The sequence below is a fragment of the Thamnophis elegans genome, chromosome 2, assembly GCF_009769535.1.
Source record: "Thamnophis elegans isolate rThaEle1 chromosome 2, rThaEle1.pri, whole genome shotgun sequence".
In the NCBI taxonomy this organism is placed as follows: Eukaryota; Metazoa; Chordata; class Lepidosauria; order Squamata; family Colubridae; genus Thamnophis; species Thamnophis elegans.
The window spans coordinates 166,756,311-166,817,745 of NC_045542.1; the positions used below are offsets into that span (position 1 = coordinate 166,756,311).

Genomic DNA, 61,435 nt, shown 5'->3' on the forward strand with positions numbered 1-61,435 from the left:
AGTGCAGAGAAGAGCAACAAAGATGATTAGGGGACTGGAGACTAATCTCCACTACAAAGACCTGAGGTTCTGGGAGATGAAGACAAGGCCATGGGAATGTCTAGGAGTGAAAAAAACAGCAAAGGAATAATTTGCTATCAAGCATCCTAAGGATATTCTTGAGCATGAAGTGCAGAAGGCTGATTTTAGCCTATTTCTAGGCTAACTAGGGAACCCCTTTAGGTGAGTCCCTTGCAGCCACAGCAAAAATACATAGAAGTTCACCCTAGGTGAGGAGGGGAAAATGGAAAGGTGAGGAAGGATTGGATTCAGAGGCAGCTCTCTCAGCCATGAATTGAACAATGAAAACGAATTCAGGGATGGAAGAAACGAGGGCAAAGAGATTAAAGGGCATCAGAAGGAGCCTTTTACCCGATGCTCTCTCCGGAGGAGGCTCGTCCAGAGCAACTCCCCGAAAAAACAGCACCTGGGAAGGATCGCGCCCTTTTCTCCCCGCCGATTTCCCAGCCGTTGAACACCAAGCCTCCTGGATCTGAAACAGTCCAAGAGAAAAGTGACGGGAAACGATCAGGAAGGGCCAGTCAAATAAATCATCATCACCATCATCTCCCCAAGGAGAAAATGGGGACTGCAGGAGCGATCGTAGCAGCGCCCCAATGAGCTGCATTGAAGGGTCTCCTGTCCGAGCATTTCTCAGGAAGGAAGAAAGGAAAGAAGGAAGGAAGGAGCTTTTTACCTGGCTCTCTTCCTCGCCCGAATTCCGCTTCCCAAGAGATGCACACAGGAAAGGATCCGCGATTGCCGCCAGCCACACTTCCTTCCTTCCCGGCCAGGCACGTGGATCTCTCTCCCTGGAACGACCTCAGGCAGGAATTGGCAGATCCCAAGCTGCAAGCTCTTATAGCTCATCCATTATTGTTGTTGTTGTTTATTAATCTCCCCAAGGAGAAAGTTGGTGACTGCAGGAGCCATTTGAGCAGCAGCCAAGAAGCTGCATTGAAGGTCTCCTGTCCAAGTATTTCCCCAGATGTGAAGAAGGAAGGAGGGAGGGAGCTTCTTAACTGGCGCCCTCAGGGAAGCGCGGCTCTGTTCCTCGTTCCAAGAGATGCGCGCAGGAAAAGATCCGCTTTCCTCGCAGCCCCGCGGGCTAAGCTTCCTTCCTTCCCGGCCACTCACGTGGATCCCCGGAACCATCCCAGCCAAAAGTTTCCAGAGCCTAACCTGGAAACGCTTATACCTCCTCCTCTCTCCGTCCAGCTCCTCTTATTCTCTAAAGGGCCGAGAGCTTCATCCAGTCCTTCATCCATCCAAGCAGGATCCCCCTGCTTGCTCCTCCCAGCCCCCGGCCTGGGATGGTGAGCTGGGGAGCGAATCCATTGCTTCTTTGCCTGAGGCAGCCAGAGAAACGGGGGGGGGGAGGGGGAGGGAGGGGACGAAGCCCAGGGAGGGGAAGTGGGGAGGGGATCGCCCTTTAAAACAGAGTTGGGAGGACCTTGGAGGTCTTCAAGTCCAACCCCGAGTCAGCCAGAGAAACGGAAGAAAGAGAGGGGATGAACCCCAGTTATTGGAGAAGGGAAGGTGGCTGCCTTATTCACTGATCCTAACAGGGCAGTATTCAACTTCCAGCATATCTCCTAAAATGACTAAGAATTGTTGGAAGAAATGTCCTTCTGGGTTCAGTTCCAAGTAGGGAAGAAACACTGGAAACATGGAGGCTGCTTGGAAAGATGGTTTAGTGGTGAACAGGGTCACATGGCTTGAGATGCCGAAGAAAAAGGTGATCACATGCTTCAAGATGTTGCCTGAAGAAGAAAGAGATGCTGAAAGACCCCCTTTGAGCTTTAAATCTGTGCTTGTATTCTGATTGGTTGTCAGGCTGATTGGTGCCATGGGGTCATACAGGGGCAGCTCTATAACGTGTGCTTTGAGTCCAAGTTTGGTTGAGCATTACCACTTCCCAGGTGCCCTATGGTGAGATGGGTAAAGGGCTAATACTATCATGCCTTAATCTCACCATTCTGGAGCGGAAGAGGGGAGAACTTTGTTATGTAGAATAGACAAGCTTGGGCATTTTAATGGCCCATTGACACAAGTGGGGGCTACAATCTCCACCTCAACATTTTCAATTTTCTCATCTCCCTTTAGAGCAGTGGTTCCCAAAGTGGGCAGAACCGCCCCCTGAGGGGCGGTGGGATGACTTAGGGGGGCGCTAAGATGCAAGGGGGGGCGGCAGGGGGGCGCTAAGAGGCAAAGGAGGTGGCAGAGGAGTACTGGAGATGGCCCCCTTGCAGGGCGCAATTCTGCCTGGAGCTCTGTTAGCCGCCAGTCATCTGAGCACTTCCAGCAGGGTGAAATTCAGTCTAACGTCCCAAAGACTGGAATGATTTTTCGCTTGCTTGCTTGGTCAGGAGGCATACGAGCATGTCAGGCTGGGGGGGGGGGGACAAAGGGGGGCAGAGAAAGAAGCAAAGAGCCTTTTGCCTGCATTTCTCCTCTGATGTGTGCTGTGCATGGAGAAGAGATGCGGGACTGAACGGGGCTGTCCTTGGGATTGGGAATTGGAATCCGATGTCACTGCACAAGAGCACTCGCCTGCCTCTCTCGCGCTTTTATAAATGGCTTTACTTCTGACTCCCTTTCTGACACAGGGAGAGGGGAAAAAACACAACATACTCCATCAATATTCCTAACAATGAACACTTCAATGAACTACTTGAAACTCCTCTTCTTGATGACCATATTCAACCTGCAGAGTTTCCAGGCAGGGCAAATTTGCATCATTTCTGGAGAACCTTTCCAAAAACATAAAGTGCAAAGAGCCTCTCTGGCTAGAGATACATCTCTAGGTAATGCATTATTGGTTTGGCCAATTCCACAGGAGCAGCAATCCCATATTCCTTTGCTTTCTGTTGATGAGCTAGAGCTTGAATGTGTTGCTCCAATCCAACTTTGAGTTAATTTTACCCAATGCAACGAGCCAAAGAATCGTGCCAAGTCAAGGAAAGTGGGGTTCAACATTTCATTCCTGTATAAAAGTAAACCTTGGGTTTTACTTTTGATTTTGGAGTTTCATGTGGAGTATTAGTAGTGCTTTATAAAGCCTTATTAAGGCCACATCTGAAGTACTGCATGCAGTTTTGGTCACCATGTTACAAAAAGATGTGGAGATTTTGGAAAAAGTGCAGAGATGAGAAACTAAGATAATTAAAAACCTGGAGAGTAAAACATGAAGAACGGTTGCAGGAATTGGGTATGGCCAGTCTAGAGAAAAGAAGGACTAGGGGTGACATGATAGCCGAGTTTCAGTATTTGAAGGTTGCAACAATAGAGGAGGTCAACCTGGAAGGCACCGGAAGAAGAAACAATGAATAGAAGCTGATCAAGGAGAGAAGCAAGCTGGAATTAAGGAGAGACTTCTTGACAGTGAGAACAAGTAACCTAATGCACGGGTATCAAACTCGTGGTGTTCCGTTGCTAACACATAACGTTTGATGATGCTTTTTCACTTCATGGAGCAGGAGTGGGCATGGACTCAATGTGACACATGCAGGCCTCCAGTTTGACACCCTTGAACTAATGGAATGGGTAGCCTTCAGAAGTTGTGGGTGCTCCTCCATCACTGGAGTTTTTTAAGAAAAGACTGGATAGCCAATTGCCTGAAATAGTACAGGATCTCCTGCTTGAACAGGGGGTTAGACTAGAGGACCTCCAAGGTCCCTTCTAGTTCTATTCTGATTGGTTTGATTGATTGATTGATTGATTGATTGGCTCAAAATCCACATTGAGCACACCTTCAGCAAGCTCTTTTATCCCATAAAGCCACAGTACGGTGCAAAAGTCTTAGGTCACCTCCCCCTTGTTGTTTTAGCAAAGCTTTCACAACCATTCCATAATTTTCAATCTTGAATACCATGTCTTGAATATCCAATGTTTGTTTGTTGTTTTCCCTTTGAGAGTGCCAGTGATACAAAAGTAAGATTTTATGTCTGTCAATTTCTGTGTCCTTTGGCATTTTGACTGGAATGATATGGAACGTTGGTCCAAGGTGTAAGAGCCAAGGTGGCGCAGTGGTTAAATGCAGCACTGCAGGCTACTGCTAGATCAGCAGGTCAGCGGTTCAAATCTCACCGGCTCAGGGTTGACTCAGCCTTCCATCCTTCCGAGGTGGGTAAAATGAGGACCCAGATTGTTGGGGGCTCTCTTAGAGAGGCCTGAAAGGCCTATGAAGCGGTATATAAGTCTACTGCTATTGCTATTGCTATTGGTCTTATTGGGAAGTTGCCAATGAATTACATTCATACAACATGTCTCTGTACAAGATGTCAAGCTCAAGCATAGGAGACAAGGAAGAAGCCCCCCGCCCAAAAGAGTGCAGGAATCCTACACTCAGGAGTCCCTGAGCCACAACACAGAGTTGATAATTATTTCACAATGGCAGCTAAACAATCTTTGTGATCCCCTGGCTTAAAACACATCACCATGAGACGACCTCAGGGAAGCAGTCCTCCGAAGGATTTTGCAGTAGTTTTGTAACTGTTTGAAGCCACAACGGCACTGAAAAAAGTTCCTTGTGGCTGTTTTTCACATTTATGACCATTGCAGCATCCACTACGAGACCAAAATTCAACCACTTGTCCACTGAATCATATTCATGACGGTTGCAGTGTCCCGGGTCTATGGGAATCCCTTTTTGATATCTTCTGACAAACAAAGTCAACGGGGGAAGCCATTTTTGCATAATAACCACATTACTAACTTTAACAACTATGGTGATTCATTTAATAACTGCGGCAAGAAAAGTCTTAAAATGAAGCAAAACCCATTTAACAAATCTCGCTTTTAGCAACAGGCATTTTGCACTCAGTTGTGGTTATTTGATGAGACTATCTAGGAGTCCCAGGCCAATCATTCAAATGATGCAAATCACACTGAAGGAATAAGCAGAGTGAAGTACCAATCACTGTTGAGTGCTCAAGTGTGTCTTGCACAAACCTGGTATAAAAGATAGACAACAGCCATTTTTGCATGAAATAGTAGGGCACATACAGGTGGTAGCAATGACAGCATGCAGGGTTCCAGTCTATTTAGTTTTAGAGGAGCAAAGTGGAGGGAGGTCACACTAAATATTTGCCATGTTACCCTCAGAAAGCTGTTTCTGAATTTTTGAATACTGCAGGCAACTGAATTTTCTGGTTGTATTCCAATGAGAGAGAGTCAGATATAACTGTACATGGTCATCCCACTCTTGCTACAACCACCACCTAATGTGGACCAGAAGGTTTTGCACACAATTGTACATTTTAGAATTTGCTCATCTTTTGCAACTTTTTCCCATTTTACTGAAGGTCTGCGCAGGTTAAACTAATATTCCGTAAGAAGTATGGAGAACTGTGCATTGAATTAACTGAGCTCTCTGGGTGTGCTTTTTAACCCGATAATGTAACAAAATAACAGATAATAATCAGTTCATTTAAGTACCAGTACTTTGCAGCCACAGCAACAATACATAGAAGCTGCTAACATTGGGTGAGAGGAAAACTGAAAAGGGTGGAAGGACCAGGGATTGGATTCAGAGGCAGATGATCTCAGCCATGAATTTACACATTAAAGTACCACAGAGCTGGTTGTTTTGACAGTATATGGCACAGTAAGGAAAGTACCAAGGTAGCCATGCCTACATCCTGTTGCAATGTATTTTTAGCAAGCTTGCTATGGTTTCCATATCACTCTTTCCCACACGTGTCCTTTATTTCAGTTATTTCAGAATACAGAATAACAGAGGTCTTCTAACCTCTATACCACCGGTATCAAACTCGCAGTGTCACATGACCTTTCACATTTTTCCCCTTCACGGAGCTGCGTTGGGTGTGGCCTACGTGTGACACATCTGTCCCATTGGCTGCCAGTTTTCTATACCATTTCAGACAAATGGTTGTCCAATCTCTTCTTAAAACCCTCCAGTGGTGGAGCAGACACAACTTCTGGAGGCAAGTCCTTCCTCTGTTTCATTGTTCTCAGTGTCAGGAAATTTCTCCTCAGTTCTAGGTTGCTTTTCTCCTCGATTAGTCGGTTGCTAGAAGTAAAAAACGACTTGATAGCATTTAATCAGTGGAAACTTGTTGCAAACGCCTTAGGTAGAAACTGGAGAATGATTTTTTTCTGCCTCCTATCTGGAGATGGTGCTCAAACAGGCAACACCTAAGCCTAGAAAGCGGATAATTGTTGAGCTTAAAGGAGTTAAAACCATCGAGTACTGTGTTGCTAGAAAGGTTGGAAAGCGACGGGAAGCGTAGAAGAAAGAAAGTCCAGTTGCCTTTTGAAAAAAGTACCTTTAAGACAGCTGAACTTCCTCTTCCGGATCACTCATGGGAGGAGAGTGGTGTGCAGAGCGGTTTTTTTTGCTCTTCTCATGATCGAAGCAGCAGCTGGAAGGTGAGTCCGGGAGTAAGTCGGGCTGTTTGGTTTCCTCCACGGCCTGGAAGCAAAGAAGCAACTGGGCTGAAGCATCTCAGCTGCTGCTGCAGGTTCCTTCCCTCCCTCCCCAAATTTAAGTCCACTGGTGCTGCACGCTGTGAAACTGGTGGCTGCAATTTCCCTTCTGATGGGAAGATTGTAAAAGTCTCCTTCCAGTGAAGGTTGATTCTTCGGGAATGGCTTCCCCCCAGAGGTTGTGGGTGCTCTCATCACTGGAGGGTTTGTAACAGAGCTGGGAGGGACCTTGCGGGTCTTCTATTCCGACGCCCTGATCAAGCAGGAGGCCCAATATCATTTCAGACAAACGTCTCGGTTTAAAAGCCACCAATGATGGAGCATCCACAACTTCTGAAGGGAAACCTTCCACTGGTTCACTGTTCTTAGTGTCAGGAAATTTCTCCTTAGTACTAGGCTGCTTCTCTCCTTGATGAGTGTCCATGCAGGTCCTTGTCCTGCCTCCAGGGGCTTTGGAGAATAGGATGACACCCCTCCCTCTTTTGTGGCAACTCCTCAAGTATTGGAAGATGGCTATCATGTCACCCCTAGTTTCCCACAGTCCTTGCATTGTTTTCTCTTTTTTATCCATGAAATTTTGCTTAGGCTCTGAATTTGTTAAAATCAGCTCTTCTAAAGTTTAAGACACTTGTTGGGTTATATTCTATTGCTTGTGTTTGCATTATATTGAATTCCAGTAAGATGTGGTCACTCGCCCAAGATTCCGACAACTTCAACTCCTTCTATCGCTTCCCTATTAGTAAGAATTAGATCGAGTATAGTTTTTCCACTAGTTCACCCCTCTATCTTTGGGATGACAAAGTTGTCAGCTAAGTTGGTTACGATCTATTCAATCTTCTGCTTGCTGTACACTTTGTCTCCCAGTTGATATCAGGGTAGCTAAAGTCTTCCATTATATCTTGATGTTGCCCTCTTAATATAATCCACATGTGTATTGAAAATGACAGATGAATAAAATTTACAAGTTTTTTAACTTCCAGGTCTTGCCAATAAGTATGATATTTCCTGTCTCATCCATGTATTAATCGGATTCAATTGTGCTTAATCCAGCACTTTCTAGAAAATAGCTATTGGCATCTTCATTGCACAGGTAATCCTCACCACTTCCTTCCTGAGCCTTCAAAGTTACTATGGCACACTAGAAGCAGATGTGCACCTGGTCCACAAAATTTGTGGTAATCCTAGCACTTGTTCCATGACCGCACTTCAGTAGTGACTCTGGTTTTGAAGGTGCAGGAAAAGGAATTGCACCAATTTGGGTTCTGCCGATAGTTGCACATTTATGATGGCGGCGGCATCCCACACTCATGATCCCCAGTTGTGACCTTCCCAGCTAGCTTCTGACAAGCAAAATCAGTGGATATACTGGCAGGAAGTTGCAAGTCACAGTCATATGAAATTGTCTTTAACAACCCACAGTAATTAGCTTAGCAACTACAGAGGAGCAGATATAAGTTGGCACTGTCATGTGACAAGATGCTTAATGATTGAGCTGCTTAGTGACGCAAATATCAGTTCCAATTGCAGGAGGTTAAGTGGGGACTACTTGAACAAGGATGTCACAAGAGGGGTTGTAGACAGTATTTTCTGCCCTTATGCAGCTGAGTATTTCCATGAACAAAAGTGGTGTATGCTTCTTCTTCTTTCACCTCATCTCTAACCATTTTATAAACAATTAAAGTTACACTTTTCTTTGCATCTACAGATGACCAGGATGGCAATAAGAGCACTTTGGACTAGTGTAAATAACAATCAGTGGTAAAAAGGGAAGAAAATCAAGCCAGAAATCAAAATATTTTCCATTTCCTGCAGAAAACCATACAAATCTGCTCTTCCTCCAGCAGCTGACAAAAGAGAGAAAATTGAGAAAGAATAAGCAGATTATGGAGAACTCAAGGATAAATTGAATGAGAGGTGAACGTAGATTTTATATCATTCAGCAAAAGAGGGATATATGTGGAAGTCCGTGGGGAGGAAGGCAGACAGTAATGCAGGCCTCTCTATGTGAGGAAGAAGACGACTTAAATGAAAGCACCACTAAACAAGACATTGTCCATAATTTTGACCTCCCCAAGTATATCAGCTGTGGAAAAGCTCCATAGATTTGCCTATTGTGTGAAAAGCACAGATTGCAAATCACAACTGATTATGTACTAGACGGGCCAGAAAGGAGAAAATCCATACAAATTACCCGATTGTGGCAAAAACTATGGTCACAACAGCTCCCTTGTGGTTCATGGAAGTATCACCACACAAGAGGGAAGTGCTCCCAATGTAAATGTTTTAGTGAGCATGGCAACATGGTGCTACATTAGATAACTCACAGGAGGGAGAAAACTTATGACTGCAGATTGTGAGAAAGTTACATTAGAAATTCTCAGGTCTTGAGACACTAAAGGATACACACACAGGAATAAAACCATTTGGACATCCTTTCTGTGGGAAAAGTTTCAGTGAGAATTCCACTCTGGTGAAACACCCAAGGACTCTCACAAAAGTGAAACCCTTTGAATGTCATGATTGTGATAAAAAATTTAGTCACAATTTTAGTCTGGTGACACATCAGTAGATTGACTCCAGGGAGAAACTGTATGAGTATCCAGATTGTTGGAAAAACAACATTAGAAATTTCCATCTGAAAAGACACCAGACAACTCTCACAGAAGAAAAACCCTTTGAATGTCCTGATTATGGGAAAGTCACAATTCCAGCCTGGTGATACATCAGAAGACTCACATAGGAGATAAATGCTTTGAATGTCCTGATTATTGGAAAACTTTCAGTTATGATTCCAATTTGTGAAACACTAGAGGAAACCATAAAGGAGAAAAACCCATTCAATGTCCTGCGTGTGGGAGAAGTTTCAATAGTAATTCCCACCTGGTAATACAGCAGAGGATTCACTCCATGGAGAAACCTTATAAGTGTGGAGATTGTGGGAAAAGTTTCATTAGAAATTCCCACCTCCTGAGACACAAGACCACACACACAGAAGAGAAACTCTTTGAATGTCCGGACTGTGGGAAAAGATTGAGTGATAATTCCAGCCTCGTCAAACACCAAAAGACTCACACAGGACAGAAACCTTTTGAATGTACTATCTGTGGGAAAAGCTTTAGCAAAAATTTCAGTCTGGTGACACACCAGAGGACTCACACAGGAGAGAAACCCTTTGAATGTCCTGACTGTGGGAAATGTTTCAGTTGGAATTCCAATCTGGTAAGACACCAGAGGACTCATACAGGAGAGAAACCCTTTGAATGTCCGCTTTGTGGGAAAAGTTTTAGTGATAATTACAGCCTGGTGACACACCAGAGGACTCACACAGGAGAGGAACCCATTGAATGTCCTATCTGTGGGAAAAGTTTTTACAAAAATTTCAATCTTGTGACACACCAGAGGACTCACACAGGAGAGAAACCCTTTGAATGTCCTATCTGTGGGAAAAGCTTTTGTCAGAATTCCGATCTGGTGAGACACCAGAGGACTCACACAAGAGAGAAACCCTTCAAATGTCCTGATTGTGGAAAAGGTTTTAGTCAGAGTATCAGCCTACGGAAACACCAGATGACTCACACAGGAGAGAAACCCTTTGAATGTCCTATCTGTGAGAAAACCTTTAATCAGAATTCCAATCTGGTGACACACCAAATGACTCACACAGGAGAGAAACCCTTTGAATGTCCTATTTGTGGGAAAACCTTTAATAAGAATTGCAATCTGGTGAGACACCAGAGGACTCACACATGAGAGAAACCCTTTGAATGTCTTTCCTGTAGGAAAGGTTTTTGTGATCATTCCAGCCTGGTGAAACACCAGAGGACTCACAGGTGAGAAACCATTTGAATGTCATATCTGTGGGAAAAGCTTTAGTGATAATTCTAATCAAGTGAGACACCAGGACTCACACAGGAGAGAAACCCTTCGAATGTCCTGATTGTGGGAAAGGTTTTAGTCTGAGTTCCAGCCTATGGACACACCAGAGGACTCACACAGGAGAGAAACCCTTTGAATGTCCTGATTGTGGGGGAGTTTTCAGTCAGAATTTCAATCTGGTGGCACACCAGAGGACTCACACCGTGGAAAAATCTTTGAATTGTTGAGTCTGCGATCATTACTTCAAGCATAAATCATCCCTTATTGCACACAAGGTAATTCATATGAGGAAAGATAGATGAGTGTAGAGAATGCTTGAATTTCATTTGTGATCTCCCAGTATACATGAGAAATTGATTGTTTTAATTTTGGCCTGATTAATTTTGCTCAAACATTTCTCATGATTAAATTTGTAAGTGGAGTTAAAAGGAAAAGGAAAAATGGCTAACTACTAGTTTCTGGTTATCAGCAAAACTTTTGGATATTTCCTTTTCCAAAAGTAGAGGAATTCCTCAAAAAGGAATTGTGGGTGGAGCTTTTGTCTGCTGATTATGGAATTCCCACATGTGGAGTTTCAGTCTTCTACCTTGATTTCACCTGATTTTCAGCCCCAGAATTCCACAGCCCGCATATAAGCAGTTCTCAAGATATAACTATTATGGGCTTTGAATTAAGGTTGCAGGTTGCAATGGCTCTTAAGTGAAATTGTGTCACGCCCCACTCCACTCCATAATTAGGAAAGAATGCTAAGAGACTCCATGGGTTGGAAATCCAAAGTACTTTTACTAATTATAAATGGTAAGTGAGCAGTAGTGAAGCAAAATCTGAATAATATGGTGCGAAAGCAATTGATATATAGGAAAGCCCGTTCCCCTCCCCTTAGGATCAAAGCTCCAGTCCAATCATAAGTCCTTCAAATGTCAGGTGTGAGATAACTTCAAAAAGACAGGCCGAAGATGGAATGTGTAGGCCGTTGATGCAGGCGGGAAACACGTACGCATGCGCAATCCCAACGACTGGTACATCCTAGAACATTCCTCCAGCATTCCTCCAGCACATCAATTAAATCCCTCCCACATACACGCCCCCCCCCCCTTCCCGTTTCATGGCAGCTGAAGCAACAGCAAAGCAGAAGCTGACATCCGGCCGTCCCCCGGAAAAAGGCTGTCAGGCCTGGAAGAAAAAAAACAAACAAAACAGACAAATAACAAAACAAATGAAAGAGGGAGGGGAGAAGAGTCAAGGCTTGTCGGGATAAGAAACATAAAATTTCTGGAGTAAGCGGGGGGCACGAACGTGGGACTTATCAACCCATTCCGTGTGGGAGGGGGGAAAATGTTTCCAAGCCACAAGGTATTGGATGCGATTACGGTGCCTACGGGAATCAAGAATGTCACGAACTTCAAAATGATGTTCTCCATCAATAAGTAACGGAGCAGGTGGAGGGTCATCGGTGGGCCGTAGGTTGGACACCCGAACTGGTTTGATGAGGTTGATGTGGAACACTGGGTGGATACGGTTGAGATGCTTGGGTAATTGCAAACGAACAGAAACAGGATTGATAATTTTCACAATGGGGAAAGGGCCAACATACTTGGGTCCCAATTTCTTAGATTTTTGTGTAGTATGCAAGAATTTCGTGGACAAAAACACTAAATCTCCAACGTGGTACTCATAGGGCTGAGAGCGTTTCTTATCAGCTTGCTTCTTATGAGCCTTATGGGCAGCGTCCAAGGTGGAAAGAGTCAGGGGCCAAAAGCGACTGAGACGTTCACTCCAGTCTGCAACGGAAGGAACCTGAGGCTGGGCCGTAGGCAGTTCGGGAATAGGAACAAAATCCTGGCCGTAAACGACCCGGAAAGGGGTGAAACCCGTGCTGGAGTGAACCGAATTGTTATAGGCTACTTCAGCATGTGGTAACAAGTCAACCCAATCGTCCTGTTGATAATTGATGAAACAACGTAAATATTGTTCAAGGACGGAATTAGTACGTTCACAGCCGCCATTAGTCTGAGGATGGTAGGCGGAGCTAAGGCCTTGGGCGGAACCAATGCGAGCGAGGAACTCCTTCCAAAATTTAGATGTGAATTGGACTCCACGATCGGAGATAATACGGTCGGGAACCCCATGTAATCGGTAGATGTGGGAAAGGAATAGTTTAGCCAACGCCTTAGCGGAAGGAATTTTGTGGCAAGGCACGAAATGAACTTGCTTGGAAAACAAATCAGTGACCACCCAGATGACGGTGTGCCCCTGGCTCTCGGGAAGCTCAACAATAAAGTCCATAGAAATCTCCTTCCAAGGGGCAACCGGGCGGGCGACGGACTGTAGAAGTCCCTGCGGTTTTCCCGGCGGCTTTTTGGCGGTAGCGCAAACCGGGCAACTGGCCACATAAAGTTCAATGTCCTTTTTTAAAGAGGGCCACCAGAATTGTCTCTTTACGAGGTGCAAAGTTTTTACGAACCCAAAATGACCCGCCATCCTGGAGTCATGAGCGCGACGAAGGACGACAAGTCGTAGGGAAGCGGGGATGTATAATTTAGCACCAATCCACGGTAGATCGTCCCTCATGGTGCACTCGTCCCGATGGGCCAGGAACCAGTCGTCTTGAGGAAGAGCCGCTTTGAGGTCAGAAAGTAGATCGTGAGGCACTTCCTTTTGAGCTTTGGTCTGTTGACGTGTGAGTACCGGAGCTGCCAAGAGCGGTTGGACGATACTCAGTTTGGAACAATTATACTGAGGTAACCGGGACAAAGCATCGGCCATGAAGTTCTTCCCGCCCGGGATATACTTTAGAGTGAAATTGAAACGGTTAAAATATTGTGCCCAACGCATCTGTTTGGGGGAGAGGCGACGAGGTGTGCGCAACGCTTCCAAGTTCTTGTGGTCAGTCCACACCTCAAATGGGTGTTTAGAGCCTTCGAGGAAATGGCGCCAAGTAGCGAGGGCCCAACGGACCGCAAAAGCCTCTTTCTCCCAAACCGCCCAGCGCCGCTCCGTGTCAGTGAGTTTACGTGAGGTGTACGCGCAAGGCTGTAAGTTACCTTGGTCATTGGCTTGTAGCAGAACGGCCCCAACGGCGACATCACTGGCATCAGCCTGGACGACGAACGGCTGGTTGAGATCAGGATGTTTAAGAACTGGTTCAGCGGCAAAAAGGCGTTTAAGCTTTTCGAATGCCGCCTGGCATTCCATGGTCCAGTCCAAAGGCTTATTGGGTTTAGGCTTCGGGTCGCCTTTAGTCTTGAGCAAATTAGTAATAGGGAGAGCAATGTTGGCAAAAGAGGGAATAAATTGACGGTAGAAATTAGCGAAACCCAAAAATTTTTGCAATTGTTTACGAGTTTTGGGTGCGTCCCATTCAGTGACCGCCTTCACTTTTTCAGGGTCCATTTCAACGCCATCAGAGGAGATACGGTAGCCCAGATAGTCAATAGTCGTTTGGTGAAACTCGCACTTAGACAATTTGGCATACAGGTTGGCAGCACGGAGTTTTTTCAAAACAGTGCGCACCAGATTGACGTGGTGGTCGTAAGAGCGGGTATAAATGAGGATATCGTCCAGATATACGATAACGCCCTTATAGAGATGATCGTGCAGGATCTCATTAATAAATTGCATGAACACAGCAGGAGCCCCCTGTAGGCCAAAAGGCATAACTCGGAACTGGAAACAACCAAGAGGGCAGTTGAATGCGGTCTTCCATTCGTCCCCTTCCTTAATGCGTACTCTATAGTAAGCTTCTCGCAGGTCCAATTTTGTGAAGATGCGGCCCTTCCCAAGTTGCGCCAACAAGTCCCTCATCAATGGGAGTGGGTAGAGGTTTTGAGTACAGATCGCGTTAAGGTTGCGAAAATCACAGCATAAACGAAGAGACCCATCTTTCTTTTCACGAAACAGTACAGGGGCAGCCACTTTGGGTCGGGCCGGTTCAATGAAACCACGTTTCAAATTTTTGTCAATGAAAGAACGCATCTCCTCCATTTCCCTGGGTGACATGGAGTAAATGCGGGGTTTTGGGAGTTTGACCCCGGGCAAAATGTCAATGGAGCAATCAGTAGGCCTGTGGGGGGGTAGAATGTCCGAAGATTGCTCGCTGAAGACGTCCTTAAGATCCAAATATTCTTTCGGGATTTTGTCCTCTCCTGCAATCCTCTCCTGCCCTCTAGCGGCGACTTCAGGAACGTTAGTGACTTCAGGTTGGTCCGGAGAGCCCTCCCCCACTGGAGGCACCTTCGAGCGAACACGCAAGCGGCCTGTCCGCCAATTTATGTGAGGGTTCCACTTCCGGAGCCATGGGATGCCCAAAATGAGTGGCCTGTCCATGCCAGGCGCGACCACAAAAGAGATTAATTCAGTATGGGTACCCATTCTCATTTCCAAAGGCTCAGTAAAAAAATGGGCGCCCCCCCCCCCGCAATCGATCCATCTATTTGGCAAAACACAATCGGGGTTTTCAAAGTGCGCAATTTGATGCCCAATTTTTCTACCATGGCTGGATTGATCATGGATCGGGAACAGCCGGAATCAAGTAAAGCTAGGAGGGTGGCAGGGGTCCCTTCAGGAGGGACTTTCAATTCAATAGGGATTAGAAGGGGCCCCTTGTTTGAACTCACCCAGCGAGGCGATGTGTCGTCATCAGAGTCCTCAGAAGAAGAGGAGTTAGCATCTGCGTCATCCTTTAATGGTTGGGCAAAAGGAGGGGGGTTGGTTTCCCCAGCGAACGCCGTTTCCTTCTTCTTCTTTTCAGAGCCTCTGGCAGGCTTTTCCTCACGTCTGGGAGGGGGTTGGGCAGAGAGGGGCAATTTAGCCCGGCATTCGGGGGCGGTGTGCCCAAGCTTGCCACAGCGAAAGCATGTTAAAGGTCTGGAGGAGCCAGAAGGGGGCCCCCTCGTGTCGCCTCGTCGTTTGGAAAACGATTGAGTAGTAGGAGGGGGGAGGGACCTGGCAGCCCTCTCTTTCCGCTTCCTTCTTTCTTCTGTGGCATAACGCAGACGGATCAAGTCAAGCTCGGCGTCTGCAGCATGCTCAAACCAAGTGATTAAACGTCTTGGCAGGTTACGATTGACACATTGTTGATAAATGTCGGCGTTCAACCCTTCAGCAAATCTGTCCAGAAGCGCATCCTCCCCCCAGCCTCTCATGTATTGGGAAAGACACTGAAATTCCTGGATGTATTGGGCGACAGGTCTATCGTCTTGGTCGAAGGTTAAAAACTTCAATTTGTTCCGCTTCTCAGTTAACGGGTCATCAAAACGTTGGCGGAAAGCCTCCATAAAACGGTTGAAATTCCCCAAGAGGGGAGAGCCAGACATGTGCAAAGCAGTCGACCATGTAGCCGCCTCACCATCCAAAGATAAAAGAATCATTCTGACCCTTAAAGTGTCAGATTCAAAGTCCCGGCCATAAATTTCCATGTAGTTAAACACCTGCATAAGAAAGGAGGGAAGGCTAGTAGAATCCCCCTTAAAACGTACAGGCAAGGGAGGGATTTTAGCCATTCGATGTCTTCGGGGGGGAGGCTGGGGGGGAGGTCCTCTTTGATCAGCAAAACCTCTAGCCGCAGGGGGAGACACGGGCTGAGGGGGGGGTGGGGGAGAATCCTGGCGTGGGTAACGTTGCCAATTTCTCCAGTCTCTTTCCTCCTCCCCCCTTCTCTCCTCCAAAAATGTTTGACCCCAATAATCAGGTAATTCACTCCGATGGGGTTTTCTCATCGGCCCCTGGTGCTGATAGCTTCTCCATTCTCCTTCATCGCCCCCTCTTCTTTCCCCACAGTACCTTTGGCTCCAATAGTCAGGGAACTCACTCGCCTGAGGTTTTCTCACGGCACCTGGCTCCAGCGAAGTTTGTTGATGTGGTCTTTGGGTGAGCCCAGCATTCCAGCTTGTCTCTATCTCTCTTTGCCCCACTGAAGTTGACCAGCGGGGTGGGGGGGAGGGTTCAGGCTGACTGGAAATTTGCAGTTGAAATAAATCTTCGTGCAAAGGTCGGTCAGACGGGCTGGGCTGGTGTAAAGAAAGGTCGGGAGGTCCTAGTTCACTGGAATCCGCCCCTCCAACGGCGCCCTCCTCTTCTCTGGTCGGAGAAGACATTATTTCCCTTCTCGGTAGACGTAAATCTCCTGGAAAGGGATATATTCAGATTTTGCTTCTTGTCACGCCCCACTCCACTCCATAATTAGGAAAGAAGGCTAAGAGACTCCATGGGTTGGAAATCCAAAGTACTTTTACTAATTATAAATGGTAAGTGAGCAGTAGTGAAGCAAAATCTGAATAATATGGTGCGAAAGCAATTGATATATAGGAAAGCCCGTTCCCCTCCCCTTAGGATCAAAGCTCCAGTCCAATCATAAGTCCTTCAAATGTCAGGTGTGAGATAACTTCAAAAAGACAGGCCGAAGATGGAATGTGTAGGCCGTTGATGCAGGCGGGAAACACGTACGCATGCGCAATCCCAACGACTGGTACATCCTAGAACATTCCTCCAGCATTCCTCCAGCACATCAATTAAATCCCTCCCACATACACGCCCCCCCCTTCCCGTTTCATGGCAGCTGAAGCAACAGCAAAGCAGAAGCTGACAAATTGCTTTCCTTAACTACCCGAATCCCCCTGCTCTCCCTGATGCAGCCATTAATCAAATGTTTGAGTCGCTAAGCAGAACACAGTCTACTCAGAGCTGGGAAAAACTCCTTGGAGGCCTAGTGCAGGGCTAGGCCTGCCTGCCGTAGGAATCTCTAGGCCACCCCCACCCTCCAAGACATCCTTTTGCTTTGTTTCCTAACCCTTGAGTCTCCTTGGCCCTTCACTCTCTTCCCCAGGGTCCCACCCCACCCGACCTCACACTCTCCTCCTTACCTTTTGAAGATCTCTGAACCTCATATTGGGGAGGGAGGGAAGGACATATATCAATGATGGCTAACGTTTTTTGGATTGCGTATCCAATGTGGGAGGAGGGCAGTGGGGTTGTGCATGGGCACGGCCACACCCATAATGCTATGCATGTGACCCCAGCACGCATGTGTGTGTGACTAGTGCTTCCCCCCCATTAACCATACCACTTTGAAGCAGAAGAAAACTTCTGAACTAGGAAATATTTAATATCTAACTATTTAAAAGGTCTGAGCGGGGAAATATTTAAGCCCTCCATTTAAAAGTACCCATATATGAAGTTCAGAAGAAAAACTACTTCTACGCAGTACAGATAGTCCTTGACTTTCAACATTTCATTTAGTGACCATTCAGTTACAACTGCAATTTACAAAAAGTGAGTTATGACCGTTTTTTGCATTTACGACTGTTCAAGCATCCCCATGGTCACGTGATCAAAATTCAGACACTTGGGAACTGACTCACATTTATGACCGTTGTAGTGTGCTGGGGTCATGTGATCACCTCTTGTGACCTTCTGACAAGTAACGTCAACGGGAAAAACTAGATTCACCCGTGTTGCTAATTTAACAACTGTGGTTATTCACTTAACTGTGGCAAGGTCACAAAATGGAGCAGATTGCACTAAACGTGACTGACTTAACAACAAAATTTTTGGCCTCAATTGTTGTAAGTTGAGGACTACCTGTACAAACTATTTCTCCTATAGTAAAACAGTTTCAAGCCTATCGGAGCATGCTTGAAGTCTGCAGAAAGAAGGTTCCTGGCGTTTTCCCCATTTCCTCCTCAAGAATTTTTCTTGCCTTCGTGTTGAAAGAAGGAAGGAGATTCTTCTGGACTCAAAAGGCACTTTTGGTTTTTCCTTATCTTTCCTGCTGCAGCCGCCTTACCAGACGTGCCCACGCCTCACACATTGGGATTGTAAGCAACAACTTTATTGTGTAGAAAAAGTAACACAAGGAAATCTCTCTGAAAGTCTTTGTACCCCAGTAACGTCCACTGAAGGGCTTTTACACAGCATTTGCCACACAGTTTACAAGTCAGAGTCAGAAAGAATTTTCTCATCTCCCTTTAGAGCAGTGGTCCCCAACCCCCGGTCCGCAGACCGGTGCCGGGCCGTGGAGTACCTGGCACCGGGCCGCGCAGCGACCGGGGGCCATGATCACTGTTCCCTCTAAGGTGCGCGCCTGCGCGGCCGCACACGTCGCAAAAAAAGCCCGCGCAGTAGATTCTATCTGCCGCGCCGAGTTTTCTGTAAAGCAAACATGGGGAAGTCCTTTGCAGGCGGCTAGAACTGGCCGCCTGCAAAGGACCTCCCCAGACTTGTTTTGATGAGCCGCCAGTCCTCTTGCTTCTTCTCCTTCACCGGCAAAGCTCCCGCTGGCGCCCTGCCCATGGCAGTGGCAGTGCCTCTGCAATTGGCGCTTGACGCTTGGAAGGTTGCGCAAATGTCCAGCAGACGCGACAGCAGTTCAAACTGTGGCTCTCTTAGGTGCTCAGGCATGAAACTGTGCCGCTCACACACTATACTTTTCCGCTCACACTGAAAAAAATTAGAGGGAACATTGGCCATGATCGCTGCAGCGGCTGGGGGCCATGATCGCTGCAGCGGCCAGGGGCCATGATCGCTGCAGCGGCCGGGGGACATGATCGCTGCAGCGCAAAGGCTCCTGGGCCGTGCGCAAAAGCTCCTGGGCCCTGCGCAAAGGCTCCAGGGAAGTTTAATCAAAACAATCTGATATATAAACAATGTGTCGTCGCGAACAACGCCCCCCACCCCTGCGCGCGCTCAGCGGGCCACGGTAAAATTATCAAAGGCTGACTGGTCCGCGGCGATAAAAAGGTTGGGGACCACTGCTTTAGAGCATTGGTTCCCAAAGTGGGCGGTGGGATGACTTAGGGGGGCGCTAAGAGGCAAAGGAGGTGGCAGTGGAGTGCTGGAGATGCCCCACTTTGCTGCCTGGGGCTCTGTTGGCCGCCAGTCATCTGAGCACTTCCAGCAGGGATGAAATTCAGTCTAAGACTGGAACGATTTTACGCTCGCTCGCTCGCTCAGGAGGTATACGAGCATGTCAGGCTGGGGGGGGGGGGCAAAGGGGGGCAGAGAAAAAAAGAGAAGAACCTTTTGCCTGCATTTCTTTTACTTCTGACTCCCTTTCCGGGACTACACTGCGAGCCACCTCCGCAAGGATTGCATTGCATCGCAGTGCGCATGTGCAACGGAGCCAACCCCTCCCCCAATCCCTCTTGCACCCACTCCACATGGATGCACCACTCTCGCCTGCCTCTACCCCTCCCACCTTAGAAATGCAACACAGGTAAACATCCGGTGGGGGGGGGGAGAGAGAAGCTAGCCCCCCTCTTCCTCCTCGACCTCGCTCCATTCGTAGAAGTGGCCTTAAAAAGCGAGGAGCGGGAGGAAGGGTACTTGGGGGGATTTCTCAAACTTTGAGTTACAAATTAATCTAATTGAACACTGAAATATAGGGGAGATTGTGGAAAAGGGATAAGCATTTCCAACATATTTAAAAGGTAAATTAAAAAGTGGTTTAATTACCGTCTAAAGTTGGTTATTGTCACATACAGGAAAAAACAAAGCAAAACAAAATTATGATAGAACAACGTCCCATATTAGAAGAAAATGCTGTCCAAATGTTCCAGTATTCCAAACAAGATGTTTTATAACCAAATGGAGTCAAAACACTGCAGTTTTTTTTAATAAAGTGCCCTTCCTATCTTGATATTTATGCACAGTGAGACCTTTGTCACAGATAAACCTGGATAATGGAATCACTCTTATGTTGTGTGAGTATACATGAGCTGCAAGACTTGTATCTTGCCATAGTATCATCTACAGTTCCATAAGTACTACTAGGATTTTGACCAGCTGCTGGGCACCAATATATTGAGGAATACGGAAAGACTGATCACGTGGGGCAGTCTAATGAGCATTTCTGAAATGGCAGATACCACAGAACAAAGTCTTCTTCCTTCTCTACCCCCACCCCAACCTGTTATTTTGAAAAAAAAAAAAAGGCAGCAGTGTGTATGTGAATTATCAGGCATGCACTGCATTACACAGAATTTACTGAACAGTGAAGTAGTTACTAAATTTTACTGAGTTTACTACGTTACTAAGGTTCTTGAAAAATGACTATCAGACTTTGAGAACCTGGTATCACTGGATCATGTTCAACAATTGTGTTGAATTAACATTAACTAAAAAGGTTTTTAAATTGGATTTTGAATAAATGTGCAATTAATTGTTACAGTTTTGAATTTTACTGTTACTATCTTCCTTCCGTCGTACAAACCGCCCGGTCACATGATCCCCAGCCATGCCCACCAAGCCACGCCCACAGAACCGGTAGTAAAAAAAAATTGAATTCCACCACTGGGTGGGAGGCACTGAGGATCAGTTTGTAGCACCAAGGGGGCGGTGGACTGAAAAAGTTTGGGAACCACTGCTTAAAGTAATTCCTGCCTGTTTTACATCTTAGCCTTCCTGCATACCAGTATGTGTAATACAGAGCTCAGCCAAGCTATTTATCCTAATGTGTACACAGAGAAATCTCATCAGTTTTCTAAATTTTTCTAAATGTAACTTCAGCAGTAATATAGCATAGCTTTCAATATACTTCCTATTTCCAGCATACTACTTCTTTTTTGAGGTCTTCAAAACTCTCCTATTCGTGCCTTTTGCCTTCTCCCATAGTACATTTTGAGTTTTTAACTTTTTATTTAGAAGATTCAGGGGTCTCGTAACGCTTATAATCCTTTTCTTGAAGACCAAGGAAATATTGACCATAATTCTTTTTCCCTTTTCAGTTTATTGGACACCTAAAGACTTTGCAGCAGGAAGGCACTATAAATAACAACAGACCATAATTCCATAAATTTAGGCCAAGGACCGCCAAACTTGGCAACTTTAAGACACGTGGACTTCAACTCCCAGAATTCTCCAGCAAGTAAAGGAACCTGGTTTTTAAGCATGGCGAGCTAAGGAATTCTGGGGGTTGAAGTGCACAAGTCAAAAAAGGACCAAGATTCCCTGCTCCTGTTTAGACTCTGGCCTTCCAATTGTCAAAGATCTATTGTGCATCTGGCCTTTTCCAAGGAATCTTAGGCCTCTTCACCAACTTCCCCCTTTTGAGATTTTAAAGCAAGGAACTATTCACTATAATTCTTTCTCCATTTCCAGGGTGTTGAACATCAAAAGACTTTACAGTAGGAAAGCACTAGAAACAACTACAAACTATAATTCCACCCATCTAAGTCATCACTCTCCAAACTTGGCAACTTTAAGACTTGTAGACTTCAACTCCCAGAATCCCCTAGCTAGCATGGTAAGAGGAATTCTGGGAATTGAAGTCCAGAAGTTGCCAGGTTTGGAGACCCATAAACTAGGCCCCAACCGATAATTTTGGGCTTTAATTGTGGTCATAAGTCAAAGGCTGCCTGTATATTCTAAAGCTGGTTCCCTAAATTGTCCAATTTGCTGACAAAAAACAGCCTATATCTGAACTGTATAAACGTAGCCTTTTAACTACTGTGTAAGTTTGGGTATAAATTTTAAAAAAAAACATAATATCATATCTCAGACTAGAAATCAGTGAAACACAACCAATGTTAGCGCCATCCCTCCACTTATTACTTATGACAAAACTCTCGAGCCTTGTATTGGTTCAATAGTTCATTCTCTTCCGTCACTTTGTCCCAGCGAAGTGCTCACTGAAGATCCCATTTCTCTTTAGTCATCCCAGTTCTGACTTTCTCCACATGGGTGTAGTTGTAGATCCACTGTTGATTCCTTCCAACATTAGGGAAATATGGATGGTTGTCAACACCAGTTCTGCACCTCACCACTTAGGTTGCAATGTTTCCTCCTGAAATATTTCACCATCTTCCCTATACAATGTCTAAGCCAGCTTTCTGCACCCTAAGGTTGTCTGAATGTCTTATGCCAAAGGTGCTTTTTTCAGGTGAACGGGTGCGGGACGTGTGAGGCACATCCCCCTGCCCCACCCTAGCTTGATTTTTACGCCTTACATCATCTTTTCATGCTGTGGGTCTTCTTATGGTAATTAAAGACACTCCCAGTTCTGAATTTATTTCCACACTCTACACACTGATATGGCTTCTCCCCTGTGTGGATTCTTTTATGCAGCATAAGATTTCTCCCATCTTTGAAACTCTTTCCACAGTCGATGCATTTAAACAGCTTCTCTCCTGTGTGGATCCTATTGTGGGAGGTAAGCTGGGCACTCTCACTAAAACATTTTCCACACTCCAGGCATTTATAGGATTTCTTCCCTGAGTGAAGCCTTCTATGGCTCTCATGACATGTATATGGTTTCTTTCCAGTGTGGATCCTCTTGTGGCTATAAAGGTAACCACTTCTTCTGAAACTCATGCTGCATTCTGTGCACTTAAAGGGTTTCTCCCCTGTGTGAATCCTTTTATGGATCGTCAGTTTTCCAGAATCACTGAAGCATTTTCCACACTGCTGGCACTGATATGGTTTCTCCCCAGTGTGGGTTCTGCTGTGTAGGATACAGCTTTTTTTTGCATTGAAGCTCTTTCCACAAATGCGGCATTCATATGGTTTCTCCCTGGTGTGGAGCCTTTTGTGGGAAGTGAGGGACCTCAAACTGGTGAAGCATTTGTCACATTCGGTGCACTTATAAGGCTTTTCACCCGTGTGGATCCTTTTATGGATATTAAGGTGACTTGTTTGACTGAAGGGCTTCCAACACTCGGTGCATTGATACGGTTTCTCTCCACTGTGGATATTTCTATGGGAAGTTAAGTGGCTGGATTTACTGAAGCTCTTTCCACACTCCAGGCATTTGTACGGTTTCTCCCCTGTGTGGGTCCGTTTGTGGGTATTAAAGCTGCTAGAATTGGCAAAGCACTTTCCACACTGCAGGCATTGAAAGGGCTTCTGCCCTGTGTGGATTCTGTGATGGGCAGTAAGATGACCAGATAAACGGAAGCTCTTTCCACACTCCATGCATTGAAATGGTTTTTCCCCCATGTGGATCCTCTCATGTGACTTAAGATGAACTTTTTGACTGAAGCTTTTTCTACAGTGCAAGCATTTATAACGTTTCTCCCCTTTATGTATCCTATTATGTAAGGCTAGAGTGTCACGTCTGTTGAAGCTTTTTCCACACTCCAAACATTCATAGGGTTTCTCCCCTGTGTGAATCCTCTTATGGTGAGTAAGGGCACTGGAGGTCCTGAAGCATTTCCCACATTCTGTGCATTTATACGGCTTCTCTCCAGCATGGATCCTCTTCTGTAAATTGAAGTTGCCTTTTTGTGCAAAATTCTTTCCGCACACTGTGCAATGATATGGCTTTCCCCCTGTATGGATCCTATTATGGTAAGTGAGGTCACTTGCAGAGCGGAAGCTCTTCCCACATTCCAGGCATTTACATGACTTATTCCCAGTGGGGCTTTTTTTCTGGGAATTTGGTTCATTGCTCCAAGTAAACATCATTCTACCCTCCCTGCGTTTCTGCAACTTCTCCTCTCTGTGGATGCTTTGGTGGGAAGTAAGGGAGGCTCTGCTTTTGAAGGACTTTCCCCTATTAATCCATTGATGCTGCTTCGTCTCTTCATGGACCCTTTTGTGTGAACTCAGATGATTTTTCTGCCTGAAGGTCCTTCCACAATCCAGACATTTGTGTGGATCCTCTGCTTTGTGAGTCTTTTTATGCAATGTAAGAGAGCGGCTTGTACCAAAACCTTCTGCACACTCCGTACATTTGTACATTTCCTTCTTGTATTCTTTCATGTAAAGGAGGAGGAGGGCTCCTTCTGGATGCTGCCTGCTTTCATCTTGTTTCTCTCCAGAAAGGCTTTCACAACAGTCACATAATTCCGATCCATCTCAAAGTGTTTTCCCACACCTTGGACACACTTCTTTTTCTTGGCAATCATCTGTGTCCAATAAGACATTGTTATCTGCATATGGGAAACTAGTATAATTCTCCAGCTCAACCGTTAACAGGTTTTCCTCACAACTTTGCTTTCCATCCATCTTTTCTGAAACTTCCTTTTTCTCTTTTGGGAAAGCTACTACTGCCTCTTGGCCAGAATCCGCCATCTCCCATCCATCACCTGCTTGCAACAGAAAAAAGAAAAAAGGTTAAGACAAACTTAGGTGTAAAGGGGATCAAGCACCATTGCTCTATTTGAATATTTATCAATATTCTTCCAAACTCCCATTTGCCCAAAACATTGCTCTATACTTGTTGATATAAGATTTGACCTTTGGCTACTACTGTAAATATAAATATCTTAAGAGAATCCGTTACCTAAGGAGGCCATGTTCCTCTTGTTTTCCAGCATGACCTCTTGGTATAAGGCTTTTTGCTTAGAATCCAGCAGGGCCCACTCTTCCACGGAGAAAAACACAGCTACACCCTCAAGCGCTACCAATTCCTGACACAGGGAGAAGGAAAAAATACCACGTATTCCATGAATATTCCTAACAATGAACACTTCAATGAATTACATGCAAGTGGTTCCCATCTTCAAAAAAGGAAAATAAATAGATCCAGGAAACTACAGACCTATCAGCCTGACATCAATACCAGGAAAGATTTTGGAAAAGATAATCATGCAACGAATTAGCGAACACCTAGAAGTAAATAAAGTAATAGCCAAAAGCCAACATGGGTTTGTCAAAAACAGATCATACCAGACTAATCTTATTGCGTTCTTTGACAAAGTGACAAAATTAGTGGACCAGAGGAATGCCGTCGATTAATTTACTTGGACTTCATCAAGGCATTTGATAAAGTAGACCATAACCTACTACTAGACAAAGTAGAAAAATGTGGGTTAGACAGCATCACCACCAGATGGATTCATAACTGGCTGACCAACCACACTGGAACTGCATCTACGTTGAGGGAAGTATGCAGTGGAGTACCCCAAGGTTCTGTTTTAGGCCCAGTACTCTTCAACATCTTCATTAATGATCTGGATGAGGGGATAAATAGGGAACTCATCAAATTTGCAGATGACACCAAGCTGGCAGGAATAGCCAACACTCCAGAAGATAGGCTTAAGATACAGAAGGATTTTGACAAACTTGAACATTGGACACTATGTAATAAAATGAAATTCAATGGTGAAAAAAGTAAGGTTTTACATTTAGGCAAGAAAAACAAAAGGCACAGGTACAGTATATGTGGTACCTTGCTCAATAGTAGTAACTGTGAGAGGGATCTTGGAATCCTAGTGGACTACCATTTAAATACGAGCCAGCAATATGCAGCAGCTGCCAAAAAGCCAACAAAGTTCTAGGCTGCATAAACAGAGGGATAGAATAAAGATCATGTGAAGTGTTAATACCACTTTATAAGGCCTTGGTAAGGCCACACTTGGAATACTGCATTCAGTTTTGGTCACCACGATGTAGAAAAGATGTGGAGACTCTAGAAAGAGTGCAGAGAAGAGCAACAAAGATGATTAGGGGACTGGAGACTAATCTCCACTACAAAGACCTGAGGTTCTGGGAGATGAAGACAAGGCCATGGGAATGTCTAGGAGTGAAAAAAACAGCAAAGGAATAATTTGCTATCAAGCATCCTAAGGATATTCTTGAGCATGAAGTGCAGAAGGCTGATTTTAGCCTATTTCTAGGCTAACTAGGGAACCCCTTTAGGTGAGTCTGTTGCAGCCACAGCAAGAATACATAGAAGTTCACCCTAGGTGAGGAGGGGAAAATGGAAAGGTGAGGAAGGATTGGATTCAGAGGCAGCTCTCTCAGCCATGAATTGAACAATGAAAACGAATTCAGGGATGGAAGAAACGAGGGCAAAGAGATTAAAGGGCATCAGAAGGAGCCTTTTACCCGATGCTCTCTCCGGAGGAGGCTCGTCCAGAGCAACTCCCCGAAACAACAGCACCTGGGAGGGATCGCGCCCGTTTCTCCCCGCCGATTTCCCAGCCATTGAACACCAAGCCTCCTGGATGTGAAACAGTCCAAGAGAAAAGTGACGGGAAACGATCAGGAAGGGCCAGTCAAATAAATCATCATCACCATCATCTCCCCAAGGAGAAAATGGGGACTGCAGGAGCGATCGTAGCAGAGCCCCAATGAGCTGCATTGAAGGGTCTCCTGTCCGAGCATTTCTCAGGAAGGAAGGAAAGAAGGAAGGAAGGAGCTTTTTACCTGGCTCTCTTCCTCGCCCGAATTCCGCTTCCCAAGATATGCACACAGGAAAGGATCCGCGATCGCCGCCAGCCACACTTCCTTCCTTCCCGGCCAGGCACGTGGATCTCTCTCCCCGGAACGACCTCAGGCAGGAATTGGGAGATCCCAAGCTGCAAGCTCTTATAGCTCATCCATTATTGTTGTTGTTGTTGTTTATTAATCTCCCCAAGGAGAAAGTTGGTGACTGCAGGAGCCATTTGAGCAGCAGCCAAGAAGCTGCATTGAAGGTCTCCTGTCCAAGCATTTCCCCAGATGTGAAGAAGGAAGGAGGGAGGGAGGGAGCTTCTTAACTGGCGCCCTCAGGGAAGCGCGGCTCTGTTCCTCGTTCCAAGAGATGCGCGCAGGAAAAGATCCGCTTTCCTCGCAGCCCCGCGGGCTAAGCTTCCTTCCTTCCCGGCCACTCACGTGGATCCCCGGAACCATCCCAGCCAAAAGTTTCCAGAGCCTAACCTGGAAACGCTTATACCTCCTCCTCTCTCCGTCCAGCTCCTCTTATTCTCTAAAGGGCCGAGAGCTTCATCCAGTCCTTCATCCATCCAAGCAGGATCCCCCTGCTTGCTCCTCCCAGCCCCCGGCCTGGGATGGTGAGCTGGGGAGCGAATCCATTGCTTCTTTGCCTGAGGCAGCCAGAGAAACGGGGGGGGGGGGGAGGGAGGGGACGAAGCCCAGGGAGGGGAAGTGGGGAGGGGATCGCCCTTTAAAACAGAGTTGGGAGGACCTTGGAGGTCTTCAAGTCCAACCCTGAGTCAGCCAGAGAAACGGAAGAAAGGGAGGGGATGAACCCCAGTTATTGGAGAAGGGAAGGTGGCTGCCTTATTCACTGATCCTAACAGGGCAGTATTCAACTTCCAGCATATCTCCTAAAATGACTAAGAATTGTTGGAAGAAATGTCCTTCTGGGTTCAGTTCCAAGTAGGGAAGAAACACTGGAAACATGGAGGCTGCTTGGAAAGATGGTTTAGTGGTGAACAGGGTCACATGGCTTGAGATGCGGAGGAAAAAGGTGATCACATGCTTCAAGATGTTGCGTGAAGAAGAAAGAGATGCTGAAAGACCCCCTTTGAGCTTTAAATCTGTGCTTGTATTCTGATTGGTTGTCAGGCTGATTGGTGCCATGGGGCCATACAGGAGCAGCTCTATAACCTGTGCTTTGAGTCCAAGTTTGGTTGAGCATTACCACTTCCCAGGTGCCCTATGGTGAGATGGGTAAAGGGCTAATACTATCATGCCTTAATCTCACCATTCTGGAGCGGAAGAGGGGAGAACTTTGTTATGTAGAATAGACTAGCTTGGGCATTTTAATGGCCCATTGACACAAGTGGGGGCTACAATCTCCACCTCAACGTTTTCAATTTTCTCATCTCCCTTTAGAGCAGTGGTTCCCAAAGTGGGCAGAATCGCCCCCTGAGGGGCGGTGGGATGACTTAGGGGGGCCCTAAGATGCAAGGGGGGCGGCAGGGGGGCGCTAAGAGGCAAAGGAGGTGGCAGAGGAGTACTGGAGATGGCCCCTCGCAGGGCGCAATTCTGCCTGGGGCTCTGTTGGCCGCCAGTCATCTGAGCACTTCCAGCAGGGTGAAATTCAGTCTAACGTCCCAAAGACTGGAAGGATTTTTTGCTTGCTTGCTTGCTCAGGAGGCATATGAGCATGTCAGGCTGGGGGGGGGGGGGACAAAGGGGGGGCAGAGAAAGAAGCGAAGAGCCTTTTGCCTGCATTTCTCCTCTGATGTGTGCTGTGCATGGAGAAGAGATGCGGGAGTGAACGGGGCTGTCCTTGGGCCTGCATTGCAGGGATTGGGAATTGGAGTCCGATGTCACTGCACAAGAGCACTCACCTGCCTCTCTCGCGCTTTTATAAATGGCTTTACTTCTGACTCCCTTTCTGACACAGGGAGAGGGAAAAAAACACAACATACTCCATCAATATTCCTAACAATGAACACTTCAATGAACTACTTGAAAGTCCTCTTCTTTTTTTTTTTCTCTGAAAATACGTTTATTTCCATTTCATTCCATACAATCACATGTATACTGTGCATAACCGGGGCATATAACATTGAATAATAAACACAGCCCTCGCTTTTATAGACAATACCCCCCACAATACAAACCCAATATACCACCTTGACCCACCATACACCCTCTTTCACCCCCCTCCAACTTTTATTCTTCCTTCCAACGTACCCCTCTACTTCCTACTTCCCCTCCCCCTCTATCACTCCTCTCTCCCAATACATTCCCTCCCTTCCTTCTCCTCCTGCCTCCAATCCTCTCTCCCACCCTCTCCACCCCTCTTCTTGATGTCCATATTCCACCTGCAGAGTTTCCAAGCAGGGCAAATTTGCATCATTTCTGGAGAACCTTTCCAAAAACGTAAAGTGCAAAGAGCCTCTCTGGCTAGAGATACATCTCTAGGTAATGCATTATTGGTTTGGCCAATTCCACAGGAGCAGCAACCCCATATTCCTTTGCTTTCTGCTGATGAGCTAGAACTTGAATGTGTTGGGCCAATCCAACTTTGAGTTAATTTTACCCAATGCAACGAGCCAAAGAATCGTGCCAAGTCAAGGAAAGTGGGGTTCAACATTTCATTTCTGTGTAAAAGTAAACCTTGGGTTTTACTTTTGATTTTGGGGTTTCATGTGAAGTATTAGTAGTGCTTTATAAGGCCTTATTAAGGCCACACCTGAAGTACTGCATGCAGTTTTGGTCACCATGTTACAAAAAAAAAGGAGATTTTGGTAAAAGGGCAGAGATGAGAAACTAAGATAATTAAAAGCCTGGAGAGTAAAACATGAAGAACGGTTGCAGGAATTGGGTATGGCCGGTCTAGAGAAAAGAAGGACTAGGGGTGACAAGATAGCCATGTTTCAGTGTTGAAGGTTGCAACAATAGAGGGAGACAACCTTTTCTCCAAAGCACCGGAAGGCAGGAAAAAGAAACAATGAATAGAAGCTGATCAAGGAGAGAGCAACCTGGAATTAAGGAGAGACTTCCTGACAGTGAGAACAACTAACCTAATGCACGGGTATCAAACTCGTGGTGTTCCGTTGCTAACACATAACGTTTGATGATGCATTTTCACTTCATGGAGCAGGAGTGGGCGTGGACTCAATGTGACACATGCAGGCCTTAGGTAGAAACTGGGGAAGGATTTTTTTCTGCCTCCTATCTGGAGATGGTGCTCAAACAGGCAACACCTATGCCTAGAAAGCGGATAATACCTGTGGTTGAGCTTAAAGGAGTTAAAACCATCGAGTACTGTGTTGCTAGAAAGGTTGGAAAGCGACGGGAAGCGTAGAAGAAAGAAAGTCCAGTTGCCTTTTGAAAAAAAACATCTTTGAACTTCCTCTTCCGGTTCACTCATGGGAGGAGAGTGGTGTGAAGAGCGGTTTTTTTGCTCTTCTCATGATCGAAGCAGCAGCTGGAAGGTGAGTCCGGGAGTAAGTCGGGCTGTTTGGTTTCCTCCACGGCCTGGAAGCAAAGAAGCAACTGGGCTGAAGCATCTCAGCTGCTGCTGCAGGTTCCTTCCCTCCCTCCCCAAATTTAAGTCCACTGGTGCTGCACGCTGTGAAACTGGTGGCTGCAATTTCCCTTCTGATGGGAAGATTGTAAAAGTCTCCTTCCAGTGAAGGTTGATTCTTCGGGAATGGCTTCCCCCCAGAGGTTGTGGGTGCTCTCATCACTGGAGGGTTTGTGACAGAGCTGGGAGGGACCTTGCAGGTCTTCTATTCCGACGCCCTGATCAAGCAGGAGGCCCAATATCATTTCAGACAAACGTCTCTGTTTAAAAGCCACCAATGATGGAGCATCCACAACTTCTGAAGGGAAACCTTCCACTGGTTCACTGTTCTTAGTGTCAGGAAATTTCTCCTTAGTTCTAGGCTGCTTCTCTCCTTGATGAGTGTCCATGCAGGTCCTTGTCCTGCCTCCAGGGGCTTTGGAGAATAGGATGACACCCCTCCCTCTTTTGTGGCAACTCCTCAAGTATTGGAAGATGGCTATCATGTCACCCCTAGTTTCCCACAGTCCTTGCATTGTTTTCTCTTTTTTATCCATGAAATTTTGCTTAGGCTCTGAATTTGTTAAAATCAGCTCTTCTAAAGTTTAAGACACTTGTTGGGTTATATTCTATTGCTTGTGTTTGCAGTATATTGAATTCCAGTAAGACGTGGTCACTCGCCCAAGATTCCGACAACTACAACTCCTTCTATCGCTTCCCTATTAGTAAGAATTAGGTCGAGTATAGTTTTTCCACTAGTTCACTCCTCTATCTTTGGGATGACAAAGTTGTCAGCTAAGTTGGTTACGATCTATTCAACCTTCTGCTTGCTGTACACTTTGTCTCCCAGTTGATATCAGGGTAGCTAAAGTCTCCCATTATCTCTCTTTTTTTTTTAATTTTTATGTATTTATTTTCAATTTTAAAAAATATAAACATTCCATCTTTCCATAAGCAGTTTGTCATCTAGGTACAAAATATTTCTGTGCAGCATTCTTCCATATGTTATAATACATCGAACATTTAAAACATTGTAAAGCTCTACATTTCCTTCTTAATATATCTTCTAATAAAAATACAATAGTAACATTAAACATAGTCATTCTCATAATACTAGTACTAACAATTGTCATTTTATTCTTATTAATTTTTTTTTATTTTGTTACTTAAACAACACATGTCCACACCAGTGGGAAAAGAAAAAATCAAAACACAGAGAAGACAAAAAGAACAAAAAACAAGGCAGGGAAAAAAAAGGAAAAACAAAAGAAGAAAAAAGAGGGGGAAAAAACACAGGTATATATTATAAAAAAGTATATCAGCTGGTTACAACATGTTTTGGTGCATCTCTTCCATTAATTCATATTAATTCAAATATCTTAACTCAAATGTTTACCATATTGACATCATTATACCTCCACTTTTAGTTGACTACAGTTATTTAAACATCCTTCATCCTTAACTATGCCAAAGATTTAATCCATAACCACATGCTAGCATTTCATTTACTTGTTTGTAAAATCCTCTATTAACATCAAATCCTCATATCCTGTTTTAGCTGAACATCCATAATATTTAATACCAAAAATTCCATCTTCCATGCATATAGTTTATTATCATTCTCCCTTCTTTATGTAATTATATCGTATATTGTAACATTTTCCCCATATTAGTTAACATTTAACTGTATATAGTTTTATTTTATTTTTTAATAGTGATAATTATTGTGATTAATAACCTTTGTATATGTTCCAAAAATATTTCCAACCTTCCCTTCTCATATCCAATTATTATTTATCATATCAACTCCACATTATATACATTACTATCAATATCAATTATTATTCAGCTATGTCTATTACAAATAAGAGTAATTAGGTTTAGCTAATTTTGAATTGTATTCTTCCATCTATCAGCCTGTGTCTCTCCAATAACAAAACCTCCTTAATCCTATTGCCATTCCTGGAACAAGTTCACCAAACGTCTTTATAAGCAAGTCCAAACAGGAATATCTTCGCACCTTTTTGCTTAAGATGCCTCTGATATAATATTGTTGTCCTACGCTTGTTGCACTTTTCAGCTTGTCTTTAATTCTCAGTGGTGGTATCAGAAATTCTGCAAATGATGTTTCATAAAGTATAAATTCTTTAATGCTTCTCATTCCTCCTGTGCTCTGTCTTTTGAAATAAATCTTCTGTATGGCTGCCCCCCTTTCAAACGTTGCATCTCTTTCTCCCTCCGAAGTAAACCAGATGCCCGGCGTGTCAGCAAATTGAGAAACTTCATTTCTGACATTCTTCATTTGTATTTCAGGAACATTCAAACATTCAACGTTCTCATTTTTTTCTTCATATTTTGATGTTAAAAACAACAAATAGTCCAGCTTTTTTTCAAATCTATCATACGTGTCAGACAACTTTTGAAACGCGGAGAAAATCATTTGAAATGAATCATTTGAAACTTGCATAGACGCCATGTTTATGACGCAGCTAATATTTCTTCCTTTAGAGGCTTTAAGGTATTTGCAAGTAAAAACAAGCTGGGAGCTGTGCAATCTTATCTGATCTTAGACCAACACAGCCAAGCAATAAAAGTGTCAAATTGTAAGGAGCCAAATTATAGTAAATTGGTTTACAGCCCACTTAAAGAGAGTCAGAGGAGACGTTGAAGTAATCTTTCCTTTATCCATGTAAGTAGCATTTAAAACATTAAAGAAATAGGGTAACCACCGGCCATAAACCCATTAAAAAAAAAACCAATTCGCCCCTAGATTCTTCTGTTCTTTGGTTTCAATTAGCTTAAATTTTTATGCGGACCGTATCTCTTTGAGTAATAAAATCAGCTTACCAGTTGAAAACACTCACACCGTTCTTAGGGGCAACCTGCAGTTTCGGTTAGCTTACAGCTAATCCAGAAGGAACTGGCAAAGGAGGTTAAATTCCAAGCCCCCCAGAGACTTTGCGAACGTCTCTGGGGTCACTGGATCTCCTCCAACCTTTCACTGTCTCTCCGGGACAGCTTGGGTCCGAAACGGACCGTCCAATTTCCTTCGGAATAGGGGAATTTCAGGAATAGCCTGAAACTCCGTCTTCTCACTGCTAAGCCCCGCCTTCTTCAAGTCTCCCATTATATCTTGATGTTGCCCTCTTGATATAGTTTGTAATCCACATGTGTACTGAAAATGACAGATGAATAAAATTTACAAGTTTTTTTACTTCCATGTCTTGCCAATAAGTATGGTATTTCCTATCCCATCCATGTATTAATCGGATTCAATTGTGCTTAATCCAGCACTTTCTAAAAAATAGCTATTGGCATCTTCGTTGCACAGGTAGTACTCACTTACCACTTCCTTCCTGAGCCTTCAAAGTTACTATGGCACACTAGAAGCAGATGTGCACCTGGTCCACAAAATTTGTGGTAATCCTAGCACTTGTTCCGTGACCGCACTAAAGTAGTGACTGGTTTTGAAGGTGCAGGAAAAGGAATTGCACCAATTTGGGTTCTGCCGATAGTTGCACATTTATGATGGTGGCGGCATCCCACACTCATGATCCCCAGTTGTGACCTTCCCAGCTAGCTTCCAACAAGCAAAATCACTGGATATACTGGCAGAAAATTGCAAGTCACGGTCATATGAAATTGCCTTTAACAACCCACACTAATTAGCTTAGCAACTACAGAGGAACAGATATAAGTTGACACTGTCATGTGACACGATGCTTAATGATTGAGCTGCTTAGTGATGCAAATATCAGTTCCAATTGCGGGAGGTTAAGTGAGGACTACTTGAACAAGGATGTCACAAGAGGGGTTGTAGACAGTATTTTCTGCCCTTATTTGCAGCTGAGGACTTCCATGAACAAAAGTGGTGTATACTTCTTCTTTTTTCACCTCATCTCTAACCATTTTATAAACAATTAAAGTTACACTTTTCTTTGCATCTTACAGATGACCAGGATGGCAATAAGAGCACTCTGGACAACTGTAAATAACAATCAGTGGTGAAAAGGGAAGAAAATCAAGGCAGAAATCAAAATATTTTCCATTTCCTGCAGAAAACCATACAAATCTTCTCCTCCAGCAGCTGACAAAAGAGAGAAAATTGAGAAAGAATAAGCAGATTATGGAGAACTCAAGGATAAATTGAATGAGAGGTGAACGGAGATTTTACATCATTCAGCAAAAGAGGGATATATGTGGAAGTCCGTGGGGAGGAAGGCAGACAGTAATGCAGGCCTCTCTCTGTGAGGAAGAAGACGACTTAAATGAAAGCACCACTAAACAAGACATTGTCCATAATTTTGACCTCCTCAAGTATATCAGCTGTGAAAAAGCTCCATAGATTTGCCTATTGTGGGAAAAGCACAGATTGCGAATCAAAAGTGATTATATACTAGAGTGGCCAGAAAGGAGAAAATCCATAAAAATTACCAGAATGTGGCAAAAACTATGGTCACAACAGCTCCCTTGTGGTTCATGGAAGTATCACCACACAAGAGGGAAGTGCTCCCAATGTAAATGCTTTAGTGAGCATGGCAACATGGTGCTACATCAGATAACTCACAGGAGGAAGAAAACGTATGACTGCAGATTGTGAGAAAGTTACATTAGAAATTCTCAGGTCTTGAGACACTAAAGGATGCACACACAGGAATAAAACCATTTGGACATCCTTTCTGTGGGAAAAGTTTCAGTGAGAATTCCACCCTGGGGAAGCACCCAAGGACTCCCACAAAAGTGAAACCCTTTGAATGTCATGACTGTGGAAAAATTTTTAGTCACAATTTTAGTCTGGTGACACTTCAGTAGATTGACTCCAAGGAGAAACTGTATGAGTATCCAGATTGTGGGAAAAACATCATTAGACATTTCCATCTGAAGAGACACAACTCACACAGAAAAAAAACCCTTTGAATGTCCTGATTATGGGAAAGTCACAATTCCAGCCTGGTGATACATCAGAAGATTCACATAGGAGATAAATGCTTTGAATGTCCTGATTGTTGGGAAACTTTCAGTTATGATTCCAATTTGTGAAACACTAGAGGAACCATAAAGGAGAAAAACCCATTCAATATCCTGACTGTGGGAGAAGTTTCAATCGTAATTCCCACCTGGTAATACATCAGAGGATTCACTCCATGGAGAAACCTTATAAGTGTGGAGATTGTGGGAAAAGTTTCATTAGAAATTCCCACCTCCTGAGACACAAGACCACACACACAAAAGAGAAAGCCTTTGAATGTCCGGACTGTGGGAAAAGCTTTAGTGATAATTGCAGCCTGGTGAAACACCAGAAGACTCACACAGGAGAGAAACCTTTTGAATGTACTATCTGTGGGAAAAGCTTTAGCAAAAATTTCAATCTGGTGACACACCAGAGGACTCACACAGGAGAGAAACCCTTTGAATGTCCTGACTGTGGGAAACGTTTCAGTTGGAATTCCAATCTGGTGAGACACCAGAGGACTCATACAGGAGAGAAACCCTTTGAATGTCCACTTTGTGGGAAAAGTTTTAGTGATAATTACAGCCTGGTGACACACCAGAGGACTCACACAGGAGAGGAACCCATTGAATGTCCTATCTGTGGGAAAAGCTTTAGTCAGAATTCCAATCTGGTGAGACATCAGAGGACTCACACAGGAGAGAAACCCTTCGAATGTCCTGATTGTGGGAGAGGTTTTAGTCTGAGTTCCAGCCTACGGACACACCAGATGACTCACACAGGAGAGAAACCCTTTGAATGTCCTATCTGTGGGAAAAGCTTTAGTGATAATTCCAATCTGGTGACACACCAGAGGACTCACACAGGAGAGAAACCCTTTGAATGTCCTATTTGTGGGAAAAGCTTTAGTCAGAATTCCAATCTGGTGACACACCAGAGGACTCATACAGGAGAGAAACCCTTTGAATGTCCTGATTGTGGGAAAGGTTTTAGTCTGAGTTCCAGCCTACGGACACACCAGAGGACTCATACAGGAGAGAAACTCTTTGAATGTCTGATTTGTTGGAAACGTTTTAGTGACAATTACTGCCTGGTGACACACCAGAGGACTCACATGGGAGAGAAACCCATTGAATGTCTTATCTGTGGGAAAAGCTTTAGTCAGAATTCCAATCTGGTGAGACACCAGAGGACTCACACAGGAGAGAAACCCTTCAAATGTCCTGATTGTGGGAAAGGTTTTAGTCTGAGTTCCAGCCTACGAACACACCAGAGGACTCACACAGGAGAGAAACCCTTTGAATGTCCTATCTGTGAGAAAAGCTTTAGTAAAAATTCCAATCTGTTGACACACCAGAGGACTCACACAGGAGAGAAACCCTTTGAATGTCCTATTTGTGGGAAAACCTTTAATCAGAATTCCAATCTGGTGACACACCAGAGGACTCACACAGGAGAGAAACCCTTTGAATGTTTTTCCTGTAGGAAAGGTTTCTGTGATCATTCCAGCCTGGTGAAACACCAGAGGACTCACACAGGTGAGAAACCATTTGAATGTCATATGTGTGGGAAAAGCTTTAGTGATAATTCTAATTTGGTGAGACACCAGAGGACTCACACAGGAGATAAACCCTTCAAATGTCCTGATTGTGGGAAAGGTTTTAGTCTGAGTTCCAGCCTACGGATACACCAGAGGACTCACACAGGAGAGAAACCCTTTGAATGTCCTATCTGTGAGAAAAGCTTTAGTAAAAATTCCAATCTGGTGATACACCAGAGGACTCACACAGGAGAGAAACCCTTTGAATGTCCTATTTGTGGGAAAACCTTTAGTCAGAATTCCAATCTGGTGACACACCAGAGGACTCACACAGGAGAGAAACCCTTTGAATGTCTTTCCTGTAGGAAAGGTTTCTGTGATCATTCCAGCCTGGTGAAACACCAGAGGACTCACACAGGTGAGAAACCATTTGAATGTCATATGTGTGGGAAAAGTTTTAGTGATAATTCTAATCTGGTGACACACCAGAGGACTCACACAGGAGAGAAACCCTTTGAATGTCCTGATTGTGGGAGAGGTTTCAGTCAGAATTCCAATCTGGTGGCACACCAGAGGACTCACACCGTGGAGAAATCTTTGAATTGTCGAGTCTGTGGTCATTACTTCAAGCATAAATCATCCCTTATTGCACACAAGGTAATCCATATGAGGAAAGCTAGATGAGTTTAGAGAATGCTTGAATTTCATTTCTGATCTCCCAGTATATGTGAGAAATTGATTGTTTGACTTTTGTCCTGATTCATTTTGCTCAAACATTTCTCATGATTAAATCTGTAAGTGGAGTGAAAAGGAAAATGGCTAACTACTAGTTTCTGGTTATCAGCAAAACATCTGGATATTTCCTTTTCCAAAAGTAGAGGAATTCCTCAAAAAGGAATTTTGGGTGGAGCTTTTGTCTGTTGATCATGGAATTCTCACATGTGGAGTTTGTCTTCTACAGTTGCAAGAAAAAGTATGTGAACCCTTTGGGATTACGTGGAGTTTTGCATGAATTGGTCATAAAATGTGCTCTGAACTTCACCTAAGTCACAACAATAGACAAACAGAGTCTGCTGAAAATAATACTACACGAACAGTAGATGTTTTCTCGCAACTGTACCTTGATTTCACCCGATTTTCAGCCCCAGAATTCCGCATATAAGTAGTTCTCAAGATATAACTATAATGGGCTTTGAATTAAGGATGCAGGTTGCAATGGCTCTGAAGTGAAATTGCTTTCCTTAACTACCCGAATCCCCCTGCTCTCCCTGATGCAGCCATTAATCAAATGTGTGAGTCGCTAAGCAGAACACTATCTACTCAGAGCTGGAAAAAACTCCTTGGAGGCCTAGCGCAGGGCTAGGCCTGCCTGCCATAGGCATCTCTAGGCCCCACCCCACCCTCCAAAACATCCTTTTGCTTTGTTTCCTAACCCTTGGGTCTCCTTGGCCCTTCACTCTCTCCCCCAGGGTCCCACCCCACCTGACCTCACACCCTCCTCCTTACCTTTTGAAGATCTCTGAACCTCATATTGGGGAGGGAGGGAAGTACATATATCAGTGATGGTTTTTTGGATTGCGTATCAAAAGTGGGAGGAGGGCAGTGGGGTCGTGCATGGGCATGCCCACACCCATGCTATGCATGTGACCCCAGCATGCATGTGTGTGCGACCAGCGCTCCCCCCCCCCACTTTTGGTGCTCTTTTTTTGCCATCCCCAGGCTCCAAAGGCTTTCTAGGAGCCTAGGGAGGGTGAAAACAGGCTCCCCACCCCCTAGAGGCCCTCCAGAAGCTTGAGGATCTTCCCTGAAGCCTCCAGAGGGCGAAAATTGGCCCTATGGGCAACCTGGAAGTTCAGGAACTATGACTTCCAGTTTGGTCGTAGGGCCTTTTTTCACTCTCCGGAGCCAACCCCCTGCTCGGGTTGAAAACCCTGTACCATTTCAGACAACTGGTTGTCTAATCTCTTCTTCAAAACTTCCAGTGTTGGAACATTTACAACTTCTGGAGGTAAGTTGTTCCACTGATTAATTGTCCTAACTGTCAGGAAATTTCTCTGTAAGGTTTCCTGTCGTGTCTACCTATTCTAACAGGGTAGTCCTCAACTTACAACGTATTTCCATAAATGATTAATAGTCATGATTGTCCCTTAATAACAAATAATCCATTGCTGCTTCAGAAGCAGTGCTCGACTTCCAACCGTTTGTTTAGTTCGAAGTTACAAACGGCAGTGAAAAAAGTGATTTAGAATTGTTGTTCACACTTAAAGAGAGCTGCAGCATCCCCATGGTGACGTGATCAAAATTAACAACCCCTTGACAACTGACTCATATTTATGACGGTTGCAGTGTCCCCGGGTCATGTGATCACTTTTTGTGACCTTCAAACAAGAAATGGGGGAGCCAGATTTGCTTAGCAACTCTGTTACCAACTTAACAACTATTGCGATTCAAGGAACCACAGCAAGAACTATGCTAAAATGGCACAAAAGTCAACTTACCAAAAGTCACACTTAGCAACAGAAATTTTGGACAGAATTATGGTCATATGTCGAGGACTACCTGTATTTGAAGTGTCAAGGGACACGTCTGAAAGCAATACAACTTTGAGATGTATTAGACAATCACAATTCAATCCAAAATTTCTTGCCCCAAAAGAGAATAAAGATGAAACGGGGATTTTTTCTGCTTTTTTCAATGTTCCAATATCCCAGGGGCTGCCACTAAGAAGAGGGAGTGAAGCTATTCTCCAAAGCACCAGAGGGCAGGACAAGAAGCAATGAGTGGAAACTCATCAAGGAGAGAAGCAACTTAAAACTAAGGAGAAATTTCCTGACAATGAACAATTAATGGAATAACTTGCCTCCAGAAGCTGTGAATGCTTCAACACTGGAAGCTTTTAAAAAAATGTTGGATAACCATTTATCTGGTGTAGGGTTTCCTGCCTAAGCAGGGGGCTGGACTAGAAGACCTTCAAGGTCCTTTCCAACTGTTACTCTATGCTATTCTATTCTAATACTATTCCCAATAAATACAGAACGATTTATTTTCTCCATAACAGAGCCCCATTAACCATACCACTTTGAAGCAGAAGAAAACTTCTGAACTAGGAAATATTTAATATTTAACTATTTAAAAGGTCCGAGCGAAGAAATATTTAAGCCCTTCATTTAAAAGTACCCATATATGAAGTTCAGAAGAAAAACTACTTCTACGCAGTACAGATAGTCCTTGACTTACAACATTTCATTTAGTGACCGTTCAGTTACAAATGCAATTTACAAAAAGTGAGTTACGACCGTTTTTTGTACTTACGACCGTTCAAGCATCCCCATGGTCATGTGATCAAAATTCAGACACTTGGGAATTGACTCACATTTATGATCGTTGTGTGCTGAGGTCATGTGATCACCTCTTGCGACTTTCTGACAACGTCAACGGGGAAAACTAGATTCACTTAACATCCGTGTTGCTAATTTAACAACTGTGATTATTCACTTAACAACTGTGGCAATGTCACAAAATGGTCAAATTGCACTAAACGTGACTGATTTAACAAAATTTTTGGCATCAATTGTTGTAAGTCGAGGACTACCTGTACAAACTATTTCTCCTATAGTAAAACAGCCTAACAGAGCATGCTTGAAGTCTGCAGAGAGAAGGTTCCTGGCGTTTTCCCCATTTCCTCCTCAAGAATTTCTCTTGCCATCTGGTTGAAAGAGGGAAGGAGATCCTTCTGGACTCAAAGGCACTTTTGGTTTTTCCTTACCTTTCCTGCTGCAGCCACCTTACCAGACGTACCCACGCCTCCAATTGAACACATTGGGATTGTAAGCAACAACAAATCTCTCTCAAAGCCTTTATACCCCACCAACGTCCACTGGAGGGCTTTTACACAGCATTTGCCACACAGTTTACAAGTCAGAGTCAGAAAGAATTTTCTCATCTCCCTTTAGAGCAGTGGTTCCCAAAGTGGTACCGCCCCCCGAGGGGTGGTGGGATGACTTAGGGGGGGGGGGGCGCTAAGAGGCAAGGGGGCAGCAGGGGGTGCTAAGATGCAAGGGGGCGGCAGGGGGGCGCTAAGAGGCAAAGGAGGTGGCAGAGGAGTACTGGAGATGGCCCCCTCGCAGGACGCAATTCTGCCTGGGGCGCTGTTGGCCGCCAGTCATCTGAGCACTTCCAGCAGGGGTGAAATTCAGTCTAACGTCCCAAAGACTGGAAGGATTTTTTGCTCGCTCGCTCAGGAGGCATACAAGCATGTCAGGCTGCAAGGGGGGGGGGGGAAGTGAGGCAGAGAAAAAAGAGAAGAGCCTTTTGCCTGCATTTCTCCTCTGATACGACTCTGCGTGTGCTGTGCATGGAGAAGAGATGTGGGACTGAACAGGGCTGTCCTTGGGCCTGCATTTCAGAGATTGGGAATTGGTGCTGCATTACGCAGCAGAGTCCGATGTCACTGCACAAGAGCGCTCGCCTGCCTCTCTCGCGCTTTTATAAATGGCTTTACTTCTGACTCCCTTTCCGGGACTGTGCTGTGAGCTGCCTCCGCGAGGATTGCATCGCAGCAGCGTGCGTGTGCAACAGAGCTACCCCCCCAATCCCTCTTGCCCCCGCTCCACACGGATGCGCCACTCTCGCCTGCCTCTACCCCTCCCACCTTAGAAATGCAACACAGGTAAACATGCGGGGAGGGGGGGAAGAGGATAGCCCCCCTCTGCCTCCTAGCTCCATTCGTAGAAGTGGCCTTAAAAAGCGAGGAGCGGGAGGAAGGGTACTTGGGGTGGTTTCTCAAACTTTGAGTTACAAAGTAATCTAATTGAACACTGAAATATAGGGGAGATTGTGGAAAAGGGATAAGCATTTCCAACATATTTAAAAAGTAAATTAAAAAGTGGTCTAATTACTGTCTAAAGTTGGATATTGTCACATACAGGAAAAAACAAAGCAAAACAAAATTATGATAGAACAACATTCCATATTAGAAGAAAATGCTGTCCAAATGTTCCAGTATGCCAAACACGATGTTTTATAACCAATTGGAGTCAAAACACTGCAGTTTTTTTTTTTAATAAAGTGCCCTTTCTATCTTGATATTTATGCACAGTGAGACCTTTGTCACAGATAAACCTGGATAATGGCATCACTCTTACGTTGTGTGAGTATACATGAGCTGCAAGGCTTATATCTTGCCATAGTATCATTTACAGCTCCATAAGTACTACTAGGATTTTGACCAGCTGCTGGGCACCAATATATTGAGGAATACGGAAAGACTGATCACGTGGGACAGTCTAATGAGCATTTCTGAAATGGCAGATACCACAGAACAAAGTCTTCTTCCTTCTCTACCCCCACCCCACCCTGTTATTTTTTTTAAAAAAGGCAGCAGTGTATATGTGAATTATCAGGGATGCACTGCATTACACAGAATTTACTGAACAGTGAAGTAGTTACTAAATTTTACTGAGTTTACTAAGTTACTAGTTACTAACATTCTTGAAAAATGACTATCAGACTTTGAAAACCTGGTATCACTGGATCATGTTCAATAATTGTGTTGAATTAACATTAACTAAAAAGGTTTTTAAATTGGATTTTGAATGTGCAATTAATTGTTACAGTTTTGAATTTTACTGTTACTATCTTCCTTCCGTCGTGCAAACCGCCCGGTCACATGATCCCCAGCCATGCCCACCAAGCCATGCCCACAGAACCGGTAGTAAAAAAAGATTGAATTCCACCACTGGAATCTGGCCTTTTCCAAGGAATCTTAGGCCTCTTCACCAACTTCCCTCTTGAGATTTTAAAGCAAGGAACTATTCACCATAATTCTTTCTCCATTTCCAGGGTGTTGAACATCAAAAGACTTTACAGTAGGAAAGCACTAGAAACAACTACAAAGTATAATTCCACACGTCTAAGCCAGGACACTTCAAACTTGGCAACTTTAAGACTTGTAGACTTCAACTCCCAGAATCCCCTAGGCAGCATGGTAAGAGGAATTCTAGGAATTGAAGTCCAGAATTGGCCAGGTTTGGAGACCCATAAACTAGGCCTCGACCGATAATTTTGGGTGTGGTGGTCTCTCATGAGGAATCAGACACGCAGGCAAGAAGTCTCGGGATGAGAGCTCAGAACAGAGTCCGAAACTCCCTTTTATTCTTATTACACTCATTAACATACAATGTTATCACTTAGGGCCAGAGCTTACTTTTATGAGTCATTTATCCTGTTTTCCACATTCCCATGCGCTTTCATTGTTTCGTGTACACTATGGGACATCCTGTGGGAGCATTTCTCTGCAATTATTCCCACATTGGGCTTTAATTGTGGTCATAAGTCAAGGGCTGCCTGTTCCTGGGCGGGACTTACTGATGGAAGCAGCTAAACATAGCTGCTCCTGTGTTACCAGTCGCGTTATCTGTTAAGATGATCATCTATCAGACATCTGACAGGCATCTTACTCTTCGGGAAAAGAAGGGAAAGGAGAGAAGTTTTGTCAAGCAAATGCCTTTCTGATCTTTGCAGCTTCTGTGTCTGTGAAGAGAAGGGGGGCCAGCTGAAGGCAGAACTGCTCCGTGCTGGAATTCTCCAGCTGCTTTGCAGCTCAAAGTAAACTTCCCTCCCACTCAGTTCAAAGATTGAATTACTTGATTTCAAAACGAGCAGAATTCGTATGCGAGAGCATTAATTGTTTATTTAAATCCTAGCTTCTTTTTTACAAGATCCTCTTCCGTTATTTTATCTATTTAAAGAGGCATCTAAAATGGCGACGAGTCAGTTGAATTGCTGAGTAACAATGTTTATCTAGTTATACGGAGTTTCAAAACTTCAAAGAAAGGGAGTGAATTATTTTGCCTCACAGCTGGCCAACAGATCTTTATTAATTAGTTTCACTTTTAAAGTTTTAAAAGACTCTTTGCTAATATAGAGACAGTCAAAACAGTGGTGAATATGCTGAACTGTTTCGTTATAATGCTTATTTTTTGAAAACTTCTGCAAAGTCCTACGAAGTTTATAAAAAAAAGAAAAGTACCTCATTCCACAACTGTATAGCAGGCCAGTAGAGTTTTCCTAATTGCTTGAAGATAAAATTTGGAATGGCATCAAAACCAAATCCTAATCTGAAGCCGCCCTCCTTCTCAGCCCCCAGAAGTACATCGCCAATACTTGGTACAAAGTCACAGCCACCGCCCTCTATGCCCCCTACTGGAGAGTTACTAACGACAGAACTCTTCCTGAGAGAACTGAGTGAAGCTCATAACATGCTGACAAACAAACTGACAGACAAAGTGGAAAACAAACTGAAAGAGTTCAAAGAGGAGATAAAAGAGGAGATAAAAGAACTTAAGGCTGATACGTATGAAAAAATTGATACCAGGGTTGCTAAAATGAAAGATGATATGCTGGGACTTGTAACTGTATTGACTGAACATGTTTCTGGAATTGAAGATAGTCTAGAGGATCTTAACGAGCTAATACCAATTTGACATCCAAAACTGAGGTGGTGCAACAAAAAGTTGAAAATGCTGAAAAAGAAATTATTATGATACAGTACAGGCAGATGGAGCTGGCATTAAGAGTAAGGGGTTGCGTGAGGATAAACAGGAGAACTTGAAACAGATTTTTTCAGAAGCTTTTGATTGTCTGGTGGGAAGACCAGGGTCTAACTTTGACTGTCAGATCGATAAAATTTATCGCGTTAATTCTTGGGTGGCAAAACAGAAGCAACTCCCCCAAGATATAGTTATATATTTCACTACAAGAGAGCTCAGAAACATGATATTACAAGAGTCTTATAACACTAAGCTCCAAATTGGGGGCCAGGATTTGACTGTTTTGAAAGAAATACCACCTCAAATGCTAAGAGCCAGGAGAGACTATGCTTTTTTAGTGGAAGAACTCAGAAACCGTCAGATACAGTACAGATGGGACGCGCCATTTGGTATTATACTTACATTTGACAGGCAAAGATATCGTCTCAACTCCATATGGAAAGCTCGAGATTTTTATCACAATATTTTGAAGGCGGGACACCCTGCACCATCTGGATCTGGAGAAAGACCACAAGAAGGACAAGACAGACAGCAAACCACACAACTACCAGACAAGATGTACCATCTCCCCTCTCCAGAAGGGCAAGGTGTCATGGAACAAAGACCCAGCCATATGACTACCAGACGAATGGAAAAACAAGCTAAAAGGCAACAACCTCAACAATCACCGGCCATCGATCATGGAGTTACAGCAACAAGCTCAGAAGCCGTGGGAGGAGCTAGGCCAAAAGTTAAACAGGCCATGCAGGAGGCTCTAAAAAAGCTTCAGGTAACCAAAGATGACAACTAAGATTTTAACATAGAACATCAATGGACTGAATTCTCCACAGAAGAGAAAGAAAATATTTCACTATCTTAAATAGTTTAAGAATGATATAATTTGTTTCCAAGAAACTCATATCAAATCAACTGATCAAAAATATTTGATTAAGTCAAAACTTGGTCAACATTTTGTAGCTTCTGCTACAAAAGAAAAATGGCATAGTTGTATACTTAAGAAAAGACATCAAAGCTGAACTAATTGAAGCAGATCCCTTTGGAAGATATATTGCGCTAGATCTAATCTTAGAAGGGAAAAAGACATTACTTTTGGGAATTTATGCTCCTAATCAACAGCAAGACGGATTCTATAGAAATCTTCATGCTAAATTAGTACAGTGGGACTATAGCTCTTGTATACTACTGGGTGATTGGAACAGTGTGATAGACACTAAAAGAAATAAGAAGACATCTTGCCCAAATATTAAAATGCGAGCTAAGCTACCCAAACCTTTTTTTGACATGATGGACGACTTTGAATTGAGAGATATTTGGTGAGAAAGAAACACAGAGGAATACGACTTCACCTTCTTTTCTGATAGACATCAATCCTTTTCAAGGATTGATTTTATACTAATCACTAATGATTTGCTTTCTAGGGTGAAGAGGACAAAGATTGCACCTAGGGTCCTTTCGGATCATAACCCAGTTTGGATGGAATTGGGAAGGGCAGTGCAGGCAAGAAGGTCTTGGAGATTGAATGAAAACTTATTCAGATATGAAAAGTACATTAATGATTGTAAAAAATTGTTATCTGAATATTTTGTTTTGAATATGAATAAGGGTACACCTATGGAATTCGTATGGGATGCAAGCAAAGTGTATATGAGAGGAGTGCTGATGAATATAAATAAAATACATAGACATAAACAAGGGCTAAAACGAACAGAATTGGAAGAGGAAATTAAGAGGAAAGAGTTGGAGTTAACAATGAATCCAGGCAATACAAAGGTTAAGGAAGCAATTACCATATTAAAATCTCAATTTGACATGTTGATCTCTGACCAGGTAGCCACTAGTTTATTATATGCAAAACACAATACTTTCTGTAACGCAAACAAACCTGGCAGATGGTTAGCGTATCAGATTAGGAAAAAAAGGAAAACTCGAAATATAACTAAACTGATTTATAGAGGGAAGGAGGTGTTTCAACAGGAGATTCAAAAGGCATTTCGGGAATTTTTTACAGAATTGTATAAAGGGGATAAAATTAATGGTTTAGATATAGACAAATACTTAGATAAAGAGAAAATACCCTCAGTTAGAGAAGAGCACAGGCAAAAATTGAACCAACCAATAACCTCGGGGGAAAATTTGCAGGTAATTAAGCAACTAAAGTTAGGGAAAGCACCAGGTACAGATGGTTTGACAGCGGTTTACTATAAAAACTTACAGTTAGAAATGGTAGAACCTCTTAGAGAATTATTTAACAAGATTCAAACGGAAGGTAAGGTGCCTCCATTTTGGAAGACAGCGTTTATATCTTTGATACCCAAAGAAGATCAAGATACTACCCAACCAGAAAATTATAGACCTATCTCATTACTTAATGTAGATTATAAAATTTTTACTAAAATACTAGCAAATAGGTTAATGCTGGTTATTCAACAATTGATACACACCGACCAAACAGGTTTTATACAGGGGAGACAGATGAAAAGTAATGTCAGATTAATTATTAATGCATTAGAATATTTGGGAAAGAACAACCAGATCCCTGCTGCGTTCATATTTTTGGATGCTGAGAAGGCCTTTGATCGAGTTAACTGGCAATTTCTTCTGAAGATATTGCAAAAAATGCAGATAGGAGATAGCTTCTTACAGTCAATTAAAGCAATATACCAACAGCAAACAGCACAAATCATAGTCAATGGAAGCTTGACAGACCCTTTTCAAATTGGAAAAGGTACAAGACAGGGCTGTCCTTTGTCCCCACTATTGTTTATTATAACTTTGGAAGTATTGTTGAATAAAATACGGGGCTTGGATGGTCTAAAAGGGATCAAGATTAGGCAGCAAGAATACAGAGTCCGCGCTTTGATGATTTGGTCATAATATTGGAACAACCGCAGGAATCCAGTATGGTTTTAATGAATACGATTAATTAATATGGTCAAGTGTCTGGTTTTAAAATAAATTTAGGAAAAACAAAAATATTAGCTATAAATATGAATACTAAACAAAAGGAAGAACTAGGAGGGATGCTAGGATGTGAGGTTATCTATTTTTGTATCTTGTATTTTGTAAATCTTGCCTTTTTTATATAATTTTCAAATAAGGGGGGGGGAGAGAACCAGGTCATCCCCTGAAGAGGAGAATATGTAAACACAACAACAGATAGAGTGGATGGAGGGAGGAGTAGAAGGAAAGATAGGAAGGAGAGGAGAAAGGAGAGGAATAGGAGAAAGGGAAAGGCAGAGGAAGAATGGGAGGGAATGTAAGAGTAGGAAAGAGGGGAGGAATGGGAAGAAGAGGGGAAGGGTAAAGGGGAGGAAGGGGAAGGAGAGAAGGGAAAGGAGAGGAGGAAGGAAGGAGAGAAGAAAGAGAAGAAAGGGGGGTAGGAAGGAGGGAAGGAAGGAGAAGGAGAGAAGAAAGGAGGGAAGGAAGGAGGGAATGTAGGAGAGAAGGAAGGGGGAAAGAAGGAGGAAAGGAAGGAGAGAAGGAGAAAAGAAAGGAGGGAAGGAGGGAAGGGGAAGGAGGGAGGGAAGGGGAGTAGGAGAGAAGAAACGAGGGAAGGAAAGAGGGAGGGGGGAAGAAGAAGTAGGACCGTTGTAAGACAAGATGGATCTATGGGATGTTAAAAAAAGCAATCTTCAAGTATATTGTCAACAGTAGGGAAAAATTGTTATAAATATATATTATTAATAACAGTTATGAGATCATATAATTGTGAATATATATATGAAATTTGATAAAATTAAAATAATTTTTAAAAAAAGGATGTGAGGTAGTCAAAAAAGTCAAATATCTTGGGGTTAATATTTTAACCTCAAATGGGAAATTATATAAGCATAATTATGAACCACTTTGGCATAGTATACAGATAGAGATGAAACAATGGGAGAAATTGCACTTATCTTTGCTGGGTAGAATAGCGGCAGTGAAAATGAACATCTTACCAAAAATTTTATTTCTCTTCCAAATTACCTATACTTAAAAAAGATGCGAATCTTTTAGAATGGCAGAAGGGTATCAACAAATTTGTATGGGCAGGAAAGAAACCGAGGGTAAAGATGAAAATGCAAGATGTACGCAAGAGAGGAGGCTTGAAATTACCTAACCTAAAACTATATTATGATGCAGTGGCGCTATCTGTAATTAGTGATTGGACTCATTTAACTAATGATAGAATACTGAATATCGAGGGACACGATCTGGTATATGGTTGGCATGCTTATCTGTTATTCAACAAAAAATTGGATAAGAATTTAAAAAGTCATATTTTAAGAAATGCTTTACTGCGGGTCTGGAAAAAATACCAATATAAATTAAATGACAAGATACCCATGTGGGCAATTCCTAGACGTGCAATTGAAAATATGAATATAGCACAAAAACGGGATAGAACTACCTACAGACAGCTTCTCATTTTGGAAAGGGAGGGGGGTCCTACAACTAACATCTTTAGAGGTATTAAAAGAGGAGAAGGTAGTTCAAACATGGTTCCAGTATGGGCAATTACAGGCCAGGAGGAAAATAGATCAAAAAATTGGTTTTATCCAAGTTGAGGATAATTTGTTTAAACAAATAAGAGATCAAAGTTTAATGCATATAAAGAGGATATATAATGTACTAATACAGATGGATTCAGAAACAGAATTAGTTAAAGTCAAGGGCTGCCTGTATATTCTAATGCTGGTTCCCTAAATTGTCCAATTTCCTGACAAAAAACAGCCTATATCTGAACTGTATAAACGTAGCCTTTTAACTACTGTGTAACATTGGGTATTAATTAAAAAAAACATAATATCATATCTCAGACTAGAGATCAGTGAAACACAACCGATGTTAGGTGGTGCAGACATAGCGGCATCCCTCCACTTATTACTTATGACAAAATTCTCGAGCCTTGTATTGTTTCAATAGTTCATTCTCTTCCGTCACTTTGTCCCAGCGAAGTGCTCACCGAAGATCCCATTTCTCTTTGTTCTGGCGTGACTTTCTCCACATGGGTGTAGTTGTAGATCCACTGTTGATTCCTTCCAACATTAGGGAAATATGGATGGTTGTCAACACCAGTTCTGCACCTCACCACTTAGGTTGCAATGTTTCCTCCTGAAATATTTCACCATCTTCCCTATACAATGTCTAAGCCAGCTTTCTGCACCCTAAGGTTGTCTGAATGTCTTATTCCAAAGGTGCTTTTTTTCAGGTGAACGGGTGCGGGGCGTGTGAGGCACATCCCCCTGCCCCACCCTAGCTTGATTTTTACGCCTTACATCATCTTTTCATGCTGTGGGTCTTCTTATGGTAATTAAAGACACTCCCGGTTCTGAGTTTCTTTCTACACTCTACACCCTGATATGGCTTCTCCCCTGTGTGGATTCTTTTATGCAGCATAAGATTTCTCCCGTCTTTGAAACTCTTTCCACAGTCGATGTATTTAAACAGCTTCTCTCCAGTGTGGATCCTATTGTGGGAGGTAAGCTGGGCACTCTCACTAAAACATTTTCCACACTCCAGGCATTTATAGGATTTCTTCCCTGAGTGAAGCCTTCTATGGCTCCTGAGTGAATTATTGTGTCTAAAGCTTTTTCCGCACTCGTGACATGTATATGGTTTCTCTCCAGTGTGGATCCTCTTGTGGCTACAAAGGTAACCACTTCTTCTGAAACTCATGCTGCATTCTGTGCACTTAAAGGGTTTCTCCCCTGTGTGAATCCTTTTATGGATCGTCAGTTCTCCAGAATCACTGAAGCATTTTCCACACTGCTGGCACTGATATGGTTTCTCCCCAGTATGGGTTCTGCTGTGTAGGATACAGCTTTTTTTTGCATTGAAGCTCTTTCCACACATGCGGCATTCATATGGTTTCTCCCCAGTGTGGAGCCTTTTGTGGGAAGTGAGGGACCTCAAACTGGTGAAGCATTTGTCACATTCGGTGCACTTATAAGGCTTTTCACCCATGTGGGGACTTTTATGGATATTAAGGTGACTTGTTTGACTGAAGCGCTTCCCACACTTGGTGCATTGATATGGTTTCTCTCCACTGTGGATATTTCTATGGGAAGTTAAGTGGCTGGATTTACTGAAGCTCTTTCCACACTCCAGGCATTTGTATGGTTTCTCCCCTGTATGAATCCTCTTATGGTGAGTAAGGGCACTGGAGGTCCTGAAGCATTTTCCACATTCTGTGCATTTATACAGCTTCTCTCCGGTATGGATCCTCTTATGTAAATTGAAGTTGCCTTTTTGTGCAAAGCTCTTTCCGCACACTGTGCAATGATATGGCTTTCCCCCTGTATGGATCCTATTATGGTAAGTGAGGTGACTTGCAGAGCGGAAGCTCTTCCCACATTCCAGGCATTTACATGACTTATTCCCAGTGGGGCTTTTTTTCTGGGAATTTGGTTCATTGCTCCAAGTAAACATCATTCTACCCTCCCTGCGTTTGTGCAACTTCTCCTCTTTGTGGATGCTTTGGTGGGAAGTAAGGAAGGCTCTGCTTTCGAAGGACTTTCCCCTATTAATCCATTGATGCTGCTTTGTCTCTTCGTGGACCTTCTTGTGTGAATTGAGATGATTTTTCTGCCTGAAGGTCCTTCCACAATCCAGACATTTGTGTGGATCCTCTGCTTTGTGAGTCTTTTTATGCAATGTAAGAGAGCGGCTTGTACCGAAACCTTCTGCACACTCCGTACATTTGTACATTTCCTTCTTGTATTCTTTCATGTAAAGGAGGAGGAGGGCTCCTTCTGGATGCTGCCTGCTTTCATCTTGTTTCTCTCCAGAAAGGCTTTCACAACAGTCACATAATTCCGATCCATCTCAAAGTGTTTTCCCACACCTTGGACACACTTCTTTTTCTTGGCAATCATCTGTGTCCAATAAGACATTGTTATCTGCATATGGGAAACTAGTATAATTCTCCAGCTCAACCGTTAACAGGTTTTCCTCACAACTTTGCTTTCCATCCATCTTTTCTGCAACTTCCTTTTTCTCTTTTGGGAAAGCTACTACTGCCTCTTGGCCAGAATCCGCCATCTCCCATCCATCACCTGCTTGCAACAGAAAAAAGAAAAAAGGTTAAGACAAACTTAGGTGTAAAGGGGATCAAGCACCATTGCTCTATTTGAATATTTATCAATATTCTTCCAAACTCCCATTTGCCCAAAACATTGCTCTATGCTTGTTGATATAAGATTTGACCTTTGGCTACTACTGTAAATATAAATATCTTAAGAGAATCCATTACCTAAGGAGGCCATGTTCCTCTTGTTTTCCAGCATGACCTCTTGGTATAAGGCTTTTTGCTTAGAATCCAACAGGGCCCACTCGTTCACGGAGAAAAACACAGCTACATCCTCAAGCGCTACCAATTCCTGACACAGGGAGAAGGAAAAAATACCACGTATTCCATGAATATTCCTAACAATGAACACTTCAGTGAATTACATGCAAGTGGTTCCCATCTTCAAAAAAGGAAAAAAAATAGATCCAGGAAACTACAGACCTATCAGCCTGACAGCAATACCAGGAAAGATTTTGGAAAAGATAATCATGCAACGAATTAGTGAATGCCTAGAAGTAAATAAAGTAATAGCCAAAAACCAACATGGGTTTGTCAAAAACAGATCATACCAGACTAATCTTATTGCATTCTTTGACAAAGTGACAAAATTAGTGGACCAGAGGAATGCCGTCGATTAATTTACTTGGACTTCAGCAAGGCATTTGATAAAGTAGACCATAACCTACTACTAGACAAAGTAGAAAAATGTGGGTTAGACAGCATCACCACCAGATGGATTCATAACTGGCTGACCAACCACACTCAACGTGTAGTCCTCAATGGAACTGCATCTATGTGGAGGGAGATATGCAGTGGAGTACCCCAAGGCTCTGTTTTAGGCCCAGTACTCTTCAACATCTTCATTAATGATCTGGATGAGGGGATAAATGGGGAACTCATCAAATTTGCAGATGACACCAAGCTGGCAGGAATAGCCAACACTCCAGAAGATAGGCTTAAGATACAGAAGGATTTTGACAAACTTGAACATTGGACACTATGTAACTATGTGAAAACGGAAAGGTGAGGAAGGACCAAGGATTGGATTCAGAGGCAGCAATGAAAACGAATTCAGGGATGAAAGAAACGAGGGCAAAGAGATTAAAGGGCATCAGAAGGAGCCTTTACCCGATGCTCTCTCGGGAGGAGGCTAGTCCAGAGCAACTCCCCGAAACAACAGCACCTGGGAAGGATCGCCCACTTTTCTGCCCGCCGGTTTCCCAGCCATTGAACACCAAGCCTCCTGGATCTGAAACAGTCCAAGAGAAAAGTGACGGGTATCGATCAGGAATGGCCAGTAAAACAAATCATCATTACCATCATCTCCCCAAGGAGAAAATGGGGACTGCAGGAGCGATCGTAGCAGCGCCCCAATGAGCTGCATTGAAGAGTCCGAGCATTTCCCAGGGAGGGAGGAGCTTTTTACCTGGCCCTTGATGGGAAACATACGGCTCTCTTCCTCGTCCGAATTCCGCTTCCCAAGAGATGCACACAGGAAAGGATCCGCGATCGCTGCCAGCCACGCTTCCTTCCTTCCCGGCCAGGCACGTGGATCTCTCTCCCCGGAACGACCCCAGGCAGGAATTGGCAGATCCCAAGCTGCAAGTTCTTATAGCTCATCCATTAGTTGTTGTTGTTGTTTATTAATCTCCCCAAGGAGAAAGTTGGTGACTGCAGGAGCGATTTGAGCAGCAGCCAAGAAGCTGCATTGAAGGTCTCCTGTCCAAGCATTTCCACAGATGTGAAGAAGGAGGGAGGGAGCTTCTTACCTGGCACCCTCGGGGAAGCGCGGCTCTGTTCCTAGTTCCAAGAGATGCGCGCAGGAAAAGATCCGCTTTCCTCGCATCCCCGCGGGCTAAGCTTCCTTCCTTCCCGGCCACTCACGTGGATCCCCGGAACCATCCCAGCCAAAAGTTTCCAGAGCCTAAGCTGGAAACTCTTATAGCTCCTCCTCTTTCCGTCCAGCTCCTTCCATTCCCTAAAGGGCCGAGAACGTCGTCCAGTCGGGGATCCCCCTGCTTGCTGCTCCCCGCCCCCCCCCCCCCGGGCTGGGATGGTGAGCTGGGCAGCTTCTTTGCCTGAGGCAGTCAGAGAAACGGGGGGGGGGAGAGGGAGGGGACGAAGCCCAGGGAGGGGGAGAGGGGAGGGGATCGCCCTTTAAAAGAATAACAGCGTTGGGAGGACCTTGGAGATCTTCTAGTCCAACCCCGAGTCAGCCAGAGAAACGGAAGAGAGGAAGGGGATGAAGCCCAGTTATTGGAGAAGGGATGGAGGCTGCCTTATTCACTGATCCTAACAGGGCAGTCCTCAACTTCCAGCATATCTCCTAAAATGACTAAGAATTGTTGGAAGAAATGTCTTTCTGGGTTCAGTTCCAAGTGGGGAAGAAACACTGGAAACATGGAGGCTGCTTGGAAAGATGGTTTAATGGTGGACAGGACCACATGGCTTGAGATGCCGTGGAAAAAGGTGATCACCTCCTTCAAGATGTTGGGTGAAGAAGAAAGAGAGTGAGAGATGCTGAAAGACCCTCTCTGAGCTTTAAATCTGTGCTTATATTCTGATTGGTTGTCAGGCTCCCATGGGGCCATACAGGGGCACCTCTGTAAACTGTGCTTTGAGTCCAAGTTTGGTTGAGCATTACCACTTCCCAGGTGCCCTATGGTGAGATGGGTAAAGGGCTAATACTATCATGCCTTAATCTCACCATTTTGGAGCGAGGGGAGAAGAGGGGAGAACTTTGTTATGTAGAATAGACTAGCTGGGGCATTTTAATGGCCCATTGACAAAATGGGGGCTAGAATCTCCACCTCAACATTTTCAATTTTCTCACAAATTGAAATCTAACACAAGGAAATCTCTCTCAAAGTCTTTGTACCCCACCAACATCCACTGGGGGTTTTACACAGCATTTGCCACAGTTTACAAGTCAGAGTCAGAAGGAATTTTCTCATCTCCCTTTAGAGCAATGGTTCCCAAAGTGGGCGGTGGGATGACTTAGGGGGGGGGGGCGCTAAGAGGCAAGGGGGCAGCAGGGGGGCACTAAGAGGCAAGGGGGCGGCAGGGGGGCCTAAGAGGCAAAGGAGGTGGCAGCGGAGTGCTGGAGATGGCCCCCTTGCAGGGCGCAATTCTGCCTAGGACTCTGTTGGCCGCCAGTCCTCTGAGCACTTCCAGCAGGGGTGAAATTCAGTCTAACGTCCCAAAAACTGGAAGGATTTTTCACTTGCTCACTCGGTCAGGAGGCATACGAGCATGTCAGGCTGGGGGGGGGGGGGGGCAGAATGGGTAGCTTTCAGAAGTTGTGGGTGCTCCTCCATCACTGGAGTTTTTAAAAAAAAGACTGGATAACCCATTGCCTGAAATAGTATGGGATCTCCTACTTGAACAGGGTGTTAGACTAGAGGACCTCCAAGGTCCCTTCTAGTTCTATTCTGATTAGTTTGATTCATTGATTGATTGATTGATTGATTGATTGATTCAAAATCCACATTGAGCACACCTTCAGCAAGCTCTTTTATCCCATAAAGCCATGGTACAAAAGTCTTAGGTCACCTCCCCCTTGTTGTTTTAGCAAAGATTTCATAACCATTCCATAATTTTCAATCTTGAATATCATGTCTTGAATATCCAGTTTGTTTGTTGTTTTCCCTTTGAGAGTGCCACTGATACAAAAGTAAGATTTTATGTCTGTCAAGTTCTGTGTCCTTTGGCATTTTGACTGGAATGATATGGAACGTGATTCATGCCTCATTGCATTGGGTAAAATTAACTCAATGTTGGATTGGGCCAACACATCCAATGACACTAAAAAAAGGACGTTTTTCACACTTATGACCATTGCAGCATCCCCGTGGTCACATGATCAACGTTTGGACACTTGGCAGCAACAGGCTCATTTATGACACCTGCAGTGTCAATCCAACTTGGCAAGGGACTTGGAGGCCTGCCTTTGCAAACGCAATTCAATAATCCTTTGTTTGTACATCAGAGTTGTCTGTCAAATTAGTGAGCATAAATGTTGGATGTTTTAAAATGTTACACACTGATTCATTATTCTCACGGTCAGGAAATTTCTCCTCAGTTCTAGGCTGCTTTTCTCCTTGATTGTCCCTCTTCCTTGCGGCAACCTCTCAAATACTGGAATACTGTTATCATGTCACTCCTAGTCCTTTTCATTAAACTAGCCATGCCCAGTTCCAGCAACCATTCTTTATATGTTTTAGCCTCTACTCCCTCAATCATCTTTTGTTGCTCTTCTCTGCACTCTTGAGCATCAGAATCCTGACGCATATAATGTTCACCCTCCCCATCAGATACTCAGAAGAGAAACAAAAAGTAGTTTCACAGGTGGGATTTGCCCTTTGGAATAGCCTATTTCTTAACCTTAGCAGTTTTAAAATACATGGACATCAGCTTCCAGAATTCCCCAGCCAGTTATCCTATGCTGGCTGGAAAATTCTGGGAGTTGAAGTCCACATAGCTTAAAAGTTTCCAAGATTGAGACACACTGGCCTATAGGAAAAGGGTGATAGCTGTTTAAATGGACACAAGACTTTAAAAACAGTTAAATTAAACAATGAAAAAGAATTCACGAATGAAATTAACTCTGGTGAAAAGTCAATCCTGAGGGTAAGGGCATCAGGAGGAGCTTTTACCTGATGCTCCCTCCGGAGGTGGCTCGTCCAGAGCAACTCCCCGAAACAACAGCTCCTGAGAGGGAGCGCCCCCTTTTCTGCCCGCCGGTTTCCCATCCATTGAACCCCAAGCCTCCTGGATCTGAAACAGCACCAGAGGGAGAAAAAAAAGTCACGGGAAACGATCGGGAAGGGCTGATGGAATAATCTCCCCCAGGAGAAGGTGGGGACTGCAGGAGCGATCATAAGAGCGCCCCAAGAAGCTACCTTGAAAGATCACCTCTCCAAGCATTTCCCCAGGTGGGAAGAAGGAAGGAAAAAAAAGGGAAAGGAAAGAAAGGAAAGAGGCGGCTCTCTTCTTCGCCCACTCCCAAGAGTCCGGGAAAAGATACGATCGCGATCGCAGCTGGCCACGCACGTGGATTTCCCCTGAACTACTAGGACTCCGCAGACTCCAAGCAGTAAACGCTTATAGTTCCTCCCCTCCCCATCCTGCTCCTCCCCTTCCCTAAAGGGGAGAGAGCGCCGCCCACTTGGTGGTCCCCCTACCTTTTGCCATGGGGGGAACGGGTCCCGGGTGGGATGATCACCTGGGCAGGGAGTCCAGGGCTGCTTCTCCCGAGGCAGTCAGAGAGACGGAAGGAGAGGGACGGGACGAAGCCTGGGGAACAGAAAGAGGGGAGGGAAAGGGATGCGGAGTAGCACAGTTGGAAGGAACCATCCTTTAACAGAATAACAGAGTTGGGGGGGGATCTTGGAGGTCTTCTAGTCGAACCCCGAGGCAGTCAGAGAACCAGGGGAGAGAGGGGACCCAGCACACAAATCAGCATTGATTAACATATGAAAAGTCAGTGGTGGACTTGTGTGTGATGGACTTCTGTCTCCCGAGTATGTAGAAATTACATTTTGCATGTTGAAAATGTGTTTTGGAAGCAGGATAGCTGGCAATATAGTGGTTGGTGGTGGGCTAAGATCCTGGGGAAAACGTACATTGGTCACATATACAAAAATAGTTAATGTTGTGACGTTTAGGCTGAAGGAATGAGCAACTGCCCTGTTGCTTATGACCAGGTGTCAGAATCCTGAAAGTCATGTGCCTTTGTGGACTTAAAAGTATATAAGGCAAGAGTGGAGAATGGGAGGTGTTCCATCAGTCACAAGCCATCCCCTTGACTAAGGTGACCAGACGTCCCGCTTTTGGCGGGACACCCCCGCTTTTTAATGCATTTTCCCGCGTCCCGCACGCTTTTTAAAAAAGCACGCTTTTTTTGGCGCTCGCAGCTCCCGCCCATCAGCTGCTAGCTTGCTGGGCTGGCTCATCGTTCTGTTCTCTATCCTACCTACCTACAAATTTAAGCCAGCCCAGCCTGCCGCTCACTGATTGGATTGGCCTGGACTCCAGCCAATCAGTGAGCTGGCTGGGATGGGAAATTTTCAGCACGCCACGTGCTGAAAATTTTCCATCCCAACCAGCTCACTGATTGGCTGGACTCCGTTTAGCTGAGGACGCCTGCGCGAGTCTCCATTTCCTTTCGTCTTTTGGGGTTGCAGCTGCACTTACTCACTGGTGAGTAATCTAATCTATTCTATCTAATAATCAGAGAATTTTCCGCTCGCCGCGGCAGGAGGAGAAGGTGGGGGCAGCGGCAGCCGCCCACAGAGATCTTCCTCTCGGTTTCGGGGCTCCCGCTGCCCGGCAGAAGCCCCTGAACCGCGTGGAAGGCCGGGCGGCTGCCGCTGCCCCCCACCCTTCCGCGGACTCCGTTCGTGTTTGGGATCGCCGCCTCCGAGAGGGTGGGGGCAGCTGCAGCCGCCCACAGAGAAGTTCCTCTCGCTTCCGGGGCTCCCGCCGCCCGGCAGAAGCCCCTGAACCGCGTGGAAGGCCGGGCGGCTGCTGCTGCCCCCCCACCCTTCCGCGGAGTTCGTTCGTGTTTGGGATCGCCGCCTCCGAGAGGGTGGGGGCAGCTGCAGCCACCCGCAGAGAAGTTCCTCTCGCTTCCGGGGCTCCCGCCGCCCGGCAGAAGCCCCTGAACTGCGTGGAAGGCCGGGCGGCTGCCGCTGCCCCCCCACCCTTCCGCAGAGTCCGTTCGTGTTTGGGATCGCCGCCTCCGAGAGGGTGGGGGCAGCTGCAGCCGCCCACAGAGAAGTTCCTCTCGCTTCCGGGGCTCCCGCCGCCCGGCAGAATCCCCTGAACCGCATGGAGGTTCTCTGCGGGCGGCTGCCGCTGCCCCCCACCCTCTCCTCCTGCCGCAGAGTCCGTTCGTGATTGTGCGCCTCTGCTCTGCAGCGAAAATGCCACCGCCACCCCCTCCAGCTCTTCCCACCCAGACACCTGCCGCCCAGGAGCTGCCCGAAAACCTTCCTGCCCACCACCGGCTGCACCGCAGCTGACTCGCCCTGAGTGGGCTGGAAGGCTTTGGGCATCCAAAGAAGAGGCGCGAGCGGATGGCAGTGGGGTCGCCGCTCGGGAGCCGCCAGAAGCCTTCCCTTCCTGCCCAACACGCTTGTTTTGATGAGCGCGGGGCGACTGACGAATCAGCTGAGTGATCTATTTCCCGGCTGCTTGGTTTGCTCTCTTTCTTGAGGCGGTGAGAAGCGGGGGGGGGGGAGGAATCTCCGGATGAGGTGAAGACGTGTTTTCTCTTTAAAATTATTTTTTGAATAATTCTGTAAGATTTCCTTTTCTACTTGGAAGTTGGGAGGGCGGGATGTGTGTGTGTGTGAGAGAGAGAGAGAACATGGAACATACATAGAATAACCAGAGCTGGAAGGGGTCTTGTCCTTGGAAGTCTTCTACTCCAATCCTCCGCTCCCTGCTCAGGCAGGAAACGCTATATCATTTTTGATCAATGGCTGTTCAGTTTATTCTTTAAAACTTCCAGTATCGGAGCACTCACAACTTCCGGAGAAAAGCTGTGCTCTGGTTAATTGTTGTCGCTGTGGGAAGTTTCTTCTTACTTTTAAATTGGATCCAGTTTGACTGCATCTGAATACTTTCAAAGAATGCAAAGAATTTCCTTTAACAAGGAGCTGGCTGTGTGTGTGTGGTGTGTGTGTGTGTTTTGAATGGAGACCTCATGGTTTCGATTGCCAAGTTTCGATTGCTGCGAGCGGATGGCAGTGGGGTCGCCGCCCGGGAGCCGCCAGAAGCCTTCCCTTCCTGCCCAACACGCTTGTTGCTTCGGGAGAGGTTGGAATGTTTGCTCTGTTTCTCGAGGCGGTGAGAAGCGGGGGGGGGGAGGAGAAGGAATCTCTGGATGAGGTGAAGACGTGTTTTCTCTTTAAAATTATTTTTTGAATAATTCTGTAAGATTTCTTTTTCTACTTGGAAGTTGGGAGGGCGGGATGTGTGTGTGTGTGTGTGAGATAGAACATGGAACATAGAATATGCATATAATTCATAGTACTCCATGAATTATTTTAATTATGATTCTAAATTAGTGGAATTTGCTGCTCTCCATTTCAATATCTGTAGGTATCAGCTGTACTCTCTTTTTTTTAAATGGCTCTCACTTGAGATTCACATTGTAAACTGGTTTCCTTTAATAAATAAAATCCATTTTCTTGTACATTATTTCTGCTGTCCTGGAACTTTTTCAGTTTCATTTAAATAGGGATGTACTTGTAACAATAGGGTAGAAAACAGTACTGATTTTTGAAGGAAAATTAGATAGAACTGAGGATGCAAAAAATCTGATCAATCTTCATTTTTGGTCTGAAAATATACAAGTGGTTTTATGTGCTTCTGTTCTAACTAAAGGATGCACTCACAGTTGTGATTCTGTGAACTAGTTGCAGCTTGTTTCTGTACCATTCTGTGCCATGTGCTTTCCAAGTTTCAAAGCCTTGGATTTTTGCATTTAATCACTTTCTGATTCAGATTCCTAGGCTTTCGCTTGCATTAAAACATTAATGTTGATTTATAAGATCAGTAAACTGGATATTCTACTTTACAGTTATTGTAAATGCCATTTATTAGACATACAAGCCACAACAACTTCTAACACTCATAAGTATGAACCAGTTGCCAAGCATCTGAATTTTGATCACATAATCATGGGGATGCTACAAAGGTCATAAGTGTGAAAAATAGTCATAAGTCATTTTCAGTGCCATTGTAACTTTGAACAGTCACTAAATGAACTATTGTAAGTTAAGGACCACTTGTAATCTCTTTACACTCATGTAATTTAAATATTGCCATAGCTAAGATTATGCCAGGATATTCTACACAGCAAGACATTCTTTAAAGCTTGCAGTCATTTTATGGGCATTTTAACTTGCTGTGGTATAATTTTAGAATACATCTGAATGTAGGTAGTAAGCAATCTTTTCCCAAACAATGGAAGGGACAGAACTGGCCATCCTGCATTGGAAAACAAAACTTGCTGCTAGAAACAGTTGATATTGGCAATCCACTTGGAACATATCTTATTTGGCAAGTAAACTTTTACTTGTTAAAATTTGTTGCTTAGTTGTTTGATTGATTTCTCCTGGAAACGGTATTATATAAAAGAGGCATTTGCTCTTTTCTTTGCCATTATAAACCTTGTTTTGGGAATGGGAGATTATCATAGCCCTCACTCCTATGATTGAAAAAGAAGTAATTATGAAAATAAAGTATACATACTCAGTACTTCATTGAAGATGGTCACATGACCTTTTTTTAATTTGCAATATTTGGCACATAGACTTCTTTCCTGGAAAATGTATTCCTCAAATTGAGGTAGTACTCTTTGGGCCCTGCTTCAAGTTTTTCTTCCTCCTTTTCTAAACTGCTGAAACACAGGGTGATTTAATTTTGAAAATATTGTTCAGATACTCGGCACAAATGGTAGTGATGGTATTAATCATAATAGCCATGGACAAGGAGAATATAGTACAAAAAGATGAAATATAGTACAAAAAAGACCACCTCCATAGTTTAATATTCCAATCAAACCACCTCATATCTTTACGTAATAAGGGAAAAGACAGTAACTTGCTTCTTGAAAAGAAAATTATATCAGCTGTTCTCCAAGCTTTGTTAAACACAATTGCTGTTATCATTTGGTTTAAGCCAAGAAGCATGTTGCTTGGAATTATATCAATCCAGAACCAGTGAAATTAAATCAGTGTTAAATTAAAAATGTATTTACGGGTAATTAATTATAGAAAGATACAAATGTTGCAAACTCATCCACTTACATGGATCGCCTCATATCCATTATATCATATATCTTTTGTTATTGTCTTTCCTGTTTTTCAGTGGCATTCCATAAGAAAAAGTTTCCCCACCATGATTTGTGACATCTATACCATACTATATTCCACATCCATGTATTAATTTAAGGAGGAGGGGATTGATATGCTAACAAACACATATTGTCTCCACATGGTTTCACATCTTATTTATAGATTGATGTGTTTATTGTAGTTTTGAAAGAGTGTGTATTTTTTATTCAATCAGAACCTGCTGGACATAGGATCAAAATGTATTGCTATTACCTAATTTTTGGGTATGATTCAGCAGTTAGAATAGTTTGCAAAGGTACAAGAAGTTCTGTATGTCATCCTCACACATGCAAGTTACACAGCAGTTATTCACTTAAGAACTGTGGCAAGAAAGGTGGTATAGTGACCAAAGTTACAATGGCATTGAAAAAAGTGACTGATGACCATTTTTCACACTTAGCGACCGTTGCGACCATTTTTCACACTTAGCGACCGTTGCAGCA

General features: G+C 44.2%; 4 protein-coding genes across 5 annotated transcripts; 2 read left to right on the forward strand and 2 right to left on the reverse strand.

Moving 5' to 3' along the window:
• Positions 1-6,262: 6,262 nt before the first annotated feature.
• Positions 6,263-37,172, forward strand: LOC116503661 (zinc finger protein 268-like). Of its 2 annotated transcripts, none has more exons than XM_032210219.1 (2): positions 6,263-6,432; positions 33,944-37,172. In XM_032210219.1, exon 2 carries the CDS (start codon positions 35,137-35,139, stop codon positions 37,165-37,167), a length of 2,031 nt encoding a protein of 676 aa, XP_032066110.1. In that variant the 5' UTR covers positions 6,263-6,432; positions 33,944-35,136; the 3' UTR covers positions 37,168-37,172. The 2 variants fall into 2 exon arrangements, with proteins under 2 accessions (XP_032066110.1, XP_032066109.1); XM_032210218.1 differs by lacking the exon at positions 6,263-6,432 and adding an exon at positions 29,852-29,921.
• On the forward strand, positions 8,206-11,054 carry LOC116503663 (zinc finger protein 180-like). Its single transcript, XM_032210220.1, has one exon. It carries the CDS (start codon positions 9,397-9,399, stop codon positions 10,237-10,239), a length of 843 nt encoding a protein of 280 aa, XP_032066111.1. The 5' UTR covers positions 8,206-9,396; the 3' UTR covers positions 10,240-11,054.
• Positions 22,309-24,166, reverse strand: LOC116502548 (zinc finger protein 345-like). Its single transcript, XM_032208428.1, has one exon. It carries the CDS (start codon positions 24,058-24,060, stop codon positions 22,309-22,311), a length of 1,752 nt encoding a protein of 583 aa, XP_032064319.1. The 5' UTR covers positions 24,061-24,166.
• Positions 37,173-48,939: 11,767 nt separating the features above from the next.
• On the reverse strand, positions 48,940-50,744 carry LOC116502549 (zinc finger protein 501-like). Its single transcript, XM_032208429.1, has one exon. The coding sequence runs from the start codon at positions 50,742-50,744 to the stop codon at positions 49,293-49,295; it is 1,452 nt and encodes a 483-aa protein (XP_032064320.1). The 3' UTR covers positions 48,940-49,292.
• Positions 50,745-61,435: the final 10,691 nt, after the last annotated feature.

Excerpts from the sequence above, each read along its gene's own strand:
- LOC116502549 (XM_032208429.1), bottom strand. The coding sequence starts at position 50,744 with ATGAAAGAATACAAGAAGGAAATGTACAAATGTACGGAGTGTGCAGAA.
- LOC116503661 (XM_032210219.1), top strand. The coding sequence starts at position 35,137 with ATGGAGAAACCTTATAAGTGTGGAGATTGTGGGAAAAGTTTCATTAGA.
- LOC116502548 (XM_032208428.1), bottom strand. The coding sequence starts at position 24,060 with ATGAAAGAATACAAGAAGGAAATGTACAAATGTACGGAGTGTGCAGAA.
- LOC116503663 (XM_032210220.1), top strand. The coding sequence starts at position 9,397 with ATGGAGAAACCTTATAAGTGTGGAGATTGTGGGAAAAGTTTCATTAGA.